This window comes from Setaria italica, chromosome IX (assembly GCF_000263155.2).
Source record: "Setaria italica strain Yugu1 chromosome IX, Setaria_italica_v2.0, whole genome shotgun sequence".
In the NCBI taxonomy this organism is placed as follows: Eukaryota; Viridiplantae; Streptophyta; class Magnoliopsida; order Poales; family Poaceae; genus Setaria; species Setaria italica.
The window spans coordinates 43,833,513-43,901,651 of NC_028458.1; the positions used below are offsets into that span (position 1 = coordinate 43,833,513).

Here is a 68,139-nt window from a genome sequence, read left to right on the forward strand (position 1 = left end):
TTGCCGGTGGTTGAGATTTGGCGGAGGTGGGCGTCGTCGTGCGGCGGATCTGATGGGTGTGACAGGGGAAACGGCGCTAGAAGCGAGGGCGCACAGGTGAGAAGACAGGCGGGCTGCGGTTGCGCGGGCGTGCGCGAAGCAACAGACTGTCTGGCGCATCTCTGACAAGGCGGGAAAGGAGTTGTCGCGGCCGAGGTCGGGGTTGGCGAAGGAGGAATCGTCGCGTAGCGCATCTGGGGTGGCGCGACGGTGGAGAGGCGGCGGAAAAGACGGGCGGTATCGGCCTTGCAGCCGGGGATCCGGCGAGGTGATGATGGGCGCGGGCTGCGAGGTGCTGCAGAAAGGGTTGCAGGGGGCTTCCGCTGCGATTGGGGAAGGGGGCGCGGATACCCATTCGGTCGCGGCCGGCGACGGGGTGGAGCGGCGGGTGTCGGAGAAAACGAGCCACGCGGCGGAGAAGCTCTGAAGCTGCATGCTTACTCGAGTGCGTCTGTCATGGAAGATCTGGGAAAAGATTTTTGTGGGTCCACCGGTCAGTCTCGGTTGGTCCACTGCTCAGATTGAAGGGAGACTGCTGGGAGACTTCGAAGGATCCGGTGGTGGGGGTTGGGGTCGGCAGGGGTCGGAGCTGGAAACGGCAAAGAGGGGTCGGATCTCAGGGGTCGGGACCGGACAGGAGGTTGAGCACTTAAGCTCAGGAGAAGCCGAGATAGGGAGATTAGGGACTTGGATAAGATTAACTTGAAAGTTTTTGAGGTCAGTCGTCACAGCAGCCATTATAAAAAATAATCTAAAGTAACCCAATAATTTTCATCCAATTTACTCATGCATGTCATTATATAAAGCATAACTTAAAATACCATACTAAATTTGTATCTAAGTACCCACATACGTCGTTATTAAAAATAACACCTAAATCGTAATCTAATTATCTTCATGTGCATAATACAGAAATGTCAAAAAAGTAGACTAATATATGATTCTAAATTACCTATTTATGTAATTGTTAATATAGAAATACTAAGTTAGTATATACACATGATTGTCACCATTTAGACTATTTATACATGTATGTGAGGAATTGATGAAAAATATGATTTTTATGCTAAACATAATGTATGGAGGTGCGATACAAAATAAAAAAAAGTGTGAATATGGATGAAAAAATATATATAGTAATTACTAAATAAAAATCAATTATAACTGGATAAAGATAAGTACAATATCAATATAAGAATTATGTTGAAGCAATGAAAAAATGAGGAAGTAGTAGGTAAACAATTTTGATTATTAGTTAGGAGTTTAATTTTTAAATACAATAGCTTTTAAAAATACTAGCCTTTGCGGGAGCACAGATTGATGGACTAGTAATTATAAGTGGTATTGGATTATGACCCGTATCCTTATGTTTCGTTCACAATCTAACATATCATTGAATAATATTAGTTCAAAACAAATAGTATTTTTGACCAACTCTTATTGTGCTTGATCCTTAAAATTGTCAAGATAAATTATTAGATCATTTACCACCCATCACATAATAGATCGAACACTCAAAGGCGATCTGTTTGATCATTTTTTTTCTAGTGGGCTATTTATGCCTCTTTTGCGGAGTATGTATTATGTCTTGAGAAAAAACATAAGTTATCTATATAAGTTTAGATGGAGATAAGAACTATATAGAACTCTAGTTTTTGATATGATCTACTTAAATTAGATCTGTTCTGTGTCAAACTATTTTAATTTTAACTTACAATGCAAAGAGGAGTATTGATATTTACAATACCAAATAAGTATCATTAGATTAATCATAAAATATGTATATCCCTACAGTATATCTATTTTGTATTATAACGTAGATATCATTTTATATAAACTTGATCAAATTTAAGATAATTTAGTTTAAGATAGAAGTTAAATTGCACTTATCTTAGAACGAAACAGCACCACTTTGCAGTTTGTTTTTTCCGTCTGGAGCTAACCCGTTGCAGTAGTTCCTATCAATACAGTGTTCCTATCTGTATTTTTTTATTTTTTTATTAGAGTACAAGTTGTAGTAGTTCAGACCCATTTGTTCCTATCTCGAAGATGGGTTCGCATGTCTCCTCCTCGCCTTTTCACGCACGTTGGTCCGCGTCCACGACCGACGAGTGCCTGCCGTGGCAGCCGGCGGCCAGCCAGAGCCCAGGCTGTGTTTAACTTGACCGTTGCCTTGCCCGTGCCCACTGTATGCGTGCTTGCCTGGGTCGGTTGCTTCCACGTTTTCTCATGCTTGCTCCCCATCTGACTTGCGGCTTGTTTTATGCGTGCGTGGCTGCGTGCGGTTGTCGACCACCAACATATATCCATCGAGTATATGAATAAAGATCATTTTTAGTGAAATCTCATTCGAGCGCGTAAGCAAATATGATGACCTGATGTTAGAATTATTGTAACACCCTGGGTTTTAAATTCAGGATTAGAAAACTTTATTAGCGCACAACTAAAACTCCATCAAATTGACATTTATTGTTCAAATGTGACTTTGTGTAGAAACTTCAGTGTTTACAATATAATTGTGGCTTATTTTATTTTAATTAAACACTAGATGCAAAATGATGAATTTACATAATTTTTTATAATTTTTTTGGGTGATGTTTGCTAGTGATAAATCAGTGAAGTTTCAATTTTAATTGTTTTACTTTCCAAAGTCTGAGCAATTATTTTTAGATTTGTAGTTGGTTCAAGCTCTCTTGGATTCTTTGTCATTTTATCTTTCCAATGGATATTTTTAGGGAATTTTTGGCTAGTTGCACCTTGCTCTTTCGAAGGGGGAAAGTTATTCTCAGAAAATAGTCTGAGCCCACTTGTCACCTTCTTCTCTCTCCTCACATGCCGTTGCTCTGCAACAAATGGAAGGGGCGAGCCCCCACCTCGCCATGCCGCCACTTGTTCCACCGTCGGTCTCGATCAACACACGTGCACCCATCATCACTTGTGCGCGCGCCGTACGCCGCTGTCCCGTCGCCAACCGCCCCGCCGCGCCAGACCGCTCACGCCATGTCGCTGGCGTCACGCCGCGCCATCCCTGCCACGGTCACGCCTGCTTGCCACTGCTCCCCTGTGCCGCACACTGGTTGCCAGGCGACTGACGACCACGCCCGCGACTTTAACTCCTCATCCGGCCGGTTTCTCTTAGCCTTTTCCATTCGCTTCCACAGCCGGCCAGAAAACCAGAGCACCCGAGGCCAAAAAGAACAGAGCGCTCCCGCCTTTGCCGGCCAAAACCTCCACCCCTGCCTCACCATTCTCAAATCGCCTCCGCCAACAGCAGCGCCACCTTCTAGGCTCCACCCTCGACCACTCCCTCCCCACCACCATGAACCATAGCGTGGGAATTGAGAACCCTGTGCCGCCATTGTCGCCTCACGCCTGAGCTCCACCCGCATGCCAACAAACCCGCACGCCAACGACCACCCTCCCGGCCTACTCTGCTCCCACAAACCACCAAAACCGAACCTCGGTGAGCCCCTGATCATGAAGCGCTCGCCGCTTTACCTCCTTAGGCCAATTGTTGCGCTCATTCGCGAGCTTGCCGCCGGCAGTGCGCCGTCGCCTGTCAAAGTAGGGTCTAGGGTTAGAGTTTCGGGGACAAAAGAGTGGGGAAAGGTGCGCCAGGTCTTAGGCAAGGCTCCATTGGAGTCATGAGGGTGGAAAAACGCACCACCGCACTGGCGTCGATGCGCCACCGCCGCCGGACGTGCTCTGTCCTGAGGTAGAACAAGGATCGAGTCGAGTTGCGAAGGAATAGAAAGTCCAGGAGGTTATGAGTGAAAGTTTTGCGTTTAAGTGTGAGGTGGGAGTTTGTTAAGGGCCTTAAGTGTAAGATTTAGGGGCTAGTTCGTAAAAGGAAGGACATATCTGTTGGGAGAAGTTGTTTCAGAGGGTTTTCTTGCAAAAAAGTTTTTCCTTTTCGGGTTTAATTTTAGTTGAAATGGTTGAAACTTTGGAAATCCGTATAAAATTATAGAAAAATTATAAAAATGCAAAATAAATTTTGTTGGTTTCCATATGCTCATATCTACCTAGTAAAAATACTTGTTCTTGTGAAATATATGATTTCTTTGCTTATCAAAATGCATGTTGTTTAATCTCCTTATTGTGGAATAAATAGTTCTTGTGCTCATAAAATCCTGATAAATTCACAGTAGTATATGGTAAAGTTGAAAACTATTCTGGAAAGTTTGTAGCACTAAACTGATAATAGAACTCTAGTTATAAATCATTCTTCATATCTATAGTGTAACAATGTTTGATTTTTTAATAAATTATGTAGTAGCCAAATCAAGCTAAAATTTTTGTAGTAGATTTCTTGTGTAGGAGGAAAGCTCCTATAAATCATTCATATTCATATACCAGCAGATGATTCATGAACATTTATTCATGTTGAAAGCTAGTTTATTTATTAAAGATAATTTCTACTAGGATTTGTAGGCCCACAAATAATTATTTATGCTCTTCATCAATAGCATGATCATCCCTAAAAATTTTGCTAGCAGAATATCTCTGGTTGCTTGTAATTTATTGGTCTCTAGTATGTTTTTGCTATAGTTTTAGCCCTAAGTATATTTCTTGTGTTGAGAGAATACATTTTTATGCTTTTCTGAGACTCGTAATCTTGTATGATTAAGTTGTTGAACTCTCTAAACTTGACTTCATGCATGTGTCATCACCTTTCAATCCACTCATACATATACATTTTCATGTACATAACCCGCTAGTCGATGGACTGTATGAATGCCCCAGATTGAGCAGCGTGAAGCCTCTCCTATTGAAGCATCCCAAGACCTGAACCAAAGTTCAGAAGAGCCCAAGGCTAATTGGAAAGGCAAGTCCCGGAGCATAACCCCTAATTTCAAAACTATGCAATTATCTAGGATATGTGTTTACTTTTATGCATTAAGTTCCTAGGAGTTGAATGAAACCTTAGTTGCATGATCCCTAGGACTCCCAGGATCAAAATATTAGTATGTGTAGGTCGATAAAAATACCATGCTTAATTAAGAACAGTAGAAGTCGAGTGATTGCCTGTCTCTCGCGAGACATAGGACTTTTCAATATTTACAACAAGTTACTTGAGAATGAATCACTAATGAAAGAAAAGTTGAAGATCGGGCGAAGATAGAAAATAAAGTTGTAGTATTGTGGTTGCGCTTCGCCTGTGTCAATTAAGGTCTGTTCGTTGTGGCCCTGCTAATCGAGTTTGAACAATACTATACACATGCTGGAAGTAAGAGGTAGTTGAAACTGGTAAAACCTAGTACCTTAGGGCGCGATTGCAGATTGAGTTGGTCCTGTTTCCTATTCGCGATTGCAGATTGAGGTGGTCCTGTTTCCTATTCGTGTGCTAGTCAATAACTCACGGCAGGCCTAGGGAGGTACCGGTGGGGATTAGCACTCGAGGGTCGCAGGAGTTCGCAACTACCATCGTTCTCTAAGGGGACCATTTGCCATGTACGGCTCGACGAGGCATGCATATGTCACGTGTATAGATCCACCTTGCAAGGTTATAAATCAAATCGATTTGCCACCGCTCTCAGTTAAGAGAACCTTGATCACTATCTCACATCGTAGTAAGAAGTGAAATGAAATGAAATGTGAAATAATATTGATGTTGTTATCTAATCAATTGTTTTTCCACACTGAAAAGTTTGAAAATATTGCTCACTTAGAATGGTTAGCTCAACCTTAAATTGGATGCTAAAACTTGAAAGTAAGGATCCACTCTTAGTTACTTTTTGGCAAAACAAACCCCTCAGCCAAAAGCCTTTCGTACTAGGAGTCGGCTAAGTATATACTATAGTCGGATAAGTCTTGTTGGGTATTAGTATACTCAGCCTTGCTTTGTTATTACTTTCAGGTACTAGTGATGAAATGTTAGAGTTGGTTGCCGGTCAACCTTGGGATGACCGTCCTTTATCTAAAGGGTGGTCGGTTGAGTGGAATTCGGCCTTACCTTGAGATGGTTTCGTGTTGAATGATATGTGGCGGGCTAGTCATGTCGTCATGTATCTTTATTCTCGCATTAACATTTAGATTTCCGCTGTATTTTATTCAAGAACTCTGGCTTGTAATATTTTATGAATTCCGAATTCGGTTTATAAATTAATTAAAAATTTTATGTTTGTAACCTGAAATACCATATTGTATCATCTGCGCTCACCTTCGAGTGAGACTTGTTGCACGTTGTTTCGATCGAGATATTTAGTGGTTGCATCGAGCTTGACCCGATGGATTGTCGGATTACACCATTTTAAGTGTGTATAACCGGATTAACCTTAAGATGATGGTTAATACACTTAAGCTGTTTAATTTGGACGGTTCCGCCATAATTGGAACCATAATTATAAAAGTGGAGAAAAAAATCTGTGCCATCATCTAAATCACAGTATGAGCTTTGCTTTGCTTCAATTTGGAGCGTCCATGGAATCTTACATGGAAACTCTCCGCTCCACTCCACTGCGAGGCAACGAAGCCTAACTAAAACACACGGGCTACCACATCACATGAGAGCAGAGATCACAACTTTTCCTCAAAGATCCAAATCTCCAAACGAAAGCCACCGTACCATGCAGTGCCTAACTAACCCACCCTTTCTGCCTGCAAAGCCGACCTGTTTGTCGAGCCATTCATCATCAGGCATGCACTTTGGACTTTTGGACGTGCATGCCTCTGGCCCTCTGCTGTGCTAGCCACCTGCTGATCGCTGAAAGAGCCTCTGCTTTCTCTACTCCAGAAGCGATCGGGAGGAGTGCTCTCGGCTGTACGTTTGTTCCTCTTTCGCTGCCCAGGGTCCGGCGTGGCGACAGATGGTCAAGATGCGCATTCCATATTCTTTCGCGATTCCGAGATCCGTCGATGTGTCTCGATTTCGCCCGGTGCCCTGCTGTTTTCGATGGAAGGAATTTGGGTGGATGTTCTTTGTGCCAAATCTTCAAATTCACAGGGTTTGTCGTTCGAGGAATAGAACTATTTGCAGTAGTGTGATATGAACGCACTGGCTTCTTTTGCTGTTTAGGAACGTTGAAAATGGGTGTGAGAACCTTTTAGTCGTGCAAACGTTGTACGGTGGACTCTCCTCCGGAATCCTGGGGGTCGAAACTTTTCTTTAGTTTATCTTCCCTGAATCAGGTTACGTAGACTAGATCATTCTAAAATCTCTTTTTTTTATTAGACTTGTGGAATTTCCGTTCGGGTGAATGTGGATGGAAATGAGGTGAGGCCGTATCGAGAGAGAAAAAATGAACGCACTGGCGATGTATGGTGTGATATGAGTGTGTAGTGAGGTGTGTACTTGTGTTTCGAGAAAATAAAGTATCACACTCCATGGCAGATAAAGAAAAGAACAATGTTATTAATTTCAGAGAAGGAAAAAAAATTGGTAAAATACTGGTGTACGTAGAAACCTACGGCCCTGCCTTGGACGGCGACCTGCCGGCTGGGCAACCCCGGACGGCACCCGCGGCGACACATGGCCGGGGTACAGGGGCACGTCTCTTTCTCCTCGCTGCCCGCATCAAACTCAAACTCTGCCTCGACTCCCTATAGCTGCCGACCTCCGCCCCATTCCCATCACCACCACCACGCGGGCCCAGGCGCCCAATCTCCGCCCCACGCCCTCGTCTTCCTCGTCTTCTGCTGCCGCTCTGCTCGCCCTGGCCGCCGCCCCCTCTTCGATCTTGTGCTGCGATGGAGCGGTACGAGGTGATCAGGGACATCGGGTCGGGCAACTTCGGGGTCGCCAAGCTGGTGCGGGACGTCACGACCAAGGAGCTCTTCGCCGTCAAGTTCATCGAGAGAGGCCAGAAGGTAATCGCAAATCATCGCCCTCTTCTAGTTCCCGCTCAAAGATCGCCTCTTCTTCTTCTTTTTTTGCTTCATGGAGTCTAGTCCCTGGTGCAAGTGTGCGACTGCGCATCGCTGATGCTCTTGAGCGATAGGCTCTAGGCGCGAGGGAAGATCTTGGTTTACCTGATCATTCCCTTCTGTTCTCTGTTCATCTGTTGCGCACTAACCTGCTTTGTCTCTTCTGCTTCTCTGATTGGGAACCCCTCCGAAATGTTGGGGGGTTTAGTTTGGTGCAGAGGTCCTGAAATCGAACGGCTTCGGATTTGTCAGACAGATTTTGGAGGTTTCCGCTTGACGTTCGAGAGCACTTAAGTGTTATGGTGTCTGTATTATGCTTCTGAATATTTCCAGCAAAAAGAGCAGAGTTTTTTTTCTTCCGGGTACTGATTAGCATCTTACTATTTTGTTTGATTTGGTTACTTTTGGGCCTTTCTCTTTATATTATTTTGTTAGTAGTTATAAAAATTTTCCAAGAACAAAAAGCAGGCGGATATAGTCTCTTCCCGCTAGTTTCGGTTCCTTTTTTTTCCGGCTAAATCGCAGCTTGCCAGCTTGTGTAATCTGTCAATTCAATCTTGTTTGACTGGGGGACTCAATTGATTTTTTTTATCACGCGTGATTAAATAGTAAAGTATTGCGTACAGCATTGGCCCAAGGAAGCTACCAGAAACTGTTCTACAGATAGTAAATTTCCGTTACATAACGTCTTCCAAATGCCAAAGTTGTTCGGATCAAGTATTTGCTATTAATACATTTGTTTATTTCCATAAAGTTTGTTATTTAATCTTGAGGATCTTCAGCTGTAATTGTGCTAATTTTCTTTAGTTTAATTTAATTGGATGGCCTCATCTAAATTAGTATCTTTTGGTAGAAGCTTCTAGTATGTGTATGATCTGTTCATCCATGCCTGTGAAAACGGCTGAGTTCATTAATTGATGCTACTGATAGTATGCTACGCTGTCCATTGCCCTTTTTCTTTTTGTGAAGCCCTATCTGTTCTCTCGAGGTGAATATAATATAAGAGTTGTATCCGGGTTTCTTTGTCTATACTTTATACCAGGCCCTGTTGTCACATTCTGAAGAATGAAGATTACCTATACTTCCTTTAGAAAGTTTCCTCTTTCATTCCCCCCTTTATAATATACTCTCTATTAAACTTTGAATATTATCTACTTCCGCTCATTATTTAATTCCACACGTTTCTTCTTTTTTCATAGATTGATGAGCATGTTCAAAGGGAGATTATGAACCACCGGTCACTGAAGCATCCAAACATAATTAGATTCAAGGAGGTAAAATTCTCTGACATCTAGGGAAGGAAGTATCCTGATATGTAGTTGAAGTTGAATGACTGCTAGAGTCCAATGGCTGACCACTTGTAGCATTCTTTGTTCAATGTCAATGTGCAATTATCTCCTTGAAGACCTGTTGCAGATAGAAAGTGATGGTTATCTGCAGTCCTTTATTTTTAGCACAAGGACAAATGGAATATGCAACGTGAAAGTCTAGTTGCAGATTTTATAGGGGTCTTTGATGGCGACTCTCTTCCAGTTCTGCAATTTTCGCTCTAGTGTGCTTGTGTGGAAGAAAAAATTCAATAGGATAACCAGGGTATTACTATCTTTCGCCCCAAGTGGGACCAGTTAGGATATCCAGTAGAATTATATTATCCTTATTGACTTAAGTTCGGCTTACCCCTTGGAGCCTTCCGTACTACTCAAGTGGCGTTTATCTGTTATCCACAATGACAGGCACTTTTAACCATTTTATGTAAATGTATTTATGGAAAGTAATGCAGTTAACCAAGGATAGAAAGGTGTCTGTTAACAATTGTAGCTGACAGGCTTACAGTTGCTTATTCTTCTGCTGCAGCTCGTACGGTGTTTCTGATGCTCTTGCTCACCTTACTTCCTATTTCCTACTACTGTTTTCCAGACCTGATTTACTAATGGAAAGTATTTCTGTAGCGCATCAGAGTTGCTATATTCTAGCTTTTATGGAACGTGACCACCTTATACTTGTCCTGTGAGATTTTGGGAGCAACAGTAACAGCAAGCTTAGATTAGAATATTGGTGTTACTTATACAATAGAGGTGCTGATTTTTGTGCTTTTTGGATAACCCTTGTTGTGGAATTTTCCTCTTGGTGCGGGAGTATTTGATCTTCCAAAACTGGTTGACGTGAGAAATTCAGGAATGATATAGTCCCGCAGGAAGAGCATATAAATGCACAAGTCATCATCAGGGCTCCTGCATTCTTTGCCTGGTGGATTGTCAGTAGTTTGGTAGCAATTTCATATCAGGCTGTTCTTGTGACTGCATTTTAGAAAGCTTATATGGTTATTTATTCAGTGACCAGTCGTACTATCTGCTATTACTTTACACTCGTCATTAAACATCTGCTTTGAACAGATTGTCTAGGTTTAATTTTCGAAAGTCATTTTTAGGTTGAAAAATTAAAGTAGCACTTAGTTTTTCAGGTCGTGCTAACTCCCACACATTTGGCAATAGTTATGGAATATGCTGCTGGCGGTGAGCTATTTGAAAGGATTTGCACTGCTGGGAGATTTAGTGAGGATGAGGTAAAAAATGTTTTCCACGAGCGTTTGGGACTTGTTTTGTGATGGTGTATGTCATTGCATTGACTGATTACTACTTACTCTCAACAGGCAAGGTTCTTCTTCCAACAGCTGATTTCGGGAGTGAGCTATTGTCATTCCATGGTACAAATTCTGTCAAGTGGATTATCACATAGCAATTTCAGTCGAACACTACTGACTCAGTACCACTCTTATGTCTTTTTCCATGCAGCAAGTATGCCATAGAGATCTGAAACTAGAAAATACTCTGTTAGATGGTAGTGTTGCACCACGGCTCAAGATCTGTGATTTTGGTTATTCCAAGGTACTCCTGCGCATATTATGATCTCACAAGTGGACATTTTCATCACCTAAACTACTACCCTCCATTTGGGCCCTTTTCATTTTCAGTCTTCTGTGTTGCACTCTCAACCAAAATCAACTGTTGGCACACCTGCATACATTGCTCCAGAGGTCCTCTCTAGAAAAGAATATGATGGAAAGGTAATGCCTGCTGTACCAGATTACAATTGCATATTTTCGATGTTCTGCAACTAAAGCCTTATAACACCGTGTCAAATATTAGGTTGCTGATGTTTGGTCCTGCGGAGTAACACTCTATGTGATGCTGGTCGGTGCATATCCATTTGAGGACCCTGATGATCCAAGGAACTTCCGCAAGACAATCACTGTGAGTACACCAGTTCCCTGCTTTTTATGGTATTCGGGGAGAAAACAATTATTTAGCAATAAATTTGGACAATGATATCGAACTTTTTGGTGCCTTCCACAGAGGATACTCAGTGTACAATACTCAATTCCGGACTATGTTCGAGTTTCAATGGAATGCAGGCATCTGTTGTCTCGGATATTTGTTGGAAATCCTGAACAGGTACTTCTGGTCAAATTATTCAGCTTGTTGACTCCAAGCTGGATCAGCTTTCAATAGTGTTTTATAATCGACATTTTCTACATGCAGAGAATAACCATTCCAGAAATCAAGAACCACCCGTGGTTCCTCAAGAACCTGCCCATTGAGATGACAGACGACTACCAACAGAGCATGCAGCTGGCAGACATGAACAGCTCGGAGCAAAGCCTGGAGGAAGTCATGGCGATCATCCAGGAGGCGCGGAAGCCAGGGGAGGCCATGAAGCTTGCCGGGCAGGTATCCTGCCTGGGGAGCATGGATATGGATCTTGATGACATTGATTTGGATGATATCGACGACATTGACATCGAGAACAGTGGTGATTTTGTTTGCGCAATGTGATGTTCATGCGTGGTTCAACCGGTCAAGTAGCAGACTAGCAGCGAGATTCCTTTGGTTGTTGATGTATGTAGATCCTTGGATTATGCTTTGGTTTGCTTCTGAATCACATATCTTCTGTAACCAAGAAATTCACATTGCTGTGGATAGCATACAACGTGAACTTACATGCTGAAATCTATACAGAAATCATTGTGTTCTCGGTGCTGTACTGAATATAAGCCCATCAGTTCTGTTGAGATTCCTATCAGTAGCTTGTATTTGCTGATTTGCAGTATTAATTATGATGTGAAATTCTACGGTGGAAATTAGCCATGCTTTAAAAAGCAATTCACGATTTTCACGGCAGGGTGACCACTTGTAATAAAAGCACGAACACATCCAATTTCACCGAACCAAACACTTTTGCCATACCTGAGGATGAAACATACAATGTTTTCTTTTAGAATTAATCAATGCAGCAGCATCTTGCTTCGTCACGTGAAAAGCAAAGAAAAATCCTCAAAGCTGAAATTCAGACAAAAGTACAAAACTCTTCTTTAGTTTTCTACTACACTCTTTTCACAGTCCGCAATTAGAGCAATTACATTGTTACACCTTAGCAGTCTCATAGATCGTCTCATGCAGTGCCACATAGAATTTTTGCTGATGTGGAGGAGAGAGGGTGAGAGAGAAAGAAGTCATTGTTTTGCGAAACAACCGCCTCGAAAGCTAGATTTTAGGATTATGAGATGACTAGTTTACCGTTGTATGAGTTGTGAGTGCCATATAACTCATAATATTTCTTTTTCTGTGCACACCATTGTACATATTGTTTGTTAAGTTGTCTTAAAATTACGTGTCAATATATAAGATCACATATTAGATAACACCAATGTACTTGCTCTTACTAATGTTGTGAACAAAAGAACCAGTTAATGGCTGCCATGGCATGTCAGTTGTCACACGATCGAACGTGAAGGTGACAGGAGCAGACGAGGAAAAAAAACAAGACGACGACAGCATGATCACAGATTCACAGTCCTAGAGAGATCGAAATCGAACACCATCGATCTAACGGATGAGCATGAAGCCGGCGCGGCGGCCACGAACACTACATACAAAGAGCGTAGAAACCTGGTTTAGCTGGTCATGATCGGTTGTAAGTTTGTTAGTCTGTAACGGGTCCATAAGCACACCGTCTGTAATCATGGTCAATCGGCCATATTCCTAGATTATAGGATCTTAGTTGCTCTCGCACTAATTCTGACATTACTACTCTTACATGGTATCAGCTATTTTTCATCTAATTCTTTCTCTTCCGCTGCATCTCTCTCGCCATGGCTGACTCCTCCTCTAGCTCCGCCACCCACAACACCAACCCCTTTACTCCCCTCTCCCCTGGTGCCCCGTTTGCCGCCACCATTGCTGTCCTCAACATCCATGGCCATGTCCCAGTCACTCTTGACTGGGATGAGATCAACTTCTGGCAGTGGCGTACATTCTTTGAGCTCACTTTCCAGAAGTTTGCCCTCTCAGACCACGTCGACGGCTCCCTCGATGCCGTCCTAATGCGCCATGACGCCGAGTGGACGCAGAATGATGCGTCGTCTCCTGGCTCTACGCGACGGTGACGAAGGACATCATGGATGCAGTGTACAAGCCTCGTCTCTGCACCTATGAGGTGTGGCAGGCCATCACCGAGCTCTTCCTCGACAATAGCCTGCAGCGCACCGTCTTCGCCCAGCAGGTGTTCCATAGCCTATACCAGGGCGGCACGGAGTATTGTGGGCGCCTCAAGCGGCTCTCCGACACCCTCGCTGATGTCGGCGCCGCCGTCACCGATCTGGCCCTGGTGGTCAACACTCTACGCAGCCTCAACAACAAGTTCAGCAGCGCCATCACTATTCTCGGCAACAAGAAACCCCCTCCATCCTTCCTCTACACCCGCAACTACCTGCTCCAGGAAGAAAAGCGCATCGAGCACTCCCGGAAGATGGAGGCTCAAATGGCGCTGCTCATCGCCACCTCTGCTTCCTCTCCGACCAAGCCGCCGCCCTCCTCGCCAACCTCTTCCCCATCCAACGGCGGCGGCCGCAAGAAGTGGAAGGCCTCCGACCACAAGAATCGCTCCTCCGGATCAGGATCCAACAACTCGCCACGCCCATCTATGACGACCTCGACGCTAGCCTCCTCTCCGCAGTGCGCGTTTGCCTACAACCCTTGGACGGGCGTGGTCCAGGCTTGGCCACTGCGCCCTGGGGTTCTAGGACCGTGACCTAGCACTGCTCCGACCCAGGCATTGATGGCCCTTGGCGCGCCATCTGCCTCCTACGACGCCAACTTCAACAACGGCGCCTCTGGCGTCCCGCCGGCCCTATTCTCCGCCCATCACAGCATGCCGGCGCAGCAGCCGTACGGTGGTGGTTCCAGCGAATGGTCCTTGGGTATTCATTCCTCCTCCTCCCCGCTTACTGTTCTGCGTCACATTATTGTCGTCAATGGCACATCGTTTCCTGCTTCCTCTTCTGGCCGCTCTCTTGTGCCTACTGCCGCAGCTCCTCTTCACTTGAACAATGTCCTTGTTGCTCCACATTTGATTAAAAATCTTATCTTTGTTCGTGCACTAACACGTAATAATTCTTGTGTCTGTTGAATTCGATCCCTGGGGTTTCTCCATCAAGGATCTGCGCACAAAGATGGCTCTCCTCCAATGTGATTCTTCAGGTGATCTTTATCCTCTGCACAAAATGAATGCTCAACCACACTCCGGAGATCATCAAGCCCTTCATGCAGATCACACCACAAAGCTCTGGCATGCTAGGCTTGGTCACCCCGGCACTGCTCCTCTTCATCGCATTTTGAATTCATTTGGTTTTTCATGCTCCAAGTCTGACACTCACACGTGCCATGCCTGTTGTCTTGGCAAGCACGTACGGCTGCCATTCTCTGAGTCCACTTATGTTGCTTCCTTTCCATTTCAACTCTTGCATTGTGATGTATGGACGAGCCCAATAATGAGCAATTCTGGATACAAATATTATCTTGTGATGTTGGATGATTATTCTCACTTTGCCTGGACCTTTCCTTTACGCAACAAGTCTGATGTTCTTCCTACTATCATAGCCTTCCATGCATTTGTGCACATGCAATTTAAACTGCCTATCATGTGCTTGCAAACTGACAATGGTAGGGAGTTCGACAATTCCGCTTCCAGGGCGTTCTTCGCAGCACAATGCCCACCTATCCCTATATGTCTCAGAAAAACGGGCGTGCTGAATGTGTGCTTTGCACTCTCAATGACAGCGTGCGTGCTGTGCTCTTTCACTCTTCTGTGCCAACCTCGTTCTAGCCTGACGCACTTACCACAGCCACCTACCTCCTGAACCGCCGTCCATGTCGCCCCCGCCAGCACCATACCCCGTTCGAGTTGCTTTTCGGCATCCCTGCAACCTACGATCACCTCAGGCTGTGCTACCCAAACATTGCCGCTACGGCCCCTCACAAGCTCACGCCACGCTCTCCCGCCTACGTGTTCCTTGGCTACCCGGCGGACCAAAAGGCTACAAGTTCTAAATCCAAAAAGGCTACAAGTTCTAAATCTGATTTCACATCGCGTTCTAATCTCACAACACGTCTATTTTGATGGGTCGGTGTTTCCTTTTCAGTAGGACATGACGACATGCGTGCAGCCGCCGGCGGTGCGATCCACACCACCAACATCGTGCGCACCGCTCCTGTGCCCGCCGGTTCATTGTCGCTGTACTCCCTGTGCTGCAGCCGCGCCACCACCACCCCGTGCGTCACCCTCAGGTGGCGTCGTCTTGCCCGCATCTTCTGAAGATGCACCGCATGCCTCGACACGGGCCCCCGCATCGCCTACTATGGCTGCAGCACACACCCCGCCTGCCGCCACTCCTACCACAGTGGTTGCCCCGATCCAATTGTCGGAGCCGTTGCCACGCCCAAAGCCTCCGCATCTACCTCAACGCCTCCAGCATCGCCGCCACCCGCTCCTCCAGCCGCTCATCCGATAATCACCCGTGCCAAGGCGGGCATTCGCCTTCCCAACCCCAAGTACGCCAACGTCGCAATAGCTCCTCCTTTCGTGCCTCCGTCTTTGGTACACAGTGCTCTTTCGCGCCTCCGTCTTCGGTACGCAGTGCTCTCCGCGATCCGGAAGGCTTTGATCTCCAATGACACATGGACTTTGGTTCCCTGGCTACCTGGCGCAAATGTGATCACTAGCAAATGGGTGTTTAAGAACAAGCTTCATCCAGATGGTACACTGGAATGCCGCAAAGCTCGTTGGGTTATCCGGGGATTCAATCAGCGTGCCGGCATTGATTTTCATCAGACCTTCTCACCAGTTGTCAAACCAGCTTCCATCCGCACTGTCCTCCACCTTGCTACTGCCCGGCGCTGGCCTGTTCACCAACTCGATATCAAAAACGCATTCTTGCATGGCAACTTGGCTGAGCATGTATATTGCCATCAGCCTGCAAGGTTCGTCAACGCCGCGCATCCTGACCATGTGTGCCTCCTGGTCAAATCGCCGTACGGGCTTAAGCAAGCACCGCGTGCCTGGTTCGAGTGTCTCGGTGGCCATCTTCGCAGCATCGGCTTCAAACCTACTGGCTCTGACAACTCACTATTCGTCTACAAGTGTAATCATGCCGTCGTGTTCGTCCTTGTGTACATTGATGACATCATTCTCACCGTGTCGTCCGATGAGCTCCTCCAGCGCATCATCAAGTAGCTCCAGTCAGAATTCGCTCTCAAGGATCTCGGCCCCCTCCGGTTCTTCCTCGGTGTGTAGGTCCGGTGCGACGCCTCAGGGTTCTTCCTCACACAAGCACAGTACAACGAAGACATTCTTGATCGCGTGAGCATGGTGAAGTGCAAGCCCGTTCCTACTCCGGTCGACACAAAGCCCAAGGTTTCCGCCAACGATGGCAAGCTCCTGTCCGACGCCACGTTCTACCGCAGCATCGCCGGTGCACTTCAATACCTGATGCTGACACGGCCGGTGCACTTCAATACCTGATGCTGACATGGCCTGACATCGCCTATGCTGTGAACCAGGCGTGCCTTCACATGCACGCACCGTGTGTCGCCCACTAGAACCTCATCAAACAGGTGTTGTGCTACCTGCGAGGGACAATCAACGACGGCATTCATGTTTCGGCTTCCTCTTCCTGCGACCTCACAGTCTACTCTGATGCTGACTGGGCCGGGTGCCCAGATACTCGCCGTTCGACATCGGGATATTGCGTCTTCCTCGGCAACACCTTGGTCTCCTGGTCATTGAAGAGGCAGACCACCGTATCTTGGTCCAGTGCGGAGGTGGAATACTGAGCAGTGGTGACAGTCCTAGGTGGCGAACACGGGGGCCGAGTGTTGCTGGCTGCGAAGCTTGCTCCACGAGCTGTACGTTCCGGTCAACAAGGTTACGGTGATCACCTTTGCCCTTTGCAGCACAACGCAGGAGATAGGGTATCACCTTTTCGCTGACTGCAGTTTCGCACGGCTAATTTGGACGGAAATTAACACATGGACGCAATGCCCTAACGTTGATCCAAGCCGTTGGGATAGGCACGACTCCATACATAATTGGTGGATAGCTACGCTGGCTAGCCCGGTGGTCGAGGGGAACGGGGGGAAAGGGTTGCGGACCCTAATTATACTCGTTCTTTGGGAGATCTGGCTAGAGAGAAATCAGAGGGTCTTCCAACACAAACACAAGACAGTTACCCAGATAACCGACGGCATCAAGAACCAAGCTGCGATGTGGGTTGCTGCGGGAGCTAAACACTTAGGGGACTTTCTCTCAGGTTGAGTGTCCTTTTTTGTAGTAGTTGTCATAGTGGAGTCCTGCCTCCCCGTTTCGGGGATGCGAGTGTACAGCTTGTATAGTACGTTTGTATACGGCCCGTCGGGCTTTTCCTCTCTTTTAATATAGCAGCAGCTCTCCTGCTGGCTCGTTTCAAAAAAAAAAACGAGGTTACGGTGATCTACTGTGATAATGTGTTGGCTGTAGGCGAAAAGGTTCAGCTGGGGCACATGCGTGTCATTCAGGTTCCGTCTCGGCAGCAACTTGCAGATATCATGACCAAAGGTCTATCTACACCTTTGTTTCAGAAGTTCAGTTTGTCCGGGGGTGTAGGAAACCTGGTTTAGCTGGTCATGATCGGTTGCAAGTTGGTTAGTCTCTAACGGATTCATAGGTACACTGTTTGTAATCCTGGTCAATCGGCCATATCCATAGGATCTTTGTTGCTCTCGCACCACTCCGGCGTGTATATGTACTGGCCGATTGACATCAATACAAGTTTTCTGACATTACTACTCTTACACAGAGATCTTCTAGACGGCTCGGGGCTTGTTGGGTTCCGACGGCGTCCTCTCTTGCTTGCGAGCCAGGTGCGGCGGCGCGCGCAGGCCCAGCACCACAGCTCGCTTGACCGGCGGCGGCGCCGCCACCGGCTGCGGCGGCGGCGGCATCGCCGAGCCGCCGGGCGCTGGCGGCTCCCACGGCCGGAAGACGCGCGCGCGCCGCCGCTCCTCCTCGTCCCCGTCCTTGCCCTCCTCCACCTTCCGGGTGCGGCGGCCGTACTCGGCCCGGGCGTCCCGCAGCAGCGCGTCGAAGAAGAGCTCTTCGGCGGCCTCCGGGTCCTGGTCGATCAGGTCCTCCCAGAGCCGCACCAGCTCGGCCCTCGACATGACCCGAGGGACGACGCCGGCGGCATTGCCGGGCGCCCCTGCCGGCGGAGGCCCCGCCATGGACTCACTCGACGTCGACGCGCCGGCGCCGATCAACCGAGATGCTCGCCGGTTGAGCTGGCTTCTCTAGGCAGCGGTGGCGCGCGGATTGAGGTGGAGCGACGGGGGCTGCTATGCTATGGCGCGCGCGCGTTCTGTCGCGAAATTATATGGAGGTGCGCCTTGCATGTAGACGCGGCAGCTCGGAAATCGGCTCGGACTCGGAGTCCGCTCTTAAAGCTGAGCTGAGTTCGTTTCGGGTTCGCGAGACCATTTTTGTGGGTGACGTGTAGTACTCCACACGACAGTGACGTACATCACGGATTTTGGTCGTTGGAATTGTTTTATAGATTTTTTAAATATCGTTTGGAATTGTTTTATAGATTTTTAAATATCGGTTGGGAGTAATCAGGTTTGCAACAATTTAGTTCGCCGGAATTCGCAAATCGGATGAAAATTAACCTCGTAAAGGAAAGTTCATAGGTTCTTGGGCCAAGTAATGCGTGCTCTTCCTTGGATGCCCCCACGGCCCGATCGGATCGGAGTCCGAAGCTGCCCGACCATCCCCTGCCAACGCCCCCCGCAGGCCGCCGCGCTTGCCAACGTCACGTCGTCACCCGGCAGCCGCCCGGAGCCCCGCCGCTGCCGCGCATGCGCGAGGCAGGCCGCGTTACCTGGGCGTCCGGGTGTTCGACGCAATCATTTTCTGCCGAAGTTGGAGACTTTCACTAGGGACTCGATCGGCAGGTTCTTGCTTGCTATCGATAGGCATTTCTCTTGCTGCTGCAACTAGTGGACTGCCCACTTCCAGGAGCACGTCATCACATATACCAAACGGAAATGTACGCTCGCAGTTGATGCCTTACAATTGCCTTCGCTGAATTCGTTGGCCTGTACGCGACCGTTTATTTTCGTCATGTGCAACTGCACGCTGGTAGCTTGGACATGAGAGCATGCATGTGTATCCACTTCCAGGAGTACCGAGGGAAAACAACCATATGAATCCAAGCATTAAATGAAAACACCAAATGAAAATTAACCATACACCATTCTACCTGCTTTGTGCAATCCATTTACGTGTCTCAAAATTACATTACCCCAAAATCACTGAGCAGCAGGTCGCTCATGAATCAAACGGTTTAATTAATTTGTTCTACGGGAGCTGGGGATTATCTGTAAGTGTTCCTATACACACTATACCCTATAAACGACCTTACGTGTACGCAAAGAACACATGGCCATGTATTATAAGCTGTAAAAATATCATTTGACAGCACTTTCACGCATTGCAGGATTATTGCTTCCCCAGGAAATATGAACATGCAATGGTTGTGTTGGGTCTTCATTATTTTCTGCTCTTTGAAGGTGCATATGTTAAGGAACACGAGATTTGAACATGTTTATTAGTCTTGTCAGTATTGGTTATGAAGAGCCAACTATGGAGTGCAGGACTCCTGGTATCGATTCAGCTCTCCCCATACGAAGTTTTCAACGTCTTCCCAGGAAGTCACAGCCCTTAGCTCCTTCCACAAGCTGAATATAGCTCCCAAGACATTGTCCTCGTGTAGTATACAGTAGCACCTGCAAACAAGCCAGGTGAGAAGAGCAGAATGGATACTGCAAACGTGGCATTGTCTGCCAAAGAGCAGCCAGCTTATTTGGCTCTTGTGGCACATCACACATAAGGAACAACGATGGGTGAGTATCTTTGCTAAAAATCCTATGTCTATGTGAGCAAGTTTTAAGATGCAAAGAAACTGGCGAAGAACTTATGATCATAATCCATTAACTTAGGATACAGCAGAGAGAAGGTTAAATAAAGTATGGATGGAGGAACCACTCTAATTCAAAGCAATACTTACATTGCGCGATATGATGCCCTGCGGAACTTTGAATTTTGCACTGTCTTGTATATATCAGCATTTGATTCCCCCCTCAGTAAAGGAAGCTGATAGCTCCGTAGGAATTCCCTGAGAAGGTCAGTATCACCCCGGAAAACATCCAAGTGTAACGGAATAATGTCACACAGAGGATCCCCTGCTAACACAAGCATAATTAGCTCTCACGAGATAACCATAACCTTCACTTGAAATTTGAAAAAAAAAAGGACACCATTAGGGATCTTGTTCTATCTATTGGTAAGCTACTGATAACCATAATCTTAATTAACCCCTTCCTCCAAAAAATAGCATAACCTACCAGTATCCGCTCAGAACTTCAATTCGAATATTCAAATTTCACAAACAAACAGGCCACAATTCAGAAATTTGAACCAGTCAGGTTTTGTTTTTTTGCTTGACAAACAGTTATGTAAACTCCGGTGATTACATCATTAGTTTTATCAGTCAGCGATGCATGGCACAAATTATTATTTTAATGTAGACAAGAAAATGTAATCAATGTTAACATAATAAGGAACCAAGTTAATCGGCTGCTCACCAATGGACAGATCACTGAAATCAATTATGTGAATTGCATTCATTTTTTCCGGATCTGTTTCATAACTTCCTTTGCTGTTACCGGAAGGACTCGATTCTGTGATTCCCTCAATGAGAATGTTATCATCCATTATATCTGAATGTATCCAAGACGGGAGTGGGTACACCACGTCACCATCATCCTGTTAGCTTAATAAGAAAACATTAAGCCTAACATTTGACATGAGTCACATATAAAGAAAAGAAAACTGCAAAGTCACCTTAACAAACTTGATGAGGAAGTCCATATTGGGAGGTAGATATCCTTCAGCTTTCTCAATTAGAACTTGCGGGACAGAGTTTCCCCTAAGAGGACAAGTAAAAAAAACGTTTCTTATCAAATTGAGTAGCAACAAAAACATTGCGGATGCATATCTGGCTAGACAAAGTCTATGCAAATTAGAGTGTAATTTATTGCGGTCGTAATTTTTGCTTATGTTTCTGTTAAAAACAACCTATTTGTGAATTGTGATAGCCCATGATTTAATGAAGACCTATCTAACATAACTCCAGGAATAACATTGGAAGTCCAAGCACAGTGGTCAGTGGGTACAGAATTTTGAGCTTCCATGAGCCCTCTTATACTTCGATTAAGTTTTTATTTCACTCTGGTAGTGACTTACGATTGAAACATGACATGCTCTGCACAAACAAGAAACAGAGCAAGACACATAGTGTTTTGCCCCCTTCAAAGCTATGATGAGTAGCTCTAAAAAAAAGCTACGCTGAGTAAATATGCACATGATTCACACTCACCAGTTAGCTAGGTGCTTCTTTACATCCTGCTTTCTCCTATTTAGAGTAGAGACTAGTTGCTTCCATTCAGGTAGAACCGTATCATCACCACAATCTTTCACATCATTGTTCCCAGATTTGGGTACATGCTCCATATGTGGAAGGGGTAATAGATGTATATTTCGCATTTGAACTCCCAAGGATGACGCAAGAGGAAGAATATCAGTCTTGGACAGCATATCACGGCTGAAAAGAGTAAATTCACATTGTCATGATTATCGCACAACCATATTTTTCTCTTGGGTGGAGAACAAAAACTTGTATGCTTAGTTACTTACATGTGAGCAAAAATATCTCCGTTGCACTTTCTCGTAACCATGTACGGCCAAATCGGTCTGTTTGAATCATCAGGTGAACTGCTCGTTCCAAAGCGTTGCTTGCTCCAAAGCCCAAGAGGAAAACAGCTGTTTGCATAAGAAACCTCCATTGGGTAGTGTTTGGCCAAAACATCTGGTATCCCTTTTCCATCCCATGGAATCGTCCGGTAGATATCATCCTTATACTCAAGAAAGCCACTAGCAATTATCTCAGGGATGTGATTGATCAAAGGTGAACCACTTTTTTGCAGGAGATCATAGAACTCAAGCTGTAGCAAGAAGATTATTTATCACTACAACAGAAATGGCATTTTCAACCACACTAAGTTGCAGAAAAAAAGCAATGCAATACCTCTGTGCCCAAACCATGGACAGAATAATCCAATCCTCCTTCTGCGTATATCTTAATCACATTGCCAGAGACAATGAAGACCTGAAAAGTTTGTACCATATGTTACATTGAAGCTTGAAAATGAAATTATCCATTTTAATGCAGTGTTGAAATTTCAATATCATAGTTCAGATAATTTCATGGTACATCAGGGAGCAATTATGCAACACCCAACAACATGCTGAAGTTTATGAACTTACTAAAGTGAAGCCACAGACAAATTAACAACTAAACTAGGTTGCATGACATCCAACATAGATCTGTTTCGACGTGCAATACATATGTGTGTAAATATTTAAAATCAACATGATACTACAAAATATTTCAGTGTCTCTTAGTACAGCTAAGCTGATCTTCGATAATAGTTTCATGATAGCAGTAACTTTTAGACACTAAACAAATAAGAGAGTACTTACTGGGTTGCTACCAGTGCCAACAGGAAGCTTCTCATCCTCTGTGGGTAGTGGTAAACTATGACATGCACAAATCTCCTCTAAACATGAATACCATTTGTCAACATTTATTGCAAGGCATGCACCCTGTAGGAACAAGCAGATCAGTTAGAACAAGGAAAGAACATCCTCAATAAACAGACAAAATCTTCTAAAAAAGTATTTTCATTATGTGCACAGGGGTGCATATGTAATCTAGTTCCGGTGGGGTGTGTGGTGCGTGTTCTGCACTCGGGTTGGACCCATTTGTTTTCTCCTTCTTAATGAAATTACACGCAGTTCTCCTGCGTCGTTCGAGAAAAAAATGTGCACAGAAAATTGAGTCCAGTAAAAAAATTATATCGACAAAGCAAAACACACCTTCCATATTAGTTCTCTCAGTTTAGGTTTAAGAACCCAAAGCCTGCGCAGCCATTCTCTTGCTTCTCTCTGCCCTAGTGAATTCGTTGGACTCCAGATAGAAGAATAGTGATCCCTTTCTTTCTCAAGGAATTGTGACAAGAAATCTATATCATATGAGAAATCTTGATTTTCCAAACTTTCCTGAACACCTGAGAACTCAAATGCAGAACAGTGATTTATGCTATTTGAGGTTCTTAGCGGTTCTGAACCTTTCAGCCTTTTTTCCTTACGGCTCATGTCAGGGTGGTTCCATCCACTCATTGGGACAGGTGCGTGATTTTCATTATCTTTAGCAGATTTTCCTGGGACAGCAAGTAAACCAGCACGGCAAACTCCTTTGTGCCTGTGACCAGGTGCCATATCCAGACATACATGCTGAAAATTAGACTGGTTTACAAAGTTCTGTGTCACTGCAACTGTTGTCTCAAGGTTCAAAACGCAATGCCACCATCCACTAGGAACAAAAATAGTCTCTCCCGGCAATTGCGTGCATTCCAGTGGCTTCTCATGTTCAGGAAGATGTGGATAGATATCAAGCCACCACTGCAAATGAACACATCGATTTTGAGTGTTATGGAAAGATACTTTTTAAAAAATTGAGAAAAGAAAGAGTATTAAGTACATTGCCTGCAATGATGTTGGAGTTTCAATGTCAACATCACCATCTTCATCATTTACATGTACCGTGACACCACCAGGAACTCTTCCTGGAGGGTACAATGCCCATCTATAAAAAATATGATTGATATTGTAAGTGGAAAATTAAACTCTAAACAGTTAGCATTGACAGCATGGGGACAATAAGAAAAAGTGGGAAAGGACAATAAGAAAAAGTGGGAAAGGTTGAGTCTTAACATACACATTGTTTTATCCAACATAGAAGTGTGATGATTGGTGAATATAGGTGTACAAAATAAGTTGTGAATTAATAACTAAAATAGAAATAAGCAGATCAAGGGGTGCCCTTTTTCTGTCTGTGATTTTGAAACTGAATACAAGTGGTGATAGAGAAACCTTTTCATGACCTGTAAGCACTCATTCACTTACAGGTACCAAAAATCAGAAATAATGCAGGTATTACTATCAGGTAACATTTAATTTATACCTAATATTAAAGTGCGGTTGTTTCTTCCAACCGTCGTGGTTGTTTTGCAAAAAGAACCCTCAACTTTTTCGTAATCAACCCGCAATCCTTGGAATATGTCTTGATGATTTTGCAAAAAGGTCCTCAAACTTTACTGCAATTGTGGAGGTGGAGCCACCCGCGCCGACCGGCCTCGCCTGGGCTGCGCCGTCTGTTGCCACCGTGGAGCTGGAGCCGGCCGGCCACCCATGCCGCTGGTGGCCGTCGCGCCGGCCGCCTCTGCCGTCGGGGCCAGGGCTAGGGTGGCCGCCGCGCCTGCCGTCTCCGCCGCCGGGGTTGGGCCGTGGTCCTCAACGACTAAACGAGCACGGGAGCAGCTTGCGAGGCTGCAGGTCGACACGCGCACAATGCTCCAGCCAGCGCACGCGCCCAAGATCGCACCCTGAGGGCGCAGAGCTTCAGCCCGACGTAGCGCTGAAGATGTCGATGGGGAGGCCCGACCCAGCTCCCCGGTGGAGAGAGCATCACAGGGAGGAGATGAGCAAGCTTTAGCTGCTGCCATGCTGGATGGATTGGAATTTGGCGTTGGGGAAATTAGGGAGCAGGTGTTGGTGTGTTCGATTCACTTGACCAAGAAGATAGCAGCGAGGCCTTTGCATAAGAAAGGATATGTCCTCCAACTTCTGCTGCAGTTGGCTTTCTCGGTGGAGAGAAGAGGAGCAGAAGATAAGGAAGAGGACACTGGCCGGCAGCACAAAAAGCTAAGACGGTAAATAAATAGCGGAGGTTAGGGTTACTGTTAGTTTTGGTAAATAGCCTCGTAGATGTGCTTCATGTTTTGGCCCAAAACAATTTAAACCGTGAAGTAAATTTGACTATAAAAATTTGATACAAATGAATCGGTCTATTTTTAGGAAGAGAATTAAATAGTAATAAAACTAATTCAAAGAATCAAAACATAGTTTAGAGTCCAAGGATTTTTTCATTATATAAGAAAGGAACTGAAGGATTTTCGTAGAGCACTGGAACTTAACGTACAAATTGTGAATTGAGAATTTGAGGAGAGCTCTATATTGGATCTTTCTAAAAATTCAAGAAATATATATACGGATAAGTATGTGAATGGATATTTGGGCCTTAATATCTTGTTACGACTGAGCCAAGAGAAATTGACAATTAGCTCAACAAGCAATTTCTAGATTTCCACGCTAAGATGAAACATTCGAACTCAACTTGAGAGGAGCTCGGGCATAACGAGATCCAAAATTAGAGATGACACTAGAAATTGATGAGATAGGTGACTCTGGTTTATTTTTGCCTTCCCCTACATTAGCGTGAATTAGGTGCCAAAAAAAGATAGCCCATGTCCTCCACAATGAAGCGACGCCACCCTTGAAGAAGCACCTGCAAAACTCCTTGATGCAACTCATGTGGGTGGCTGGCGAAAGTGGTGGTAGGGCCATGACAATTAACGATGGCAGTTGTGCTTAGCGGCGGCTCCACACTCATCAAAACAAGACAATATGCGACTAGCAACAGTTGGATTCTAGACTTTCTTTCCTCCCGTTGCAACGCACGGGCATATGGTTGTTTTGCAAAAAGTCCCTCAACTTTTTCGTAATCAACCCGCAATCCTTGGAATAGTTCTTGACGATTTTGCAAAAAAGACCCCAAACTTTACAGGTCCAGCCTTTCCTCCTGTTCTTTTGTCCCGCCCACACAGCGCGCTTGCCGACGGCGGCACGGGACGCGCACCACTGCTCCGTCGCTCGCATGGCCAACCCTCCCCGCGCTCACCACGCACGACTACCACTCGCCCTGGCGGGCAGCTGCTCCCTCGGGCTGCATGCCCTACCCGCCACTTGGACCTAAGGGGTGAAGGAGAGAGGAGGAAGGGGAAAGGAAACAAGGAGCCAAGTGCCTCCTTGCAATCAACCAAGTAGAGCCATGTGCCAGCGAGGGCATTGCGCCAGGGGGAGGGGCAACGGCAGTCGGCAGGCAACGCAAACAGGGGCGGAGGCCGGAACCTCACACCCCCTCTCAACGACGTCCATCTCCTTAAGATCTGAAACTAAAGCCTCCACATCTAACAATTGGGGGCTCGATTTTGCACTTGATTGGAACGATTTGGAGTGGATTATAGAAGGGAGGTGGATGGAAACGAGAAGAAGAGGAGGACGCACTCCTGTTCATGGCGGCCAGAGGCGCTGTGGCCTAGCGCTCGAAGCGAGAATGAGGCTAGGCACGGGGACGACGAGCGCTTGCCTACACAACGGCGAGGACGGCAAGATGCGCAGCGCCTGGGCGATGGTGAGGATGGGGCAAGATGCAGGTGGTGCTGATGAATGAAGAGGCAGCGACTGGCTGGATGACGATGAGTACGGGGGAAATCGAATGAATGGATAGAGTGGAGGTTAAGTGGTGAATTTTTTTTATTTCCATGTGTAGGTCCCACGTAATAAACATATGGCATCAAACCACCCACAAATGTCTTCTACTACTATACTTGCAAAGAGAGGACTACTAAGGACAACCCACCAACATATTGTAAAGCGAAGCCAACATATTAGGAACAAGCGAATAATAACGTGAGAGCAAGTAAAGACCCTAGCAATGCACGGGCATTTCTGCTAGTAATATTAAAGTGCAGTTGTTTCTTCCAACCGTCGTGGTTTTTTTGCAAAAAAGTCCCTCAACTTTTTCGTAATCAACCCGCGATCCTTGGAATGTCTTGACGATTTTGCAAAAAGATCTCCAAACTTTACTGAATATGTCTTGGAATATGTCTTTACCTAATCTTAAAGAGAGGAATCAATCCTTCGTCTACGGTCTAGAGCGAGGTCATGCAGGCTGCGTCACGCGCACCGAAGTTCCTGATGATGTGTTGCGTGTTGCTCTGCAGACCCTGTTGAACCAGCTAGAGGGCCTCTCCATGTTGATGCCGGCGTCCGCACCCTCTGCGACTTGATCTGGGAGCAGCTCACCCTGGTTCTTGCCGATTCAAGAGAAGAGATGGAGTGGTGGAGCTGCTGCTTGAATCGATGGGATAGAAAGGAGAGAGTATATATATGGTTCTGGTACGGTGCTTGCTCGTGGCTGTTAGAATATATAGGGAGGGGGAGAGACCGATGGGAGCAGCTTGCTGCTGCTGCCGGTTAGAACAGGAATGGGTAGAGATCCATGGGAGCAGCTTTGCTGCTGTGCTTGCTATGCTGCCGGGAGAAGAAGATAACCAGGGGCAAATTCATCTTCACGTCATCCTTACACACTGACATGACCATATGTTGAAAATGAAAAAAGTAATGTAAAATTCTCTCGCCAGTGATAAAAAAAAATATAGGAACCATTATAAAACTGGTATTTGAACAGATCATTAATAACTATGAAAAAAAGTTAAATATTCCGAATCCGTGATGGCAATTCATTCGCGTGCACAAGTTGTAGCCACAAGCCACTCAAAAAAGGTATTCCTTCGTGCACATTATTATAGGAAGTAGGATAAATTGTGTATTTTCTAGAATAATTGGAATTTGTCAAAAGCTCGAACCATTCTCCTTTCTATTCATCATTAGATATTGAACCGACCCGCTAAATTTATAAAGAGGGTTTATAGAAATATATGACATGTGTTTCGGCATGCTAATTCATTTCTTTATTCCGTCTATGACAACCTTATCATTCACATGACCCATTGCAAACGCACGGGCATATTTACTAGTATAGTTAAAACAAAAGGAGGCCCAAACCTTTTTCGGCCACAAAGAAGGGTATTCCATGCGCTTGTCAGTCCTGGATCAACATGCCAAGAAGCACCTGATCTCTCTGGTCCAATAATAAACCATCTGAATGCCGGTCGTTGGTCATAATCCAAAATATCAAAAAAATCTTCTTGGAATAAATGAGGGACACTGTAATCTTTCAGTAATGCTGGCACTGATTCTCCAAACTGCAATGATTTGTCAAATCAGGCTTTTCTACTGGCAACTTCTGCAGCAAATGAAATTAAGTTATGAATACAGAATACCTTATCATCAAATATGTACAGAGGATCTTCGTCATGCTGGAGTTCCATGTAAGAAACATAATCCTTTAGTTTCATTGTTATCTTTTGAGGACTTCTTTGTGATATCCTGAATGGAACTTCACCAAAATCCCTTGTTAGTTGCTGCAATGTCCATTTTGTCCTTGCAGGCCATGTTTCAGCCAACTTAGTAAGCAAAACCTACAAATAATACACTTTCAGGGGGTGGGGGAATACAAGAATAAAATGTTGAAAATTCAAGGGTTATCAAATCTGAATTAAATCAAAAGTTTGACACAACTTACTGGGCCTTTCCCATCATATTGAGAGCGAAATTGGTCCAATACAAGGTCATCTTTCCTTTCCACATGTCCATCATCAAATGAAAAACTACTTAAACTAGTAACACATCTATACCATCTCCTGTATAGATACAAAGAACTGAACCCTGCAGAAGACGTAGGTGTAAATGTAGAGAACATGAGTAGAACCAACACGTACAAAATAGAAGAAGAAGCAGAAATAGAAAACAAAAGGTGCGTGTTAATTACCATCAAACTGACGAGGCTTCTGCCAGTTCTCGTCATTTTCTGAACATAGGCCAAGCCTGAAAATGAAGCAATCAGTCTCTAACCTTTCAAAGTGGTCACCATTGATTAATAAGGATGATATCTTAGACAACAAAAGTAACACAGTAGAATGGGCTTAACATAAATGAGAAACACATTACTAAATTTTAAATGACAGTTATACCTAGATAATGTTGTCTTCTTCCAAGAACCTTTGTACTCAAGAGGACCCCCAATTGAAAGACATTTGCTCATCCAGAGAGGTTCTTCATTACAAAGTATGTACATGGCACTGGCAAGTGATTAAAAATTAATACAATGTCAAATCATCCACGTATGTAACTGTAACTGTAAGAAAGATATACTAGCAAACCAGATGTTTTTTCAGAAGCGAAGTTTTCAAGCTCATGCTTGCTAAGTAATATATAATATTAGGAGCTTATTTTATACTCACATATGAGAGCAAGGGAGGAATTTTGAACTCTTTAAATTTGGGCCTATTTCATTTGTCCTCCATGGAACAAACCTCCACAATATTCATAATCTTGTGGCCAAGACTGCAGGGGAACAGTGAGGAGAACAACTCACCTAAACCCTGGAGACTAGGCTTAATTAAAAATATATCCTAGGAAGTAGTACACTTCTCTAAGAGAACGAGAAAAAACATTTCTAGTGAATCCTGACTTATTCTGTGTGCATCATTGGGAGGAAACGGTAAATTTCTATATTTCTTTGTGGGGGTGATGTTCTCTGAATTTATTTGCAAAACATGGCTAGTTTTGTGACGAATTGAAGTATAATGATAATTATTTTATTGCATAGCTGCTACCAACATGCTCCAGCAGTACCTTGCTATAAACTGGTTTTTTGAAGGCTATAAACTGTGTCCTTTTCATGCACAGCTAACTGTGACCAAATAATTCCAGGCTCGAGCATTTTTCATTCACAACACGTTCAAGTAAATCAATTCAGTACAACACATTGCATATGAAAAATGACACACTGCACTGAAACTCCAGGTTTCTTAGCACAAGCACTGTAGCAAATCTGGTTTCAGAAGAACTCTGTGGCACAGCATGCGTCAGTAGGCTGCTCTAATCTAGCTGTAGCTACTGAAGGGCACCGATCACCAGAACCTACTGTTTTATTCAGCGCATTCTGCGGTCGATACTGTTGTCTTACCAAGTTACAATCCCCAGTCTGCTTTCAACACAGCAAAATTCTGCCAACCGTCTGACATGTAATCGAGAGCAGGGAAGTCACGCCCCACGATTCGGACACCATAACCCGCGATTCCTAGCTACCATGGGGAGCTAATCGCGAGAGGTACCCACAACGAAGAAGCAGAGGGGGACAGCTGCGGGCGAGCGGGCGTGCGAGTACCTGCTGACGCACGCGAGGCGCCCGATGTCGGCGGGCGGGAGGAGGTCGACGACGGCGCAGAGCACCTCGTCGGGGAGCACGGCGAGGGCGCCCAGCGCCGGCCCCCTCCGGCCGCCGCTTGCCGCTTCCATCGCCCCCCGGGCCTGGTCGGTGGGTCGGGTTGGGTAGAGGCGGGGCGGGGGCGGGGGCGGGATCGGAGCTCCTAAGATCGGTGGGAATTGCGCGTCGGGGGCAAGCAAAGCGAAAATGCCAAAACAGGAGACGCGGTGGACCACGCGTCCACGCGGTGGTTACTTATAGCGGGGGAACCCGATTCGGGCCCTGGACGCTTCCGGCGCTGCGTTGGCGCCGTGGGATGTCGTCGGAAATACGTAATCCTTGCTGCAGCCGCGTAATCCCTCCGGATACACAAATCGTGCTGCTATTTTTGAGTTCTCTCTGTGAAGCAAGGTCCGAAAACACGCGTGATCTCCGATGGAGGAAACTGTGAACGAGAGATACTGGTACTGAAATGGCATTTCGATTTGACTCCCTTTTATTGGTCAAAGTGATAGTGTTGGATTAGGACAAAAACCTCCCTCCGTTCTCTTTAAGGTTATTTTCAAATATGAAAACTTCACTTTTGATAATCTTATTTCCATCTAATTGTCCATCCGTTTAATGACTGTCTCAGGCTTGATGCGTGGCTTTTCATTCTTCCACGCGGGATTGGCTATATGGGCATCAAGAAGTCTGAATCTTAATAAATTGCTTGTTTACGAGGACTAGCTAATGACATATAAATGGATGATAAGTAGGATTATTTTTCCTTCATCATTGTACCAAAGTGAAATAGGACTATCTAAAGAGAATGGATGGAGTACATGGAAAGGAAAGAAAATGCTAGTGGCGAAAGCATCATCTTCCCAAGTACATTAAGATTATTATAAGATATGACATGAACCACCACTATGAGTCGCCATGAGTAAAGCTGCCCTTATTGTCTGGTATTTGATTGCCTCTGTGACTCTGTTATATGCTAGCTGTTTCAATTGACTTTATGTTGCACATCACCAAAGTGAATGCCAGAACAAAACCTAGCACTGCCGTACATGTGTCTCAACAGATATATACTTGGTGGTCGAATCGCATTCTCCTTTTTCTGGTTAGTGTGGAATCTTGGATTTGCATGCGATGTTTATTCCCTTCACTTTTTTTTGGTAGTGGATGAAAATGTCTTAAGAGCGAATTTAGTAAGGTATGTGGATGTATTAGCATTATATGATCGCACGATGTTTTGCTGTCGGTACAACAAAATGAATTCTCTGGTGCCTTCTGCGGTTATGTATGCTACACCTCTAGAACATGGCATCAATTTTTGTTCCGGACGTGCCTATCTGGCATGTCAAGAATCTAAGGAGTAACAATGTCTTCGCTTAAGTCCTTAAAATTCTCAGCTTCAGCTCCCATTCTTGGTGGGTATTTCAAGCAAAAGGTTCATGTGAAGAATAATACAAACAACGGGTAACAATAAACAATGTCACAGGACTGAACAACCTGAGGAGTCACAAGAAGGAACAAGCCACAGGTATGCCTGAAGCTCTGAAGAATCTGAATGAAGCAGCAGTGGAGTGGACAGTGGAGTCTGAAACTCTGAAGCAGCTGAATGAAAAGGACTGATCGAAGATGGAATGGCCGTGTCCAAGTTAGGCCCAAGCGTCCACTGAAGCCCAACCGCAAGTCCATGAGTAAGTGATCTATGAGTCCTGAAAGCTTCCCTTTTCACATTCGCAATGTGCTTATGCGCACAAACCATAACCCCCCTCATACTGCTAAAGATTTGAATCATGAAGTACAAAGAAATTATCTGTAATGTCCCTTTTTGTGCTTCTTGATAAATGTACTATGATATCTGGTCACAACCTTCAGTTACCTTGGCCTAACATATTTTCCATGAACTTGGTGGTAATTTACATATGAGAATGCATATCGCATATTGGTCCTCGTCGCTGGATCCTTTGCAGCTTCTTTGGTCTTGGGAGTAAAGGTTAAGATACCATAACTCAATCGCTCATAGGCTCACAGCTCACTGTTTGCTATAAAGATAACCAAGCAACAACTTTTTGTTGATTATGTCTTTGTGCCCCTTCCATAATTTTGACTACATCTATATTCTGGCCTTGATTATGTCTTCTGCCCCTTCCATTAGACAACAGATGAAAAAAAAAGACCGTTCTGTCCCAGAAAAAGAACATTTGAACAAATTATGTATTATAGTGTCTCCCACTACTCCACTAGCAGCCATGGCAGACCTGATTATTTCAGCCGAGGCTCTCCTTCACAAATGAGAATGATATCGGCTCTTCCATCGCAAAGGAATATCCTCCAAGACCAAATAAAGGCCATTTCCTTATACCATTTTACAGAATTTCTACAATACTCAGCACTATGTTGAATTGAACAGTATGTGAAACTCTGTAAAAGGATAAAAATCAACTGGAAGGCTGAAAGCGAGTTGAAGAGATCAGTTGCCAGTTATTCACAACGCCAACTCATCTATATTTCATTATTATTCTCTCATATATGGTATAAATAGAAAACTTAGTGTCGACAAGTGCAGTCATATGCATTACATAGTATTTACCCACACAAAAGATAAAAAAAATCGAACAGATCCATCCTGGAGTGCGGACAGCTCATAGGCATATAGTTTTACCAAGAGCAACTACCAACAAATGGAATACACACATCTCTCTTGCTGGCCCTGTCTACCCATTCAGAAACCAAAAGGCGGCAAGGGCAAGATGTTGTTGAGACCAGACGATGACCGGATCCTCCTCTTCCTCAGCCTCTCGGCAATGATAAATGAGAGCTCCAGCGACTGGGACGCGTTCAACCTTGGGTCGCAGTGAGTGTGGTAGCGGTCGCTCAGGTCATCAAAAGTCACGGTGCGTGATCCACCGATGCATTCAGTTACGTTTTGCCCAGTCATCTCAAGGTGGACGCCTCCTGGGTGGCTTCCCTCTTGCTCGTGCACATCAAAAAAGGCCCGTACCTCAGCCTGTTCCAACGAAAATTTCATGGTTAGTCCTTTCACATAGATGCAAAAATATAGTGAAGAATATGCTATAATTTGGAATCATTTTTAACTTATGATATCTAATGATCTCCTCGGTGCACGTAATGGAATATAAGAATAGGGCAGGCAGCTCATCATCTCGAACTCACTTGAATTATTGATTATGTACCGATCATTAAGCAGATACTTCAATCAATTAACGTTGAAAAGCCATTTTTGTTAATTTTTGCAGTTCAAAGTAGGCAAGTTTTTTTTTTATCTAATGGTACCTAGGGTTTCATGTAATATTTTGTCAGCTCTACTAGAAACTAATGAAGCAGCTTATAGATGATAATTAGCAACCATTTCTAGTTTATGGAATGCTTATAGGTTGGTTTTGTGAGACAACATATATCAGTTACATCTGTGCTGTCACCATCTCTACCTTTGGACTTAAGCTACTAACAAAAGCATCTTGCCTATTCAGTAACCATAGTCACCACTCACCATTGCAGCAGGTGTAATTAAAAACTCAAATCAATCATTTGTTCTAAAAGATGCTTAACACACCTAAAAGTTGTTGAATTACAAGACCATCCAACCTCCAGTATTCAAACCAATCAGTTCCCACATCAACAAGTGAGTTCAGTAGAACCACTTGCATCAAGAACCATATCGTGTAACTTGAAAATATAGCATGTGCTATCTTGTGACCACCTAGGATAGTGACCACAAGAAGGTTTTCTATTACAGCATACCAGTATAAAAACCAAAACAATCATGAAACCAAAGACGGTAGATTCTTCCCAGAGCATACAACATCATTGACCAGTGACCAACTTCCTTACTGTGTAGTATATTACTGGAAAAAAAAGACTCTTGCAACAGCAATTACCACCATGATTCACATGGATTGGAATAAGCAAGTGGAACAGCACTACACTACCAGATTTAACTTCGACAATTCATTGGCTAATTAGCTCATTGTATTGTTCCCCCCAAAAGTTACCCTCCATATTGCTTCTAAGCATGGATGCCGCACCTGAGCATGTGCCCAAGTTATGGTTCTTTAAAAAAAAATTGTGCTAATGGTGTAGTATATCAGATAAGAAATTAAAAAAATCACATATATTAGAGGAATGTGCAAGAAAATTTGGTGCTTGTTACAGTCCAAGCAAATTGATCAGGTTGCGTCATATTGGTGAAAGCCATAAAGGAACACAACTGATAGAAAAGTAAAACGTACCAAAATGGAGTCGAAGGGGCGAGTCTTTAGACCGCAAGGAGCCTTGATGGTGTTACCGTGCATGGGATCAGTGATCCATGTGACAATTAGTCCTGCTTGGCGGACAGCACGAATAAGATGAGGTAACTTGACCCTCATGTTCTCCGCCCCCATCCTTGTAATGATGGTAATTCTCCCAGGCTTGTTTGATGGATTCAATATCTCAATCAGCTTCACCAAATCGCTGGGGTTCATTTTGTCACTCACCTGAAATCCACATTTTTCATGTGAGAACATGTATAATATTTTGAGTCTATCATAATAAGAAGTTGGTTTTCACGCACCTTGATGCCAAGGGGGTTGGCAATGCCCCTTAGGAACTCAACATGAGCACCATCAAGCTGGCGAGTGCGCTCGCCAACCCAGAGCATGTGGGCAGAGCAATCATAGAAAAGACCAGAGGTGGAATCCTGACGGGTTAGAGCTTGTTCGTAGGGTAGGAGGAGGCATTCATGTGAGGTCCAGAATTCAGTAGTCTTCATCAACGTGTGGTCCGCTGTTAGCCCAGCTGCAGACATGAAGCCAAGGGCTTCATCAACCCGATGTGCCAATTCACGGTACCTATAGCACACCAACAATAGTCAGGTCATTAGCCAACATCACAATTGACCAAATAGACGAGTGTGTAACATGTCCACTAATTTATTTGATTATATTTGTATAGCCTTTAAACAAGTATCATTGAACGAGGACTGGTTTGTTGTCCTCCACTACCATAGTAAACTAGAGGGTGTTTAGATACAAGGTACTAAACTTTAGGAGGGGTCACATCGGATGTTCGAACGCTAATTAGGAGGACTAAACATGAGCTAATAATAAAACTAACTGTAGAATCTCTATACTAATTCGCGAGATGAATCTATTAAGCCTAATTAATCCATCATTAGCAAATGGTTACTGTAGCACCACATTGTCAAATCATGGACTAATTAGGCTTAATAGATTCGTCTCACAAATTAGACACCATCTGTGTAATTAGTTTTATAATTAGATTATATTTAATACTTCTAATCAGTATCTAAACATCCGATGTGACATATCATAAACTTTATGACCTCGCGTCCAAAGAGGCCTGTGTGTTGAGGCTGTAGTCCCTTGGTGGGGTGTAGGATTCAAGATATTAAATCGACAATATAAATTAGAAAACAGAACATATGAAAGTTTTTATGGTCCATGAATATAACAATTAACCTTGAAAAAAGGAAAAAAATTGGAAAGGTTAATGAAAAAAAAGCGTGGGAGACAGAAAAAAGGAACACAAGTTGGAAAAGTTAACGAAAAGGAAGTGTGGGACACGGATGAAGGGTATGGACAAAGACAATATCATCAAAAGGTCGCAAAGTAACGTTCTATGTGACTATGACAATTCCATTTTCGAATACATATGACTGACAATTACCGAGTCTATATATTCAGAAGATTCATTAATAATTGAATGGTTGCGTTGTGACGAAAAATAAAAAAATGGTGATAGGCACTATTCACTCCAGCATTTAAAAATTTGAACAGGTTTGGATACCCCTCAGATGTTCCTGCAGCACTACCTTTTTGTATCATTTTCAAATAAAAATCTTACACTACCATGATAGGGAGATATACGCGGGAGGATGCAATTCATGAAGAAGACAGTTTTAACTCGACAGCAACCTAGGCCACGTTTTTCACAGCGGAAAAGCACTGATTCACGGCTGTCGATGTCACAAAAAGATATCCCAGAAATCAATTCAGTGCATGGAAGATGTTTTCACCTGTCGCCCTGCTCGCTGTGTTCGGTGAAATCGAGGTTCCACTGCGTGACGCGCTGCATGGCGGCGTACCCTCCGGTGGCGAACGCACGGATCAGGTTGAGCGTGGCGGCGGATTGGGCGTACGCCCTGATCATCCTCTGCGGGTCGGGGACGCGGCTCTTCTCGTCGAACGCCTCGCCGTTGATGTTGTCGCCCCGGTAGCTGGGCAGCTTCACCCCGTCCCTGACCTCAAACGGGTCCGACCTCGGCTTGGCGAATTGCCCGGCCATCCTACCAACCTACAGCAGATGTCAAGTCAAAATCATATTATGGTTTTTTTACGAAATTCTGTTCCGGTATTTTCGAATCGAGGTATGGCCGATAATAGTAGGTACCTTGACGACGGGCATTTGGGCGCCGAACATGAGGACGGCGGACATCTGGAGGAGGACGCGGAAGGTGTCGCGGATGTTGTTGCTGTTGAACTCCTTGAAGCTCTCGGCGCAGTCGCCGCCCTGGAGGAGGAAGGCGCGGCCCATGGCGGCGTCGGCGAGGCGCTCCTCGAGGTGGCGCGCCTCCCCGGCGAACACGATCGGCGGGAAGGCCTCGATCGTCTTGAGCACGGCCTCCAGCTCCGCCGCGTTCGGGTACTCCGGCAGCTGCAGGGCCTTCTTCGACCTCCAGCTGTCCACCGCCCACTTCGCAGGCGCCTTCGGGGCCGGGGCCGGGGCCGGGGCCGCGACAGGGGCCGCCTCCTTCTCGGGCGCGACCGTCGGCGCCGAGGTCTTCGCCGCCGCCGGGACGCCGTGGCTCTTCGACGGCTCCGCGGCGTGCACGGCGCGGACGGCGCAGCGGCGCCTCATCGGGAGGAACGACGGAGCGCGGCTGGGCTGCGACGCGGCCGCGCCGGAGATGGCTGCTGCCGCGGCGGCGGCGGCGGCGGCGTTGGTGGCGAGCGCCATTGCGGAGAACAGAGAAATCACAGAATGCAATCTAATCGGGTGTTACGGTTCGGGTAGTGGAGGAGGCGATGCGTGCGTGTGGCGGGCGCGGTGTCTCCTGGGTCGGAGGGGAGCGGGGCGTAGGCTACTTATACGCGGCCGGAGCCGCCCGGGGCGGGCCGGAGAGTAGGTGGAGCGAGACCGTGAGGGAGGTGGTGGCGCGGTTGTTGGACGAAGCGACCCGCGGGCGAAGAGTGGAGGGGTTTGTTTTTCTTTTCTTTTAGGAATCTGGTGGGAATCTTCCTCGTGCAATCTTGAAAACTATCAATTAAGATCATAAGATGCTAATCCAATAGATATGGTTAGAGGTGCATGGTTAGAGATGCAGGGGAACGAACGCCTGGCTGCAATGGATATGGTTAGAGGTGCATGGTTAGAGATGCAGGGGAACGAACGCCTGGCTGCGGAGGAATTCGGAAAAGTGACCAGCGGACGGGAGTTAAGCGTAAAATAATCCCTTTATTAGATTAACATCTTGTGATCTTGATTGTTTAAGCTGGCTGCTTGCAGCTTGCTCCACTTGGAACTGGGCCCTGAAGGTTAGGTAAGTGGATGAGCGAATGACTGGTGGGGCCGCATCATGAGTTGGTGGCAGGTGTTTTGCTGATTTGGTTCGGTTTCATGCGCGAGCTGGTGATTCACTGCTAGCCGGCCTGAGCTGGTGATTAGTGGGGGTGATTAGTGGCAATGGTGGGTGATGATGGAAAGATGGAGTATACCATGATGTTAACACGCCAACCGACGACACGTGTACGTCTGTGGTTTGGTCCTAGTGTGTATGCTAGTGATTCCTAGTTTAGCACCGGAGACTTGCACGGTTGCACCATTGTGTCCCGTGCACCATTCCTATTTTTTTTTCTCCCTAGATCATATGGTATTAAGTCTGCAACAAAGTTCTTAGAAATCCATGTGCTTCCTTTTCTCACAATTTCAACGCTGCTAAACTCAAATTACTGAATGCAATCTAATTGGATATTTTTGGATCCATTGCGGAACGGAAATTACAGAATGCAATCTAATCGGATATTTTTGGATACTATGTTCATGTGTCATTGACGTGCCTTCTAGTATTTCATCACATGCCTTCAAACTCAAATTAATCCATGTGTAATTGACGTGCCTTCTTAAATCATACCCGAACGATAAGGTTCCAATAGTTAAACATACTCAAGACATGGTTTTGTCATGGACGTTGGCACATAATACACCCTACTTAAGAAAATACATGGCATGAAAGAAAAATGTAAGAATGGTTGTGTCCAGTTCATGCATCTGGGGCAGTTGTTTCGATTCTTGTTAGGTGTGCGAGTCCCCTTCGTCTTCTTTTGACTTCCTGGCCTACGGCAGTTGGTGAGCAACAATAGCCTAGAAGAGTCCTAAACTTTTACACATTTTGGCCTTATGGGACCCTCCCTAATCACTAAACAATAGAGTAATCAGCATTGTCTAATCACTGGTACCACACTACTAGCACTGACAGAGAAGCCTACGTGCTCCGGACTCGAGCCGGACGCCGGACAGCAAGCCCGGCTCAGCGGTGCAAGCCGAGCTGGGAGCCACAGGACGGTAACTGCTCTAACCACCACTCCACGTCTCCCACGATGGAGTGGAGTAGTGGACGAGCACCTACCTCGCTGGCTCGCTCACGAGCGTGCCATCTTGGACCACCAGGGCCCACCGCAAAGGGACCGAGATGTTGCCGCCTGCAGGCGCGAGAGGTGCTCGTGCAGTCGCGCGCGTGGTCCGAGCCTCCGAGGCTTCGCTTCGCGTCAGTGCGTCACTGCAGGTGGGACCAGTGTGTCGGGACTGTGGCTGCGGCCCCACTGGTCTGGTCCCGTCAAATTGGATCGTCGGATCCGTCGGGATCGTGCGGCCAGAAGCAAGCGTACGGTCCCATGATGCAAACTTGCAAAGGTGCTGCAAACTTGCCAAGGATCTTGTCGCGCTCTGTTTTTTCTCCTTTTTTTTAGCAGCTCTTGTCACGTTTTTTCGTAAGAATTTTTCTGTACAATTAGGACCCACATGACCCATACTACACTACAAGCACATACACATCCTACGCACACACGTTGGAAGGTCTAAATTCTTAGAAAATACACGGTACCACTAAACACGCATGCGTGTGTATTAAGCTAGCGCGTAGACACGCGCTAGCGCTCCAATGTGGGAGCTGCCTTTTGTGCCTCCACGGTTTTTTATCCATGTGCTAATTTTAGTACCAGTAGTCGCAAGTGATAGTGTTTTGTCGATAAAAATGGATAGGGTTGCATGCTAACTTGATAAATGCGGGGACTATGCTGCTCTTGAGCTTTGTTGATCCACAATTATCGCTCGCCCCCGATATATGGATAAGCTTTATAGGCTGTGCTAGAAATGCGGCGGGAACATAGTAATTTGTTCTCTTCTCTCTCTCTCTCTTTTGACCGAATGTTCTCTTCTCTTTCACCGAAAGGAGTAGAAAATCAGCCGTATATGAATAAAGAAGAGGCAGCGGCGCCGGATAATCCAAACCACCTTGGCGACCCTATTTTTAGAAGAGAAAGATCTAAATTTTGTTGTATGATTTTGTTAAAAAAAATGTTGCACGTAGTCCATAGTCCCTAGCTTAAGAAATGCAAATAAGCCGTCTAAATCCCCCCAATGAGATGCGCACACTTCTTATACTACAGAAATTAAAGAGCATAGCATGAACGCGAACAGAAACCGATCCTAGTGTACGTACATACGTGTGCCGGCAAGCATGAGTGGAGATCAAAACGATGCTTGCTTTGCTTTACTTTCAACGCCACCAGCGTACCACTCCACCAGGCACTTGGTTTCCAAACTTCACCTACCCAAATCCAAATCAGGCGGATGACGAGGTGCGTGCCTTTTGAGTTTGAGCGTTTTCATGCCCTTTGCCTTCTTTTTCACTAGAAGTTGCAGGAAAACTCACCTACCGCAACCAAACACACACCATCACCAACCCTCTAGTAATCTAGTTCGACTCCCTCACCTCCCCAGATTTTGTCGATCCATAGAATTTCTTTTCGAAAGATGGACGTAATGCGGGTCGGCCCATCGAATCCTCAGCCCTTTCTTGACTACATAACAAAACAACAACAAAAAATTTAGAATAATAACGGAGGGCCAAAAGTTGTTAACTATACTAATATATTTGTTACTTCATCTATTCTAAAATGTATGGGGTTTTTAGTTTTAGCTTAAGTTAAATTTACCGAATGTTGAACAAATTTTAAAAAAGTACGTGTTAACTTTTATAATACCAATCAACGTACTATCTAGACATATTTAATGATGAATTTAATAAAATTAATTTGATATTGTAGATGTCAGTTAGAGAAGTTTATTAACTTATGATAAAACTAAAATATCTTATTTTTTTGAACGAAGCGAGTATAAAAAAAAAGCACGGTAGTCGTTGTAACTTTTTTTTTACTGAAATGTGTTAAAGTAAGAACTAATTTCCTCAAGGGCGTGGTAATGCCGAGCATGGAGGAGATCAAAATGACCATCACCCCAGAGATGCTAAATCCTGTCTGCATGCTCAAGGGCGCTAATCCTGCTAGCGTCCCATTTATTTGAAGTAGTAGTCGCTACCGTGAAGCAGCAGGCTAAGTCAATTACCACGAGCGCTTACGTTTCAATAACAAAAGCAGCAGCTAGAGATGTCACCGCAGAAGCGTGTGCACATGCGCAAGCGTACAAATGACGCCTGAAAAATATCATGCACTCCCTCATTCGTACACGCTGAACACGTTGCATACGTATGAGCCCAGAAAAAAAAACAAATAAGAATTAATTTAATATCGGCCGTGAGGCGGCTCAGGAATACCGTTCCTGTAGTCAAAGCGAAGACCGTGGATCAAAACCATGCCTACGAGCACGGTCGGGGATACAAAACTGAAATGGTCGTTGTCTGATCCGGGGATACAAAACCCTTTGTTTTATTTTACCAGGACACAAATGGTTTATAAAAGCTTATTTTCAACATGTAAAACGAGTATATGTAGAAAAGTTGTTTCTCACAACTGCACGCGGGAAACATGCAGTATTCATGTCGAAATATTTATCACCATTAACTTTTTCTTACAACTTTGACCATTCATCTTATTCAAAAATTATGTAAGTATCATCTAGTTTGTTTGTGACTTGACTATTATAAGTATTTTAAGCATGACTTATCTTTTATCTTTTCGTATGTTTGCAATAAATTTTTTATAAGACGGGCTAAAGTTGTAAGAAAAAGTCAACAGCGACAAATATTTCGATACGGAGGTAGTACAAGCAGTGTCGGAGTTAGGATCTGAGAGTTGGGTATTCCTAGCTAAAAAGAATTATACCATTCAAGCCATGCTCAGAAGCAAATATATTTATCTGAAGCAGGTTCCTGTATGGGTTGTCCTTTGTAACCTTTTGCCCAACTACAACATGGTGCATGTTTTTCACAACCTAATCATCGTGTGTGTCACTGTCACGAAACATGACTAGAATTAGCAATCGAGTAACATCCATCTTACAATGCACAGGGTTGATTAATTACTAGGCTAAGATCAGAGGGGTCACCATGGAACGAGAGCTTGGAAACTTTGGTTTCAGTCCTCACTAATGCACTTCCACATCTTGTTGGAGGTGCACTCCTATTTGGTCCATCGTTGTGATGTTGCTCAGGGACACCTATGCGTGCGAGTGCGCTACAACTTCGTCTAAAGATGCGTGAAGTTGAAAAATTGCAGCCAGGGTTAGAGATTTGAGAAAGGAGAATGGATTTTGGAAGAAATCAAAGAGGGAGAGGTGAGAGTCTGAGCTTGAGCGGGATGCGACGCCAGTCATGGTGAAAGAATCCGCTATATTTATTGCAGTTGGCACTTTTGGGTGGAACAAATTAAGAATCAGCCATGGAGTAGCATGCAAGGGCACATTTCCGCATTTAAGATCTCGGTGTAGATTCTATTTCTATTTTTGTTCTCTTTTATGGTAGTTGGCATAACTTCCATGGTCTAATCTCGCTTTGAGGGAATCAACATTTGAAAAACAAAAACAGGAAAAAAAAAGCGTGCTATCTCTTCGTTGCACGTCTAAGAGCAACTCCAAGAGTTCCCCAAAAAATTCTTCCCCAAAATGAGATATTAGGAGCTATGCTAAAAATTTTTTCCCCAAAAAACATATCAGCCCACAGCAGATCGCTAAAAACTACTCCCCAATAATTTAAAAGAGGCCACGTCATCACATTAGGCCCATTAGTATCCGTTGATTTTTTTCCCTGGTACCGTGTCCAGAGCCCATCAAAAATACTCCTCCGTACCCTATCACGCCACCTGCCCGTGCGCCAGAGGTCTCACGCCGCCACCCCCGCGCACGGTGGACTTCAGCAGCCCCTGCACGGCATTCCTTGCCGGCATCATCCTCCGTACACTGCGCGGATCAAAGTAATGATTACTGCCTAGCATCATTTTCATTTTGTTTTTTTGTTGCGATCAGCTTTGACATGTGAGGATTCTGTCCTAATGTGTTTTTATGTGGCTGTCAATACCTAGGAAAAACAGTTCCTTCGATCTCCAACTATAATTGGAGACAGGTAAAAAGGAATTGCTATGAATCGAAGCCTTTCGATGCATCTAGTGTTGGATTCGTCGTCAGATGATGACGATGATGATTTCTTAATCTCTGTTACTCATGTGACCGTGAATGCGAATGAGTCCGATGATGAAACAAAACATCGTGGTTCTATCATAGGTCATCGAGTACTTCAGCGAGACAGACAGGCAGGGCATCAAAGGTTGTATCAAGATTATTTTTCAGATGATCCTACGTACGGACATAGTTATTTCAGACGACGGTACGTAAATAATAGATTTATTTCAACCATTTTTTTCAAAAAAAATTATATTATACATGTGTCTCATTACTCTTGACATGCAGGTTTCGAATGAGGCGTACACTGTTTGTACGCATATGGAATGCCGTAGAGGAACACGATGAATATTTCATGCAGAAAAGAAACGTTGCCGGTGTACTTGGCCTTTCTAGTCTGCAAAAGATTACTGCAGCATTTCGGATGTTAACTTATGGAGTAGCAGCTGATGCTACAGATGATTATGTTCGTATTGGTGAGAGTACTGCTATTGAGAGTCTGAGAAGGTTTGTCAGTGCTGTTATTGAGGTTTTTGGAGATGAGTACTTGAGATCACCTAATGAAGATGATACTGCTAGATTACTTGCCATTGGAGAGAGTAGAGGTTTTCCTGATATGCTTGGGTCGATTGATTGTATGCATTGGAGGTGGAAAAATTGTCCTTCAGCATGGCAAGGTATGTATACCGGGCATGTGCATGAGCCTACAATTATACTTGAAGCTGTTGCAGATAAAGATCTTTGGATGTGGCATGCTTTTTTTGGGATGCCTGGTTCCCACAACGACATCAACGTTTTGCACCGATCTTCTTTATTCGCACGGGTAGCTGAAGGTCAAGCTCCAAAGGTGAATTATACCATTAATAACAACGAATATACAATGGGTTATTATCTTGCTGATGGCATATATCCCTCATGGGCTACAATTGTGAAGAGCATACCTGATCCACAAGGTAACAAGAAGAAATATTTTGCAACTGCTCAAGAAGCTTGTAGGAAGGACGTGGAACGAGCGTTTGGGGTTCTACAGTCTCGTTTCGCTATCGTCAGGGGGCCAGCTCGATTTTGGGATGAAGCCACCCTCAGACAAATCATGAGGGCTTGTGTCATTATGCACAACATGATAGTTGAGGATGAGCGTGATGAGGAAGATGATTTAAATTATGATGGGGTGGGAGAAAAGGTGAAGATTTCTCACGATGAAACACCTGAACTTGAGGAGTTTATTAAAAATTACAAGAATATAAGGGACAAAGATATTCACAATCAGCTTCAAGATGACCTCATCGAGCACTTGTGGCAACATCATCCAGACCTCTACAAATGATTACCTATAGTTAAACTCTAGTAATTGTTATTTTCAATAATTTTTGCTACTTTATAAATTTATTTGTAATTGGCGCATTAGTATTCATCATTTAGAAATTAAGGTAGACTAAGGTAGATGTTCATCAGCATGGTATATGCTCCATTTCTAAATTGTTGTAGTGTTCAATATCAAACACGATCTTTTTCTAATTTTTTCTAAAAGATGAACCACCTAAACAAGGCCACCCACACCATCACGCCGGCACACCCCAGGCCATCGTCATGCCGGCAGACCCCAAGCAACTCGTTCAATACGGGAGTCTTCGGCTCAGAAATCAGCAGATTCAGCTCAACCCTGACCATTCTCTCTCCTATTTCCAGGAAGCAACGGAAATTTATAAATGACTTTATAGTTCAATATCAAACAGACTAAATCATTGATAGGTTCGAAGTGAATAAAACAAGTATGAAATTGGTAAAGAGTTCCTAAATCAACAGAACACAAACATGATAGTAATTAAGTACTAGACATAGATAGTCGACTCATGATCTCAGTGCGCAAGGACATGTAGTATTTCTTTTGCTCATCTGGCATGGCGGTAAGGTCCATGGTCATAATCCTCTCTTCATCCCTCCTTTTTTGCAATTGGACCTCCTGGCTCCTCAACTCAAGAAGTAGTTTTTCATTTGCAACTCGATCCTGTTCAAGAGCAACTCGTTCTTGTTCAAGCGCAAATGCTTTGTTGAACCTCTCCTCTTTTTTTAGCTCTTTCTCCTCATCAGTTTCTTTCTTCTGTGCCCACATATTTTCTAAGGTTGCTGTCACACTTTTTTTCTTCTCTTGCAGTAGTGCTAGTTTTGCCTTCTTCTTACCAATTGGCCTTGTCAATGCATTATCCTCTATGCCTTGAACCTCACCTTCTCCTAATTCAATTGGTAAACTTGCACTGGAGCTTGTCTTCTGCTTCTTGTGAGATGTTTTACCAGCCGCCAATTCATCAATTTTAGCAAGCCATTTTAGTTGTGTCCTCAGCTTATTCCAGCAATGCATGAACTGGAATGCTTTTTGATGTTCGTCTTCGGACTTGTACAAAGCACACCAATCCTAGAAATGAAGCACACACCAATAACAGAACTCTTCCAAATGTTGGTCTAAAAGAAGAACGTTGGAGAATGCAGCAGCGAGGAGCATGATCCACCATACCTCGATAGAATGCCGAAGCAAAAGCCCCCACCGAATCAACACAGCTCGTTCCTTCTCCCAGTCACCTGAACAAACCAATCAAACAGCACGTGAGGGCCCGTACGTACAGCTACAGGAAACCAAATCCCAGGCGCGTTGAATCAAACGGGGAAAAAAATTAATGCACAAGTAATTCCACATGATCTGATTGCAGCAATGCTGTCCTAAAGCATTAGTATACGGATGAATAAGAAACTTCTAGAAAACTAAGTTGAGTGCAGTATGCTTAGGACTCTAAATCAGGTGCTCTCAAAGTGTGGCACCATGTGGAATGTCCTTGCAATTTCAGAACTAGATAAAAAAATTCAATGCAACTAAGTTTTTATTTAAGCAAAGCAAATGCCTCCTCTATAAGATTTCATGACTATGCAATACTTCTGTTAGTGACTTCTCTCTTTAGTTAACATCAGAGTACTAGGAGACCGCATTTGTCAGGTGAATAATCCACAGACATTTAACATCAGAGTACCAATCCATGCCACCACAGGATATTGATCCTTGCCGATCCAGCAACTGCTATGCCACACTGAAATTCTAATTGCCAATACAGATGCAAAAGATCAAGGGAGGCACTTGATGAAACCAAGCTAATTGCTGCCTACTAGTTTCCTCTCGCCATTACTGCAGCCTCTTGGGGAGCTTCGACGGCGGCGTGGCGGACGGGGACCTGGCACTGGCAGCGGCAGCGGCTGCGCCGGCCCTGTCGATGCGGACCATGAGGGCGGGCGCCTCGCCGGACTCGTCGTGAAGCAGCTCCGGCGGCACCGCCAGGAACATGCCCTGCTCCGCCGCCACGAACCCGCCGGACAGGTTGCTGCTGGCCACCATGGACGTGACCAGCGCCAGGTTCTCCTTGTTGCCCTCGACCTCCACCCAGAGCTTGCAGCGGAACTGGGGCGCCCCCGCCACCACGTCGCCGCCCGCCCTCACGCACACCAGAGACGGGACCAGAGAGGAGAGAGCGGTGGAGATCTGGATCGCTCACCGGAGAGCCGGAAAATGGCCTGGCTACGCGACCGGGCTGGTTCCGGCGAAGTCACCCCGCCGGGAGAGGAGGGCCGCGTCCAGGCCCGCCGCCGCCTAGCGCTCGCCCGTCGCCGGGAGAAGAGAGCCGCCGCCGGGAGAGGAGGGCGCCGCCGAGAGAGGAGGGCCGCGTCCCGGCCCGCCGCCGCCTAGCGCTCGCCCGTCGCCGGGCGAAGTCACCCCGCCGGGAGAGGAGGGCGCCGCCAGGAGAGGAGGGCCGCCGCCGCCTGTCGCCGGGAGAGAACCGCCGCTGGGAGATGAGGGCACCGCCGGGGGAGGACGGCGCCGCCAGGAGATAAGCGCGCGAAAAAAAAAGAGCGGGCGCGGGAAGGAGCTCGCGGAGGATTGGGGGAAGACCGCGGCTGCGAAAATATACGGGGCGAGGTGGTGTTTTTTAGCATCGCTAATTTTTTGGAGGAGTTTTGGGTGGACTGTTGGAGTCCGTTTTTTCTCTTTTTTTCCCTAAAACAGGTATTGGGGGTAAGATTAGCAGTCTCTTGGAGTTGCTCTAAGCATGCCATGGTAGTTTGTTAGGTTATCTAGTGGGAAGACACGCCCTCCTAGGCCACGCGCCATTTTTCTTGACGTGTACAACGCGTCAGATATTAACTAAGCTAGCTTTGCCATACATTTTGCTGTAAAATTAGCCAATAAGTAAGGAAAATCGTCGCTACGAAAGGATAGCCGCATCACCCTCCTTTGTGTCTCACACACCAATGATACGCGCCGATAAATCAATGGTACGCGCGATCGAGTATGTACGTGTAAATTGGGTTGCGCTAAAATTAGATGCTTTTGCCTGAGATGTGCGGGAATGCGGTTGTCAACTGACACCTAGTCTTAACAATAGACCGAAGCAGCTTGATTTGGCCTGGTCCTCGAGTCTCAAATCTCGGACTATCTCCGTTAATTGTCCAGGTCGTGGAACAGAGCAGTAGCCTTGTCCAGCTTGTACTCATAGCATTATCACACACTTTCTCAAGTGCCAAATCATTGTACTTTTTGTTGCCTAGCTGCACTGGTTGGCGTGGCTGGTCGCGCAAAAGATCCGGTCGGTCGACCCGAGTCCATAGTAGCTGCGTGGCGTGGTCCCTGATGCGCTGCGCCACTGCCTATGCATGATATGATATGCCTGCCGAGGCCGATGGCCGACGGGCATACTGAACTACTACCACTCGCGCCTCGCTTCAAGTCACGGCTCACGACAGGGACAGACGAGACAATTCGCCCTTCTAAAATGCCAATAAATAGCTCGTCGCTGTTTGTATAGTAGCTGCGCGGAGTAGTATTAGCAGCTAAAAAACTGGTTAAATTTAGTGGCTGGAATCAGCTAAATTTTAGCTGGTTAAATATTCTTTTAGCTAGTAGCTAAACCTAGCTAAAATGATAAAATACCAAACTACCTCTCCACCTTTCGTGGGGAAAAGTATTTAAAGTGGAAGTAAGGGATAGGATAGATGCTAGACAATCCAAACATCCCTGACTAAACTTTAGCCAGATAAAAACAACCTTCTAAACTTTAGCTGCTAAAATTTGATGTCTAGCCGTTATATATATAAATATCGTCGTTGAGTAGAGACGCTATCTAAAAAACCTTGCTAGGGAATATGCTTTCTTCCTGTGCTGCGTTGACCGTTGACCGTGTGCCGCGTCCATGTATGGTAGCGGCTGCCAAGAAGAGAGGAAAATGGATGTGGAGGGCCGGCATCATCAGAGGTGGGCCAGGGTAGGAATTGATAAAGGAGTACGGTATGCTGGTTGCGGTCAAAGGACTTGTTTGGCAAGACTGTAGCTATGGCTGAAACGGCTACGGTCGTGGCTGCTCTGGTGAAGCTAAAGTCGTTCTGAAAAGTGTTTGGCAAAACAGCTTCTCCTGTATCTTTAGGAACGGCTTTGAGAAATCAAATGTCATATATGCCGTTAACTATATGGATTGTTTGAATATATGAATGGAATGGTTAACATTTATTTATAAATTTGAGTTCATTAGAAATTTAAAAAAATAAAAGGATTATTGTTTAAGTAATAATAAAAAGGATTATTTTTCCTTTTATTTTTTTCTTTTTCCTTAATCCGGTCCACATCCTTCCATTCCTCTCTTTTTTCTCTTTGTTTAGTCTGTTTCTCCACGCCACCACAATCCATCCTCATACTCTTTCTGGCCGTTCGCTAATTTGAGTCCATTAGAAATTATGAATATAAACTAAAGGGATTCGCCATAATCCTTACATGGCATGCAAACTGACATGCTCAAGATGATCTAGAAAGGAAGATTGCTCTAGCTAGATCATCTCGGAATTTATCCATGGTCCGATCATCAGTTTCCGTGTTGGATGTATCTCCAGCATCTTGAGAGACATAGTGTTTCCTATGTCTTGAAGGTATAGTGGGCATATAATCGGGATTCCGATCGCATTTGCGGAAATCCTTATCTTGTGCATGATTTTCATGAATGAAGTTATGGAGACACATGGTTGTGGCAACGATCATCATTTGCTTCTTCATTAGGTAACTCGGCATCTTGAGAAGGATTCTCCACTTCATTTTTCACACACCAAAAGAGCGTTCTACCACATTGCGAATACTTGAAGGCAAATGGTTAAAATGCTCTTGCTCACCATTTGGAGCAGGGCATCTCCTCCAATCTGGCACATGATATCTTTCACCCTTGTATAGTGCCAAGTATCCAGGTCTATTTGGGTACCCGGTATCAACTATATAATACTTTCCTAAACACACATGTAAAAAAATGAACGTTGTGAGCTGCCCACATGCATTTGTGTATAGACATGAGAAAAGATCAAGGTAGGTGATCTGACATACCTAGAGGGGGTGTGGAAAGGTGGCGTGATCATGTCGAAGTGCCTAGAGCTATTGTTGCTGCTCCGGCTCACGACTCCAGCCCTAGAGCCGCCGTCGCTGCTCCGACCCACCACTCCGGCCATCCTCCGGGCATGCTTGTGCCTGCGGCCATGACGGCGCTGGGCCATGCGCTGGAGGCTAGGCCAGCCGCTGCTGGGGCGCCAACCTAAGACCCGGCAGCGTGGCCGGTCTAGGTCGCGCCGTTAGCACCCCCGATGGCTGCGCCTCCAGCCACGCTGGGGACGTGGGGCCATGCGCTCGTGCCCTCGCCTGGGGGAACTCCAGCGGCGGCTAGTAGCAAGCCCAAGGAACCCGTCGGCGGGCCTCCCTACCACGCGAACGGGGATGGGGCGCCGCCACTCCCTCCACCGGCTGCATCTTACAGACCGCCACTGCATCCACCCCTTTCAGCCACCAGGGGTCCTCTTCTGACCGGCGCCACCCCCTCCCCATCCTCCATTTTTCCGCCGCCGCCGTAGACCGTGAGGAGAGGGAGAGAGGAATCGTGGCCTGGAGTGCGGAGGGGATGAGGCCGTGTTGATTCAGAGGGCGCGGTGGTAATTTGCTTGTAATTACTGCGAAGTACAGGGCACTTTTGTACTGAATCTTGCGCGGATGGGGAGGAAACCGCGGGGAGCCAGTTTTTCCGGCTTCGCCTCGCTAGTACAAATTGCAGAATGGCTTCGTGGGTGCTCCGCGGCAGAAGCCGTTTTCTGGAAGGGCGTTTGGGAAAGCTTCTCTAGAAGACACCCGAGAAGCTGTCTAATAAACCCTACCAAATGGACCCTAAAATGTAGTAGTCTAGTAGGTACCCGAGTACTCGAAATCAGCTAGGTTGTTGGCTGCTCTTGTCATGATGGAAACATGGTGTGATTTTGCTCAAGGATGCATTGACTTGGGAGGTGCTGCAGCGCAGGCCCTTGCTCCACGACGGCGATCAAATGATTTCGACGTGTAATTTGTTTTGGCGGGGACCTCTGAATCGCACAGCCCAAGTCGGCCCAACAAAAGATCAGCCTGTCCTGGTGCAGCGGGTACAAGTAAATGTTTGCTTCTTGCTTTTCTTTTTCGATTCATTTTTTCTTCTAATATTTGTAATTGATTATCGTCAAGTAATTTTACGATTTATACCATTCACCATTTTGGGAGGATGGTTTCAACACTTTTACAATGTAACTCTGCATTTTAAATGTACTAGTTCAAAATTTTGAATTCTAAGGACTCGTTTGGCAGGATGGTGGATGTGGTTGAAATGGCTTCGACTGTGGCTTCTCCATTAAAGCAGCTTTTTTTGAATTCTAAGGACTCGTTTGGTAGAGTTGTGGCTTCGGCTGTAGCTTCTCCACTAAGCAGCTTTTTTGGCTTCGACTTATCCGTTTGGAAAAACGGAAATGGATAAAAATGTGGAATGTCTGTAATGCTCTTATCTTTTTTTTCTTTTTTCTTTCACCCCTCTTTTCTTCCTATTTCTTTCCCTTATTCCTATTTCTCTTTCCTTCCTTCTTTTTCCTCGAGCGTTCTCTTTCTTCTCCTTATCCATCCCCGTCCACGCGCTCGCGCCCCAGCTCTACCCCGCCCCGCGCCCCAACGCGCGCCGCCGGCCACTTCCGCCCTACCGCCGCCGGCCGTCCTCTGCCCTGTGCCTGCAGGCGCCAGCCACCTCCGCCCCGTGCCAGCCACCACTAGCCACCTCCGCCCACGGGCCCCACCGGAGGACAAGGGTGTCCGACGACGCAAGAAGCCGCGGGGAGCCCATTTTTTGGGCTTCCGCTCCCTCAATCGTCTCCAATCAAAGCGATTTGCGGAGCTTCTCTGCCGAAGCCGTTCGTCATCTCGTCGTTTGGTAGGGCTCCAGCTTCGGCCGGTGGAGAAGCCGAATCTGAAGCCCTACCAAACATGACCTAAGTAAAATAAATGTACATTTATAGTGGATCTTATTTTGTTACATTCACCCTAAGTAACATGGCAGTGCCAATGGAATCGAAAATTGACTCAATATTTGAGAGAATAATGCGTTCTAGGTTTTAGATTCACCATAGACCATCCCCGTTCTGTCCCGTGCTCCCAGGCAAAGTTCATATTGAACTTCGGTTTGTTTCTTTAGAGGATCCGAACTATTAGATGATATACTCTTCAGATAGAACTTTTGTTTTTTTAAAAAATGGTGTGCTGATGTTACTTTCTATAGCCTGTCCATTCTCTCAATTCGACTCTGCATCTACTATAGTACTGCTTCGGGTTGGCGCTGCAACATCTGACCTGGGTCTAAAGAAAATTTAAGACACATACAATAAAAATGGTTTTACTGAAACGAATTCCACAATGGGGTGGTGGCGCAGTTGGCTAGCGCGTAGGTCTCATAGCTAATTGAGTGATCCTGAGGTCGAGAGTTCGAGCCTCTCTCACCCCAATTTTTTTTCCTTTTGCCCTATTTCGCCAAGAAGCTTCTTGCCTTGCCCGTGCACCTCGTGCTTCCTCTTCTCCTTCTTTCTATTTTTTATTGTAATTGTATTTTTCCCTTTTTGCCGAGAACGTCGAAATACATTTCCCTTTGAAACTTTTAAGTCACTCGCCCAGAATGTGAATCGTATTCTGCCTTAGCCTTACCCATACGTCGAATAAAGCACCAAACAAATTGCTCCCCGAATAAAGCAAGCACAGCCATGGCACAACCGAAAGGAGAGCATAGATGACATCTTCTCATCACCTAGCCTGATCGCACAAAGCTTTCTTCCTTGCCATCTAGAAAAGCAATGCTCGCTTCCTCATCAGCTTGATAAAAAAACAACAGAGAATGTTCCTCACCTAGGTACTAGAGACCTACGCGCTACTCCTCTCCTGGCACTTGTCACGCTGAGCCTTGTCGTTGTAATTGTTCTCCGATCCGCCGTCCCACGTGTACGTCCGATCGACACGTCGTCCGTTCCAGGGGCGCCGCGCGCGGGGGGGAGTCGGCAGCTCGCGGCATGGCGAGCGCGCGGCCGCCGGCGCGCGCGACGTGGTGCGCGCGCTGCGGCGCGTACCTTTCCGTGGCCCCCGGGGCGCGCTCCGTGCGGTGCGCGCTCTGCCACGCCGTGACGCGAGTCGAGCGCCGCCCGCACGGCCTGCAACACGCCGCCGTGGGGTTCATCAAGGGCATCATCAATGCCTTCACGCCGCCGCCGCCCTCGTCCGCGTCGTCGCTTTCCCAGCTGCCGGCGGCGAGCTACCCGGGAGCCCGCGGCTGCAAGAAGCGCGCGCTCCTCGTGGGCATCAGCTACGCCGGCACCCGGTACGAGCTCAAGGGCGCCGTCAACGACGTCAACTGCATGGACTACCTGCTCCGCGAGCGCTTCGGCTTCCCGGCCGACTGCATCCTCGTCCTCACACGTACGCAGATCAAGATCAACAACTCGATCTCCCTGGCGTTTTCATTGTTCATATCCTAGCCGGTGCGCTGATGGATCGATACGGCTCCTGATATCTGATGATTTAATCTGCAGAGGAGGACAGGGACCCGTCCCGGGTGCCGACGCGTGAGAACCTGGTGCGCGCGCTGCGGTGGCTCGTGGACGGCGCCACCGCCGGGGACTCCCTGGTGTTCCACTTCTCCGGGCACGGCGTGCAGAAGCTGGACAACAACAGCGACGAGGCGGACGGCTACGACGAGGCGCTCTGCCCGGTGGACTTCGAGGACCCCCGCGGCGGCGTCATCCTCGACGACGAGATCAACGCCACCATCGTCCGGCCGCTGGGCAGGGGCGTGAAGCTCCACGCCATCGTGGACACCTGCCACAGCGGCACCATCCTCGACCTCCCCTACCTCTGCCGCCTCTCCAGGACCGGATACTGGCAATGGGAGAACCAACAGACCCGCTTCTCCAGCGAGCAGAAGTGCACGAGCGGCGGCCTCGCCATCTCCATCAGCGGCTGCGGCGACAGCCAGACCTCGCAAGATACCACGGTCAGCCACAACAATGTTCAGGAATCAGAATGCCTTGATCCCTAGTTGCCTGAGCGACTGCTCAACTTTCTCTCTACCCTTCCTCTGTGCAGGCGTTCTCGGGCTCGACCTCGACGGGCGCCATGACGTACAGCTTCATCAAGGCGGTGGAGTCGGAGCCGGGCACAACCTACGGCCGCCTGCTCACGGCGATGAGGGCCACCATCCGCGACAACGGCGGGGAGTTGGGGATCCCCGGTCCCATCGGCACCTTCTTCCGCCGGGTCATCACATTCAGCTGCGCGCAGGTAACAATCACGGTCGAAGATTACTCAAAGAATTAAACGTGCATTGCTAAATCTGCTATTGCTACGCCTGATCCGGTTTGACCCCTGCTTGTCTTGGATTCGTCTTGCAGGAGCCCCAGCTCTGCGCTTCGGAGACGTTCGACATCTACAGGAAGCCCTTTCTCTTGTGATTGAGCATGGGGTCGCTTTGCAACGTTTTACAATGCACACAAACGAGTTTATGATTGGCACAATTTGTAGGTGTTTCCTTTTGTCTCTGATTTCTTGTTTTTCTGCTCTGGCTAGTGAATAGTGATAGACTCCTGTGCAATCAAGTGATTTGGAAGAGCCATAGCGATGTTGAATTTTTGTAGAACTTTGAAGTGGAAAATCCATGAATTTATCTGCAGGAACCACAGCTTCTTGCTAATACTACTCACAATCTAGACTTGCTGCACTTTTGTAAATGTCAGAACCTGGTTGAGAACTAATAAGTTTGGTTGTTTACTAGTTTTACCATACATTTTTGGGTTTATCTATACTAGTTGGAGTGCACGTGCGTGTCGCACGTGTTTCAAGAGAATCTAAGAAGAATTAAATTTATAAATAAATAAAATGATTTGGCTCTGCTTTAAAAATGGACGGAGAACAAAAGTATTTTTTAGGATTGGATTCACTATAACAAAATATTCATGACCCATGTATTAATTTGCGTCAATAAATAATCTTCCATTTCGAGAATTGTTTCCAGGAGTTTTCGGAAATGATCTTCCATTTCTAGACTTGTTCCAAGGAGTGAAGTAATTGTATGGAAACCACCACATAATCACATAACCTCATTTTTTCACAATAGAAAAGCATTCTTAGAACAAGCAAACACAATGTTTGGCAATGCATGTATATATACATCCTTTCAATCTCTATTTCTCAGATGAACTATTAGAACTGGAATAGGATAGTTCAAATTTAAAGGACAAAGAACTTGCTCCAGAATCCACACTAATCTAGTGCATCCAATTCATAAACCACATTGCCATAATTAACCAATTCATGATATAATGTTTATAGTTATAATCGTAATATCTGGTGGATTATAAAACCATACGTGACAACACACTGGCGATCACGAACATCTGTTTTCTTTTCTATGACAGGCTTGATGCTGTAGAGTAGTTCTATGGCAGGCTTGATGCTGTAGATGAAAACTAATAGGTAGGCAGCACAGGAATAATGGAGGCCCTGCTGCAAACCAAATACTTCAAAGGAGCTCAGTACTATAAATCAGAAAATCCAGTTGTAAGCTGCGGGTGTGCCTGGGCAAGCTCCAGTTATAGAGAAAGTTCCTGTATATAGAGGAAGTAATTCTTCTACTCCAAGTGGCAGAAAACTAATTGTATCTCAGTTCTTTGCACATTTTACCACTCTTAGATTGCACGGCAAGAAAAAAATTCCTCTCTACCTCTTGTAGGGTACTGACATTCTAGCCAATGTAGTTTTGAGTCTTTAGAAAGCTGAAAAGCTATTAAGCCATGCCGTCATCAAATAAATGTAACTTTAAAATAGTCCAGCCAGTTATTTACCTTAGGAACTTTCCAGACTGCCCGAGCTTCCATCATTGTGCAGCTGAAGAGAAAGCTCTTTACCATGGAAATCATAAACATCTAGTCGCATTGTCACCCAAAGAAAACTCTGAGATGTCACAAAAATCAAGTAAACAAATAATTGCAAGAATTTCATAACAGTTACTGCATCTTTCAAAAAATTCATTGGCTCTGAATACTCTGATGACAACCAGTTCCGAAACATATATTCCTCTAAAGCTTGCATATGACAAAAGTTAGTACCTTCCGTGAGGTTGCCAACTTCAAATGCACAATGAAGTTTGCTGACCTCGCAAGGCATGTAGGAACTAAGATTGCCTTGTCACAAGCTTAACAATTAGCTATAAAAGTAAACTAAAATTGCAAAACTGAATAGTGCTGCCAGTAGCAATACGATATCAAGGGGACATAAATCCCCCAAAGTCCTCATGCTCCAAAAAAAAACAAATAAAATGGAATACTCAATTATTCCCATTTTTCTTCCTTTTAAATATTCTATAAACAATATTAACAACACTACATCTACGAAAATATGAAGCATGCAACCATTCCAATAGAACGATGAAAACTATAGGAACGGACATTGAACGTCTTCCATTAATAGCAATACCTATCAATCCATAGATTTCACCAACCGAGCATAAGTATTATATTCAACTAAATTAAGCACCGTTTTAATCAATAGTTCCTAGCCCTTATCTGTAGTCGAACCAGTAGTGCTCATATTCAATATAAAGCAAACTTTAAAAAACTATTTGATGATATCATGCACACATATGAAAAAAAAATTAAGAGGACAAGAATAATTTTTTTTCTCACAACATTTACTTTGGTATCACATAAACAGGCACCAGCATGATAGAAGCAGCCATTATAGAAAACTGGTTATTCGAAGAAGCAGCCTCATCCTGAAAGAGCCATTATAGACAAACTGGTTACGGTGAGCACCCTGCATGCATTTGGAAATATTAAAAAAAAGCATGTTTAGTGTTTAAGAAAAATATGCTATACTGTTCCTTCTTAATGAAATAGATCAACAATAAGATAGCCAATCATGATGGTAAACAATCAAAAATTGCAGGAGCGCATGCTGCATGCATATTATCACCTCGAGTTGATGCATGCTTCGATATCTGAATCATGATGTGCACACCTACTCAAACTATTCATACCGTAGTAGAGCTTCCTTGGGCAATTGGACCATCTATCTGCAGCTTCCTGACAAACAGTGTGAAAAGGAGGAGGGTTCAATACTGTAAACATAAGAAGGTTTACCAAATACGCAAAAGCAGCGGAGAAGCACTTTACAACCAACCAAATTGTGCATAAGGAATAAATAAATGCTTAAGGGGGAAGACAAAATTAGCAAAAGAGGCTTTAGGTCCCTGAACATAGGTTTTCCATTTTTGCTCTGTATAAGTGTATGATCCATTTCATTTTATCAACAAAGAAAAATGCATGCGTTTGTCAGAGAAGTTATGTTTACAAATAACACAAAGACACTATCTGGATAACATTAGTCTGCCATCACAATACCATATAAAAAATGCTTACTAAAACTGCAAGAAAAAACATTCCCACAAGGATGAGTCATGTCACATTTTTCAACAAGCCATAAGAGTAACAAACTAATTGTTCCACATGTTGCATTCCAGGACAACAGATATTGGACAAATAGTAAACTCACAGCTACCCTCACTAACCAATTAAATGGTCTATCCTTAACTTATATATAGTTTCAAAAGCAACAGCTTCGATCGGTTGTCTACTGCTTGCAACAGAAAAAAGGTCAAATGATTCTAATAGATGACAATCAACTGATAGACAATCTTTTATTATAGAGGAACAAATGCAAAAAACTCCCATCATCACTTACCTTTTCGTTTGCCAGTTTGCAGAACCTTAAACATCTCTTCAGGTATACCTCTGATTAAAGTATTTACCCTCTTGGTGAATGGGTTTCTTTTGGATATTTCCAGTCACGATGTAAAACTTCCATCACAATTTTCCTTTCAGTTCAAATTATTCTTCCACAGCAGAAGCAGAGATGACAACCTGCTAAAAAAGCTGTCAGAGAGGCTAGGCAAGAACACAATTCTTAGCATAAAACATCTGTGATCTTATGGTATAAAAACAAAAAATGGAGTGACTAAAAAGGCAACCTCAATCTAGTTGAGATCCTTAAAGGTAAAAGGCCATGACTTCCCTATTAGAGTATAGATTAGCTAGTCTGAATGTGCAATACCAAATGGAATCCTTACATTGCCAATGCCAATCGGAAAGAACGAACACTTTCACATTGCAAATGAGTAACAAAGCATCTGGCACCAGTGAAGCAACTCAGCGGTAACTTAATGCTAGATTATATTTGATACTGTATAAAAAAGACAGCAATCATGAGACCCTTCAGAATGCAATAATCATGAGTTAATAGATAAGCATGTCTCACCTTTCTCACCACAACATATCTGCATTCCATCACCTTCAAAACCAGCTTTGGAGATATCACAATAGCTTCCTGCAAGAACACCTAACTCCACAAAGTATCTAGCAATAAACATGAATTCATTTTGGCAAAAAAAAAGAAGAAAAGAAAAGAAATGCTCATATTGGGATGCAAAAAAAAAAAGGAGCTAACGATTCATGCCATACTTCCAATCGAACAGCTCATCTCCTCAGTGCCTTAATGTAGCAAAATGAGTACTGCCAACACATAGAGACGAAAACTAAAGGTTTTCTTTTAATTGTCTACTGCCATGGAACAAACTGGTAAATCATGTACGCAAAGCTAAACCTGTTCATGAGTTAGTAATCAAATCTAATGAACTACATAAGATCATCCATGTTAGTTATTGGTCGTGTGCTTCAGTCCTCAGTTGCTTCTCACAAAGCAATGTTGTAGTTTCCTTTCATTGGGAACATGTCGTCAAGTCGGGCGAGCATTAGCAGTTTGCATCATAGAAATGGATGTATCCAACGTTTTCTAGACACGTAAACTTGCAGAATATACATAAACTACTAAATGTTTACAGTACATCGAGAATGTACTGAATTAGGACTAATGGGAATTCGGAGGAGGGGAAAAAAATGTGTGCGTGCTTGCTTCGTGTCTTGGAAGGGTTAAAAGTCAAATCTTTTGCCAATTCGCTACAGATGAGCCCGGCCGCCCAAACAGGAAGATTGAAAACAAATCGAGCTGAGCTCCGGTGGGGAGGGAGGCTACCTGGATGAGCAGGCCGAGGGGGAGCACAACAAGCATGAGGGGGATCGCCATGGCCAGCCGCTGTTCGACCGGATCTTGCGCCGCTCGAGGTGGAGAGTAGCGCCACCAGAGAGCCGGCGGTGACATCGGTCCCGTGGGCAGCCGCCACCGCCGTTGAGGCATGATGCCACCGAGTCAAGCGGCACTGCACCCTTGTTCGCTCACCTTCAACACCTCCTCCGCCACTGGGAGCGACCATCAATCATCGAGGACGTGCCCTCCCCAGCCCCTGCCGCGACCCCATCCATGCCCCCTCCTCCGAAAAAGGCGTGCGACACCGCATCCCCAGGCGGAGCCGCGGAGACCTGGCGGCGGCGGTCCCATCCCCAGCACGAGGGAGGTGGCGGCGCTGGGCACTATCGAGTGAGGAGGTGGAGGGGGAGGTGCGGCACCACGAAAGGGAGGGAGGGGACGGCCGCACGGACGGGGGCTGTCTACCTGTCACCCGGGTGTTTCTGATGGAAGCATTACCCAGGCAATCTGATTTGCTGAAACACTTGATTTTGAGGCAGATAAAATTTCAGATGCTGGCAGAGGTGCTTGCATCTGAATTTCAACACCATCAGATTTGGATCAAACGGTGGAAATTGCTAGCAAAAACAGCATAGAAACAACTATGCTAAGAACATGGTAAACAAACTAATGCAGAAAAGAGAAGGAAAATTAACATGCAAAATGCAAAATTAACAACTCAACAAATTTTTACTATAGTCAGTCAGATAACAAATTATTTCTAACGGTGAGAAACCCCTCAAATGTAAAAATACAATCAGATTTCAAAATAAACATCATGCAAATTTACACAGATTTAAAATTACACAATACACAAATTAAAATTACAGTAAAATGTCACTGTAAGTCACTTACTAATATAGTGTAAAAGAATCCTAATATATATGGAAGCGCACGTTGAAAGCGGAGTGACAGCTACGGCCTACATGATTGATGGGCATCGGGCATGCCGCATGCCTGTGCGGCTGTGCGGTGCACTAACGCACAGACCCCGATGCTCAGATGCATGCCAGGCAGGAGCTGCAGCCATGCAGCAGCGGCTGCATGCGGCATCAGCCATGCAGCACAGATGGTCAGATCAGACGGTGCCAAATTCAGGTGACGAAAGAGCATAAAACACTCGGGGTAACGTATAGCTTTTCCCATAGAGAAGGGAAGGGTGCAGCAGAGAAGTAGGCGCGCGTGATTAACGGAGAGGAAGTGAGGGTACACACGGGCGCGTGGTGACAAAAACAATGGGAAACGGTGGAAATATTTTAGAATCGTGAAAAATTTCGATCTGGCTCTGTCATCGTACCCGATGAAGGGGTAAGGAGGTCTAATATTGGGTGGAAATTATTTTCGATTCTCTTCTTTATATAGTATAGATTCTCTCCCTTTTTATAGTAATTTTCGATTCTCTTCTTTATATAGATTCTAATCCTTTTTATATTATATATATAGATATCCACGGACTCCACTATGTGACATGAACCACGGACTCCACTATATCACTGGAGCGTTCGTGTGAGTAGGCATTGGGATGAGGTAGGGCATATCACTAACCATAAACAAAAGAATTAGAACATAAATTTAGAGATACTTAGATGATATCTTAATATGTTGTTATAAATAAAACATATTCTCTGTTACCACACGGCTCGAAAGCAGCGGCCAGTAGCCCCCGATCATTTGGTTCCCGGAATAACGGATCCGTTGCTTTACTTACCACATTGTCATGTTGCTTAATTTACTCTGAGTTTTGTTATGCCACGTGACCAACAATAGCTGTTAAGCATATAGCAGCGTCACTACTTCTCTAGCTCTACGCGCTTCCAAGTTCCAATATTAGAACACCGTGCGTGTTGAAGACGACGAGTCGACGACAGCCGGAGTTTCATCCTCGTGAGGAACACGAGGTGGCTCGGTATGGGGAGCTCGAGGACGACGACGTCCTGGTGCAGCCACTGCGGCATGGGCCTCGCCACGCCGCCCGGCTCCGGCTCCAGCGTTCTGTGCGCGTTCTGCCACCGGCTGATGCGCATCGAGCGACACCGCGGCGTGGGCGACGGCGCCGTGACGATGGCGCTCGCGGTAACCTCGCCTCCGTTGGCGCCGCTGCTCTCCGTGAAGCGTGGGTTTCCGGCGGGCTACCCCAACATATGCGGCAAGAAGCGCGCGCTCCTCGTCGGCGTCAGCTACATGGGCACCCCGCACGAGCTCAAGGGCACGGTCAACGATGTCACGGAGATGCGGCGCCTCCTCGTCGACAAGTTCGGGTTCCCGAGCGGCTGCATCCTCGAGCTCACCGGTAACCAACGAATACAAGAACCTCGTGTCGTTGTTCCTTACAGATTTTTCTGAGAAGTGAAGTAATCATCAAAATCAGTTGACGCTATATCATTTGGTGGCATGGCAGAGAAGGAGGGCTACCCGAGTAGGGTGCCGACGCGGGAGAACCTGCTCCTGGCGATGCGGTGGCTGACGGAGGGGTGCGCCCCCGGCGACTCGCTGGTGTTCCAGTTCGCCGGCCATGGCGTGCAGCACGTGGACCTGAACGACGGCGAGGTGGACGGGTACAACGAGGCGCTGTGCCCGGTCGACTTCGAGCAGAGCGGCAACATCCTGGACGACGAGATTAACGAGACCATCGTCCGGCCGCTGGGCAGGGGCGTGAAGCTGCACGCCGTCATGGACACCTGCCACAGCGGCACCGTCCTCGACCTCCCCTTCCTATGCCGCCTGTCCAGGTACGCGCGCAGCCGACCAAAATCTTAGCTTTGATCTCTGGCGCCAATATATGTGACACAAATCGCTCTGCGTTTCAAGGACGGGGTACTGGCAGTGGGAGAATCACTACCCTGGTGGGAACGGGAAGCGCCCCGACGGAGGCCTGGTCATCTCCATCAGCGGCTGCCGGGACGACCAGAAGTCCGCTGACACCAGCGTATGTCCTGAACCCAAACTACCCAAACTCTGTTTTGTATTTTGAAAAAAAAAACTTTTTGTGATGTTCAGTTCACCACTGCACTCTTCAAATCTGCATCATTGTTTTGATCATGCGTGTTCAGATATTCCGCCGATTACAAATTTACAATCTCGCTTGATCCAACCAGGGATTTCCTGAATCGGCATCGATCGGCGTCGGCGCCATGATGGACAGCTTCATCCAGGCCGTGGAGGCCGAGCCTGGGACGACGTACGGGCGCCTGCTGAGCGCTATGAGGGCGAGGATCCGCGACGGCCATGGCAGCCGCCGCCTCCCGGGAATGCTCGGCTCGTACGTGCGCAGGATGACCGCGTCCAGCGGCGTTCAGGTGAGCTCTGCTTAGTTAGTTGTTCAACTGACAGTTCTCTCACAGTCTCACTCACTCTGGACTGAATATACATGCAGGAGCCCCAGCTGTGTTCTTCGGAGATTTTTGACATCTACCGGAAGCCATTCCTCCTCTGATTTGCTGGCCGGCTGCTAAGCTATTTCGAAACATGATTCGAATGTTACTGTGGTATATGCAGGTCGATTAGCCTGATGTTGCCTTGAGTCCAAACCAGTGCATCTCTGGCATGTGAACATGGTAGATGTCTTGTAATGGTATATGTCGAGTTCAAGTATATGGTAACAACTTCCGTATTCCATGTTAGTAAAAATAGAGATGCTACTTTCCGATCGCATGGAAAGGCCTTTTTGAGTTGATGAACCTTAGGCTTAAGCTGTCGGAAACATCAACTAAAGTTGACTGGAGTGGTAAACGAAAGTGGCATTAGAGAGCCATAGGACATGCATGATTTTGACAGCATTTGAAGTGCAACGTAATGGAACTCATATAGATGTTATCTGTATATAATAATCCGTGCATACTCATCATCAATCATCATTGGTAGGATCTTCCAGTCAGTTCCGTTCCCTCTGGCTGCAGAGCACCCCTTGCTAGACCTCCAACAAATGACAAAAAATTCTAAGGAAAACTAACGCCGCAAATGTTTTGATGAGAGACATTGTGAAACGCATAGTAGCCTATTAGTAAATCCCCAATTCCCATCCATGGTGGACCAACAACTGCATCACCGTTGCCTCCATGGTACAACTAACACTGCTAAAAAACTAATACAGCTAAAAATTAAGAATTTTATGAGGTCTGTGCATAGAGGGTTATTCTGACAAGTATAATTTAGCTAGACATATTAAGAATGGGAGTAAAAGATTGTTCTTCTGTAGCAATAATGAAACTATTCACCATCTTTTCTTTAATTGCCATTTTGCTAAGATGATCACATGGAGAGTGCAAAATGTAGCTTTTCATTTGCAGCCTCTCAATAGTGTTGAGCATACATTTGGAAATTGGGTTGTAGGAATGGAATAAAGATAAAGGTCGATTATATTGATTGTGGCAGTGGCCCGGGAATTATATTGATTGGGGCAGTGGCCCGTGCATTGTGCCTCAGTAGAAATGATATTAATTTTGACAAATCATCATCAAAATCTTATAAGCACATCTATACAGGAACCATTGGATTTGATGATTTGACACTTGATGAACATTGTCTATTATCCTAGCAACCAAATGTTGCCAGTCAAGTTTATTCACCACTGAAGCTAGACGGAACAAAACATTTAGTGCCACACTGTTGAGCACACTAGCAACAGATACACTCTCTCTTCTAGCAAGGTTATATGTGTTAAGAGTATTGTTCAATGAAAGGTTGGATACTGAGCCATTTATCTTTCCCAAACCAGTTCTGAGTTCCATTATTTACTTGAAAATTACCAAGATTTAAGAATTGGTTCTTAGTCTTCATAAGTCCCGATAAAATATGAGTCATCTAGTTTCACTTCCACCTGAGTGATTGTTCTTTTTCCCTCAAGTAATTCTTCCCTTAAGAGATTTCGCCAAACTCCTTCACTAGTCATTTACTAAGGAGACACTGGTTCTAGATATCTAAATTCTTTATACGCAAATCCGGTCTTTTTGTTGGCATAATACACTCCACTTAGCTAACCTATATGTTATTTTCCCATCAGATTGCCAAAAAAACAAATCTAACCTGTAATAATGTAGATTTTCTTATGGGTCCAGAAAAAGGATAACATGAACATAGGTATGCTAGTGAGAACAGAATTTATTAAAACCATCGACCACCCATTGAGTGGTGTTTTTCCTTTCCCACTGCTTTTTTCCCCAATCGTTCTTCTATAGTTCTGTTATTCTCTGGTCCTTACTAACGAGGTTTCTGTAATGCATTGGATGGCCAACTATCGAAATGGGTATTTTTCCCACATCACATCCTCTTTTGCATCTCCATAACAAAACAACTCACTTTTATGAAAATTGATCTTTAGGACTGGTAGTTGCTTAGAGGCACAAAGCAGAAGCTTCTATTCTTTGCTCATTGAAGATTATGTTTCATAAAGCAGTTTATGCAGGTATCGCAAGAATTGTTTGATGGAACATAAAAATGATTGTACCATCATCCGATTTGCATGTTGGAGAATAGCTATGGTCCGTCGTTCACAAGATGCGGTATTTAATTTTATGCGTGTAAGGGCAGTCCCAACCCTCCAACTAGGATGGTTTCCATAGTATCAATTATGTTGCCACATAATTTTGTGACACTATATTAAATGAAAGAGAATGTGAAGAGCAAGAAATTGGGTCTCATGCAAGACCCAGTATCAACACGAGAACCTATATATTAGACATTGCCAAATCTTGCATTGGGAGAAGATGGTGTCTTCATAATTGATGAGGAACAAATATGATTGGTTGAGAGGAGAGATGATGAATTTATTAAGAACCCACACACTAAGAAATCATGAGTTGTAGAGTGTAATTTGTAAAGTGATGTCTTGTTTATGTGGTAGTATTGATACTATCTATGGACATCATGGGTCGGGATTGACCTAATTTGCATTGGCTTTTCTTTAGCTCGAGCTATTAATAATAGCATGTCCACTACAATGTTAAATTTGAAAGCAGATCCCCTTATATTAAACCTCCCCTTGTTTCGAAAAATTGGGCTTAAAGTTGTTAGTGGTGCAAACACACATTTTCAAGATTCTCGTTCATGTTCATACATGCATTATTAATATCGACTAATCTTCATCTGACACGAATCACATTCGGTGTTAAGCACAGATCGAAGGCAGCAGCAGGTGACCAGGTGTTCGGTCCTTGGAATAAAGGAAACGTTGCTTTGCTTACCATGCTGGCATATGCCCTTCTCAAGCCACAAGCGAGTGCGCCGCCGGGCCACGACGAATGATGCCGCGCAAAACGCACATCACTTCTGACATCTTCCACCTCATGTTCAAGTTCAACACGAGGCCGGTCGGCATGGCGAGCGCGAGGGCGGCGGCGGCGAAGTCGTGGTGCGGCCACTGCGGCATGAGCCTCGCCGCGCCGTCCAGGCCCGGGTCCAGCGTCCGGTGCACATTCTGCCACCGGGTGACGCGCGTGGTCGAGCGCCACCGCGGCGTGGGCGAGGGCGAGGGCGCCCTGGCGCTCGCGGCCGCAGCCTCGCCGCTGCGGGCCGACCCCGCGGGGCTCGAGGTCCCGGCGGGCTACCCCGGCGTGAGCGGCAAGAAGAAGCGCGCGCTCCTCGTCGGCGTCAGCTACAGGGGCACCGCGCACGAGCTCAAGGGCACGGTCAACGACGTGAAGGAGATGAGGCGCCTCCTCTGCGGCAAGTTTGGGTTCCCCGGCGACTGCATCCTGGAGCTCACTGGTGCTCCGTCCTGTTCCTTGCAGACTCAAATTATACGAAGGTTCGATAAGCTAGGGAACTAATCAGTTGCTGTCATGGTTGTGTGGCAGAGAACGAGAGGGACCCGAGCAGGGTGCCGACGAGGGAGAACCTGCTGCGGGCGATGCGGTGGCTCGTGGACGGCTGCAGCAGCGGCGACTCGCTGGTGTTCCACTTCTCCGGGCACGGCGTACAGAAGCTGGACATGAACGACGACGAGGTGGACGGGTACAACGAGGCGCTGTGCCCGGTGGACTTTGAGCGGAGCGGCAAGATCCTCGACGACGAGATCAACGCCACCATCGTCCGGCCGCTGGGCAGGGGCGTGAAGCTCCACGCCATCGTGGACACCTGCCACAGCGGCACCATCCTCGACCTCCCCTACCTCTGCCGCCTCTCCAGGTACACGCGACCTGCAACCAACCAAAACCAAATCTTTTTACAGCGCCGTTGAGTACGCCGACATGATCGATCTCTCTGCATTTGAAGGACGGGGTACTGGCAGTGGGAGAATCACAACCGGCCTAGTGGGACGCCGAAGATCCCCAACGGCGGCCTGGCCATCTCCATCAGCGGCTGCAGCGACGACCAGAAGTCCGCAGACGCCAGCGTACGCCTCTGAAATCCGAACCGAAGCTCTGTCCCGTATCCGTCTCGGTTTTCTGAGTCGATGTGGTGCAGGGATTTTCTGAGTCTTCGTCTTCGATCGGCGCCATGACGGACAGCTTCGTCAAGGCCGTGGAGGCGGAGCCGGGGACGACGTACGGGCGGCTGCTGAGCGCGATGAGGGCGAGGATCCGCGACGGCCAGGGGAGCCGCCGCCTCCCCGGAAGGCTCGGCTCCTTCGTCCGCTGGATGATCCCGTCCAGCAGTTTGCAGGTGAGCTTCATCAATCTGGCCGGGTCGATCAGCTTTGCTTAGTCGGTCGGTCGCTCGCTCACTCTGGGAGATCTTGTTTATGCAGGAGCCTCAGCTGTGCTCTTCAGATATGTTTGACATCTACAGGAAGCCGTTCCTCCTCTGAGTGGCTCCTCGAAACAACCTGCTGCTTCAGCTGTGTCAAGAACATATATTACTGCGGAATGGAATTTGTTTCATGCCTTGTAAAATGGTATATGGCGAGAAATTACGTCCTGCACTCACCCTTTTTTTTATAAAAAAATAGCGATCTCCGTCGAGAGGATCCAATTTGGTGATCTCTGAACCGAAAATGATGACCTATGTTAAATGCTTTGTAAATATAGGGGCAACTGCCCACCCGCATTTTCAGCCATCGGATCGGCGCCGGAGGATCAGATCGAGCCACGTCACTTCACCCGCAGGTGACATGGCTCAATCCCAACCCTCCGATACTAATCCGATGGCTGAGAATGTGCCACGTCATAAGGTGGGCAGCTGACTCTATGCTCATAAAATCCACTTTCCTGCAACATTTAGCCATCCGCACTCAAAAGGAAAGCCGCTCAACAATAAGATCATCATTTTTCTCATGTAGTCCTATCCCCTTGCTTAATTGTTCCTTTGCATCATGCAACTGAACTCATATGGAGTTTCTGTTTCACTAACAGAAATATCTAGACGTATCTCTGACTGGAGTAGCAGACTAGCAGGAAGGTGGAAGAGTAGCCTGTAGCCCAATGCCCATTTCGAAATTGGAGCCAGCTTCTTCAAGCGCCGATGCCACAATGTTTTTTAACCTTTGTCCCCGCTTTCTTTGCCATCGTCAACAAGCTTCTATCATGCCCTCAGACCCTGCATTAAGAGCCTCGAGGATTTGATATGATAAGAAAAGGACTCAGAACGGGCGATTAGGAATGCTTGAGCTAAATTAAACTTTAGCAAGCTGAAGATAAAAACCAAAAGAGACTGAAAGTAAAGACAAAGCTTAACTGAAATTATTGGAATACAGGAGAACATGCTTAGAGTTAGAGTGCCACCATATTTGTAATTTTGTAGTGTGATCGTGCTCTTATCGTTCAAATTATTTACAGGAGTCTGTTTTCTCTATCCTCCTCCTCCTCTTCACAGACCGGTAAGGAGCCGGTAAAGCCACAAATTTTAACTCCACTGGTTCCAACTTCTCTTACATGCCTACCACGTAGAGTGCACAAGCAGGAGTCTGATGGAGCGGCACCGAAAGAGCCAGAGTCTTCGCTTGATTCTTGGCCGCCGGATTTTTGCAACCACGACGTCCGAGGGCTTTTGCTCAATAGAATGAGCAAGGATTGAACGGCCCAAAGCGCACGCGGGCTACGGCCCACCGGTACTGCAGAGCTCGCTAGCCGGCGCGCTCCTGTTCCCGGCGCCAACCCTGTCCGCCTGTCCCCGTCCGCTATCCAGGACACCGCGTTTCCCCGGCGCTACCTCACGCCGGAGCCTCCGGTCCGGTGCGGCGGCCACGCCGGTAAAGACGATGCCCCGCTCCGTCATCACAGATGACGTCGGGTAGCTTGCCGAGGAGCGACGCCGACTGCGCAGGTGACGATTCCTTCTTCTCCTGCATCTATCGCAATTAGTTGCATTGGTTCGGCGGCCAACTTGGATGGCTACGGATCGGAGATGCCGATGCCGCTGTCGCAGCCATATCAGGCGAGCTCGCAGGTGGCCGGGCGCCGCCCGGCGGCGCGTGCATATTCCTCTCGGTAGACGGGATGGCCAATGAAGCCGTCAACAAAGCTGGAACGAACCGGGAATGATGCACCACGTCGGACCACGCAGTATCGCCGGCCGGTCGATTCCCTTCTATCTTCTCTCATCTCATCCAAGTCTCTCCGGTTTCCTTCTCGCTTGCCTGTGGTGTGTCGGCACGTCTCTTCTCTTATCTAGATGAGGAATATATGATCGCCAT

At 45.9% G+C, this 68,139-nt stretch overlaps 7 protein-coding genes, 1 long non-coding RNA gene and 1 other non-coding gene across 18 annotated transcripts; 6 read left to right on the forward strand and 3 right to left on the reverse strand.

Annotated features, from left to right (window-relative positions):
• Positions 1-7,578: 7,578 nt before the first annotated feature.
• Positions 7,579-11,976, forward strand: LOC101775125 (serine/threonine-protein kinase SAPK1). Its single transcript, XM_004984097.3, has 9 exons — positions 7,579-7,848; positions 9,105-9,179; positions 10,367-10,468; positions 10,556-10,609; positions 10,698-10,790; positions 10,877-10,969; positions 11,052-11,156; positions 11,259-11,357; positions 11,445-11,976. The coding sequence occupies exons 1-9, from the start codon at positions 7,729-7,731 to the stop codon at positions 11,736-11,738; spliced, it is 1,035 nt and encodes a 344-aa protein (XP_004984154.1). The 5' UTR covers positions 7,579-7,728; the 3' UTR covers positions 11,739-11,976.
• Positions 11,977-19,463: 7,487 nt separating this feature from the next.
• On the reverse strand, positions 19,464-30,623 carry LOC101775527 (F-box protein At1g78280). Of its 2 annotated transcripts, XM_004984098.3 has the most exons (16): positions 30,368-30,623; positions 29,169-29,276; positions 28,967-29,022; positions 28,721-28,863; positions 28,419-28,616; positions 28,141-28,340; positions 23,938-24,037; positions 23,269-23,853; positions 22,873-22,995; positions 22,418-22,498; positions 22,027-22,334; positions 21,710-21,934; positions 21,175-21,259; positions 20,916-21,096; positions 20,339-20,513; positions 19,464-20,057 (listed from the first exon to the last, which is right to left on the reverse strand). In XM_004984098.3, the coding sequence occupies exons 1-16, from the start codon at positions 30,496-30,498 to the stop codon at positions 19,913-19,915; spliced, it is 2,844 nt and encodes a 947-aa protein (XP_004984155.1). In that variant the 5' UTR covers positions 30,499-30,623; the 3' UTR covers positions 19,464-19,912. The 2 variants fall into 2 exon arrangements, with proteins under 2 accessions (XP_004984155.1, XP_022678831.1); XM_022823096.1 differs by lacking the exons at positions 19,464-20,057; positions 20,339-20,513 and having other exon boundaries at positions 20,912-21,050.
• A 2,258-nt stretch (positions 30,624-32,881) lies between these two features.
• On the reverse strand, positions 32,882-37,483 carry LOC101775939 (phospho-2-dehydro-3-deoxyheptonate aldolase 1, chloroplastic). Its single transcript, XM_004984099.3, has 5 exons — positions 36,812-37,483; positions 36,438-36,715; positions 34,974-35,250; positions 34,651-34,896; positions 32,882-33,407 (listed from the first exon to the last, which is right to left on the reverse strand). The coding sequence occupies exons 1-5, from the start codon at positions 37,376-37,378 to the stop codon at positions 33,123-33,125; spliced, it is 1,653 nt and encodes a 550-aa protein (XP_004984156.1). The 5' UTR covers positions 37,379-37,483; the 3' UTR covers positions 32,882-33,122.
• Positions 37,484-43,475: 5,992 nt separating this feature from the next.
• On the forward strand, positions 43,476-44,378 carry LOC101783932. The gene is made up of 2 exons (XM_004986875.1): positions 43,476-43,686; positions 43,783-44,378. The coding sequence occupies exons 1-2, from the start codon at positions 43,476-43,478 to the stop codon at positions 44,376-44,378; spliced, it is 807 nt and encodes a 268-aa protein (XP_004986932.1).
• A 7,433-nt stretch (positions 44,379-51,811) lies between these two features.
• On the forward strand, positions 51,812-51,897 carry TRNAM-CAU. Its single transcript is given in 2 exon segments — positions 51,812-51,849; positions 51,862-51,897. It is a non-coding gene; the product is annotated as a tRNA-Met (tRNA).
• Positions 51,898-52,167: 270 nt separating this feature from the next.
• On the forward strand, positions 52,168-54,203 carry LOC101776347 (metacaspase-1). The gene is made up of 4 exons (XM_004984100.4): positions 52,168-52,856; positions 52,970-53,430; positions 53,523-53,717; positions 53,828-54,203. The coding sequence occupies exons 1-4, from the start codon at positions 52,454-52,456 to the stop codon at positions 53,885-53,887; spliced, it is 1,119 nt and encodes a 372-aa protein (XP_004984157.1). The 5' UTR covers positions 52,168-52,453; the 3' UTR covers positions 53,888-54,203.
• A 316-nt stretch (positions 54,204-54,519) lies between these two features.
• Positions 54,520-59,018, reverse strand: LOC101776747. Of its 9 annotated transcripts, XR_002675798.1 has the most exons (5): positions 58,521-59,018; positions 57,747-57,827; positions 57,559-57,671; positions 57,174-57,352; positions 54,520-56,515 (listed from the first exon to the last, which is right to left on the reverse strand). It is a non-coding gene; the product is annotated as an uncharacterized LOC101776747 (long non-coding RNA). The 9 variants fall into 9 exon arrangements; XR_002675799.1 differs by lacking the exon at positions 57,559-57,671 and having other exon boundaries at positions 57,174-57,355; XR_215932.3 differs by having other exon boundaries at positions 57,747-59,018.
• Positions 59,019-60,325: 1,307 nt separating this feature from the next.
• Positions 60,326-62,222, forward strand: LOC101777026 (metacaspase-1). The gene is made up of 5 exons (XM_004984101.2): positions 60,326-60,861; positions 60,970-61,300; positions 61,380-61,497; positions 61,667-61,867; positions 61,945-62,222. The coding sequence occupies exons 1-5, from the start codon at positions 60,480-60,482 to the stop codon at positions 62,002-62,004; spliced, it is 1,092 nt and encodes a 363-aa protein (XP_004984158.1). The 5' UTR covers positions 60,326-60,479; the 3' UTR covers positions 62,005-62,222.
• Positions 62,223-64,514: 2,292 nt separating this feature from the next.
• On the forward strand, positions 64,515-66,495 carry LOC101777436 (metacaspase-1). The gene is made up of 5 exons (XM_004984102.4): positions 64,515-65,273; positions 65,363-65,693; positions 65,781-65,901; positions 65,973-66,170; positions 66,256-66,495. Exons 1-5 carry the CDS (start codon positions 64,808-64,810, stop codon positions 66,313-66,315), a joined length of 1,176 nt encoding a protein of 391 aa, XP_004984159.1. The 5' UTR covers positions 64,515-64,807; the 3' UTR covers positions 66,316-66,495.
• The last annotated feature ends 1,644 nt before the right edge of the window (positions 66,496-68,139 follow it).

What these genes read in the sequence shown, in the direction of transcription:
- LOC101775125 (XM_004984097.3), top strand. Translation starts at nt 7,729, where the DNA reads ATGGAGCGGTACGAGGTGATCAGGGACATCGGGTCGGGCAACTTCGGG. An exon ending in GAAAAGAATATGATGGAAAG is followed by an intron (nt 10,970 to 11,051) that starts GTAATGCCTGCT and finishes GTCAAATATTAG; the next exon opens with GTTGCTGATGTTTGGTCCTG. An exon ending in TTGTTGGAAATCCTGAACAG is followed by an intron (nt 11,358 to 11,444) that starts GTACTTCTGGTC and finishes TTCTACATGCAG; the next exon opens with AGAATAACCATTCCAGAAAT.
- LOC101775527 (XM_004984098.3), bottom strand. Translation starts at nt 30,498, where the DNA reads ATGGAAGCGGCAAGCGGCGGCCGGAGGGGGCCGGCGCTGGGCGCCCTC. An exon ending in GAAGCCTCGTCAGTTTGATG is followed by an intron (nt 28,864 to 28,966) that starts GTAATTAACACG and finishes CGTCTTCTGCAG; the next exon opens with GGTTCAGTTCTTTGTATCTA. An exon ending in GGAGATATTTTTGCTCACAT is followed by an intron (nt 21,935 to 22,026) that starts GTAAGTAACTAA and finishes TACTCTTTTCAG; the next exon opens with CCGTGATATGCTGTCCAAGA.
- LOC101775939 (XM_004984099.3), bottom strand. Translation starts at nt 37,378, where the DNA reads ATGGCGCTCGCCACCAACGCCGCCGCCGCCGCCGCCGCGGCAGCAGCC. An exon ending in CCCAAATGCCCGTCGTCAAG is followed by an intron (nt 36,716 to 36,811) that starts GTACCTACTATT and finishes CATCTGCTGTAG; the next exon opens with GTTGGTAGGATGGCCGGGCA. An exon ending in CCAACCCCCTTGGCATCAAG is followed by an intron (nt 34,897 to 34,973) that starts GTGCGTGAAAAC and finishes TGTGGATTTCAG; the next exon opens with GTGAGTGACAAAATGAACCC.
- LOC101783932 (XM_004986875.1), top strand. Translation starts at nt 43,476, where the DNA reads ATGTTAACTTATGGAGTAGCAGCTGATGCTACAGATGATTATGTTCGT. An exon ending in TATGCTTGGGTCGATTGATT is followed by an intron (nt 43,687 to 43,782) that starts GTATGCATTGGA and finishes AAGCTGTTGCAG; the next exon opens with ATAAAGATCTTTGGATGTGG.
- LOC101776347 (XM_004984100.4), top strand. Translation starts at nt 52,454, where the DNA reads ATGGCGAGCGCGCGGCCGCCGGCGCGCGCGACGTGGTGCGCGCGCTGC. An exon ending in CTGCATCCTCGTCCTCACAC is followed by an intron (nt 52,857 to 52,969) that starts GTACGCAGATCA and finishes TTTAATCTGCAG; the next exon opens with AGGAGGACAGGGACCCGTCC. An exon ending in AGACCTCGCAAGATACCACG is followed by an intron (nt 53,431 to 53,522) that starts GTCAGCCACAAC and finishes TCCTCTGTGCAG; the next exon opens with GCGTTCTCGGGCTCGACCTC.
- LOC101777026 (XM_004984101.2), top strand. Translation starts at nt 60,480, where the DNA reads ATGGGGAGCTCGAGGACGACGACGTCCTGGTGCAGCCACTGCGGCATG. An exon ending in CTGCATCCTCGAGCTCACCG is followed by an intron (nt 60,862 to 60,969) that starts GTAACCAACGAA and finishes GTGGCATGGCAG; the next exon opens with AGAAGGAGGGCTACCCGAGT. An exon ending in AGAAGTCCGCTGACACCAGC is followed by an intron (nt 61,498 to 61,666) that starts GTATGTCCTGAA and finishes TGATCCAACCAG; the next exon opens with GGATTTCCTGAATCGGCATC.
- LOC101777436 (XM_004984102.4), top strand. Translation starts at nt 64,808, where the DNA reads ATGATGCCGCGCAAAACGCACATCACTTCTGACATCTTCCACCTCATG. An exon ending in TACCTCTGCCGCCTCTCCAG is followed by an intron (nt 65,694 to 65,780) that starts GTACACGCGACC and finishes CTGCATTTGAAG; the next exon opens with GACGGGGTACTGGCAGTGGG. An exon ending in AGAAGTCCGCAGACGCCAGC is followed by an intron (nt 65,902 to 65,972) that starts GTACGCCTCTGA and finishes GATGTGGTGCAG; the next exon opens with GGATTTTCTGAGTCTTCGTC.